A 70,544-nucleotide genomic window follows, 5' to 3' on the forward strand; every position below is an offset into this window, starting at 1 on the left:
GGTGAGGTAGGTGAGGCTGAGAGAGTTCTAAGAGAACTGCTCTGTGAGAACAACTCTGAGAGAATGTGGGCTGGCCCAAGGACATCCAGCTGGCTGCATGGGTAGGAGGATGGGGGAATTGACCACAGAACTCCAGATTAGAGGACGCCAGCAGGGCTCTTCTGAGGTTCTTAGGAAGGCCTCAGCCTCTCTGCCCTGTTGTTGGCCCTCCAGAGGAACTGGCTGGCCCCTGTGTGAGACAGGAGGCTGGACTGGATGGACCCCTGGTCTGACCCAGCTGGGCTCTCCTGATGCTCTTAGGAAGGCCTTGGCCTCTCTGCCCTGTTGTTGGCCCTCCAGAGGAACTGGCTGGCCCCTGAGTGAGACAGGAGGCTGGACTAGATGGACCCCTGGTCTGACCCAGCAGGGCTCTTCTGCTGTTCTTAGGAAGGCCTCGCCCTCGCTGCCCTGTTGTTGTCCCTCCAGAGGAACTGGTTGGCCCCTGAGTGAGACAGGAGGCTGGACTGGATGGACCCCTGGTCTGACCCAGCAGGGCTCTCCTGATGTTCTTAGGAAGGCCCCAGCCTCTCTGCCCTGTTGGTGGCCCTCCAGAGGAACTGCTTGGTCACTCTGTGAGACTGGTAGCCCAGTGATCCAGGGTGCTGGGCTCCCTGGATCACTGATATTATTTATTTATTTAGGCTCAGAGCGGTTTGCATAAAACTTAGTGGAACAGGGAACAGTACAGATAACTCACTAGTTGTAAACGGTAACAATACAGGGAGAACAAATAGAACAATATTATGGAACAGTAGAACAAGGGTGAGAACAGTAATTCAAACTACGGCATGCTGACGGCCCTCTGGGTTCGACGAATTGGCCGTGGTCTTCATGGGAGGGAGGCTCAGGGGCCAATGGAAGGTGATTGGTTCAGGTCGACCTCAACCAAATGCCTGGCGGAAGAGCTCCCTTTTGCATGTCCTGCGGAACCGTTCAAGTTCCATTAGGGCCCTGATCTCCTCTGGGAGCTCCTTCCACCAGGTGGGGGCCAGGATGGAGAAAGCTCTGGCCCTGGTTGAGGTCAATCAAGCTTCCTTGGGGCCCGGGATCACTAGGCAGTTGGACGTAGCGGAGTGTAAGGCTCTTTGAGAGGTGCAGGCAGAAATGCAGTCCCTCAGGTACACTGGGCCCAGACTGCGTATGGCCTTAAAGGTGATTACCAGAAACTTGTTCTGGAATTCGACCGGAAGCCAGTGCAGCTGTTGGATAATGGGCCAGATGTGGGACCTCCATGATGTCACTGTGAGCAGGGGTAGTCAACCTGTGGTCCTCCAGATGTTCATGGACTACAATTCCCATGAGCCCCTGCCAGCGAACGCTGGCAGGGGCTCAAGGGAATTGTAGTCCATGAACATCTGGAGGACCACAGGTTGACTACCCCTGACTGTGAGGACCCTGGCTGCTGTGTTCTGGACCAGCTGTAGTTTCCGGATCAAGGTTAAGGGCAGGCCTGCATAGACCAAGTTGCAGAAGTCCAGTCTAGAGCTGACCGTCGCATGGATCACTGTAGCTAGTTGTTCGGGAGCCATGTAGGGTGCTAGTAGTTTGGCTTGGCCGGGCTCTTCTGATGTTCTTATCCCTTCCCAATTAGACTAACGTCTTTTTTCACTGGGGTATTTCGTGGTTCATGAGCCCAGGAGGCCAGTTTTATGCCTGGAGGGAACACTGATTTGGAAACGGAAGAGAACCCCAGTGCTTGACTGATGACCTCAAGACGGATCAGGAAACCTGCAAACGTTCTTTCATCGGGCCCAGTCCCTGCGGCTCTCTATCACATTTTGACCCCACTTGATGGCAGTTCACACACACACGTGCATGGACGAACACACGTGCACGCACAGAGAACAAGGGGATGTGGGTTTTTTAGGAGAGCATCATTTGGGCATGGAATTGAGGTCACTATGGTGGGCAGGTACTTGTAAATTTCCTGCATCCTGCAGGGGGTTGGACTAGATGACCCTGGTGGTCTCTTCCAGCTCAATGATTCTATGATTCTATATCTCCTCAGATGCTAGGATATTTTCCAAATGTGGCTGATTCGTGCGCACTACAGAATTTCCAAAAAAAAGAGAAAGTGCTGCAGATTAAAGTGTTGCAAAAGGGAGCTTATTTCTTTTCGGTATTGTTGTACCGTCCTCCCTGATTGCATCTTGCGATTCAGGCAAAACGCACGGCGGAATGCCTTTCCGAAACAGCGAGCGGCAGCAGATTTTTTTCCGCCTCCTTTGGAGATCTGCTTGTTTTCATTATGCATAATGCAACGATCCCCTGTGCGGAGATATTGTAATATTTATTTTAATGGCCTAAATGCCTTTATTCCCCAAGGATGGGTCGAGGTACGTATTTGTGCACCACAAGAACCGCTGGTGGGCCGTGAAAAATTAAACAAACACATTGGATGCGTCAGTACTTTACGACCCACGGAGCAGCTGGGAGGGTTCGTGCAGATTTCCCCTTCTCTCGATGCTGATGTAGGCACAATGAGGTCCCTCAGAGGGAGAGCGTAAGAAAAGACCGGGATTCCCTGCACACAAACACGCATGGAGCTGCCTGCAACTGAATCAGACCCTTGGTATCGTCTGCTCAGACTGGAAGGTGCTCTCCAGGATCTCAAGCGGAGGTCTTTCACATCATCTAATCATAGAATCACAGAGTGTGAAGGGACCTCCAGAGTCATCTAGTCCAACCCCTTGTACAGTGCAGGAAATTCATGACAACCTGCCTACCCACAGTGACCCCTATTCCATGACTAGATAATACCCCCCCCCCAAATAAACCAAAATCCCTGGCCGGTCTGACCTGGAAGAAATTCGCCTCCCCATTCCAAAGTGGTGATTGGCATTTATTTTATTTATTTATTTATATTTTTATACCGCCCTTCCCTACGGCTCTGGGCGGTTTACATAAAAATTATGTTTTCAATGGTCTATAAGCTGAGGAAGGCTGCCTTAGACAAAGCAGAAGAGTAGGTTTTTCGGCCTTGCTTTTTCTCAAAGCGGTTCACAACCGCCTTCCTTTCCTCTCCCCACAACAGACACCCTGGAAGGTGGGTGCGGCGGAGAGAGCTCGGAGAGAACTGTGACTAGCCAAGCAGCAGACTTTCTGGGGAGGAGGCGGAGTGAGGAATCAAACCCAGTTCTCCGGATCAGAGGCTGCCACCCTTCGCCGCCACACTGCGCTGGCTCACAGACAGCACCATTTTGGACCGTGCTCATGGAAGGGTTTAGCCAAGTACAAAAGAGGGGAGGCCCAAACTGTAATGTTGGTGGGGGCTACCCTTTAAAAAGTGCTCCTGTGCAGAAGGAGGGGGGGGGAGCGGATTCCACGCGCACATTCCCTTTGCCCGCACGGTCTGGCGAGTCCAAGCTGTCTTCGCCGAAGAGGTCATCCTCCTTCTGCAGCCAGCCGCACGCCTCGCATGCTGATAAGATCGTTAGCCGAGTCCGGGATTTGCTAGATCGGATTTACGACGATACCCGTTCCCTTTTCTTTCCTGCTGCCTTGGCAGAAGCCCGATTAATTTTTCATGGGCCTTTACACCCCTGTCTCTTCGGTTACACACCATAGTTAAAGAGAACAGTGCAACGCTGTGAATATCAATGCAGCTACAGGGCTTGAGATTCATCGGAGCTACAGCGGCCAGAGGGTCGGGCTGGGGGGCTCTGGAGTCCCATGTACTGGTTTTATGAGGTGTTGGGTTGCTAGTCCACCAGGGAGGGCCTGGGGATCTCCTGGAGTTACAGGTGATCTCCAGAGATTAGCTCCCTTGGAGGAAACAGCTGCTTTGGAGGGGGGGGGGACTCTAGGCTCCACCCCCAATATCTCCAGGTATTTCTCAACCGAAAGTTGGCAACTCTATGTGCTGCGGTACACCCCCTTCACAAGCCCTGTCCTTTCTAGGTGCCGTTCCTGAATCTCCCAGGATTTCCCATCCCGGACCTGGTGTTGGCAGAGTTCCAACATGCAGAAAGAGGGATGACCTTAAATAGTTTTTATTCAGAAGAGGGACAACAAGGTACGTTGCCTGCAGTCGTTCTGTTGTTCAGCTGCTGTTCTGGAGGCAAGCGGGGAGATGTGTGCTCAGGAAGTAGGAAGTCTCTTGTTGTGCCAATTAGACACTCTGAAGTTTCTATCCTAATTATGCTCAATCTATACATCTCTTCCAGCGCCCCCTACAGGACATCCTTTATATTTAGGTTAATCATGCACACTACAGATCTTGCATATTCCAAAAGCCGGCGCTCCTCAATGACCACGCAGTAGAACCTCCAGGTGAGGTCTGGAGATCTCCTAGAATTATAACTGATCTCCAAGAGCCAGTTTGGTGGAGTGGTTAGGATTTTGGCCACTGTGTGACACAGAGTGTTGGACTGGATGGGCCCTTGGCCTGGTCCAACATGGCTTCTTCTATGTTCCTATTTCTGGGTCAGTGCTGCTCTGAATCCTTGGTGCTTGGGGAGTCAACAGTGGGATGGCTTCTGAAGTTCTGGCCCTGCTGGGGGACCTCCTGATGACTCCTGGGTTTTGGCCACTGTGTGACATGGAATGTTAGCCTGGAGGGGCCATTGGCCTGATCCAATATGGCTTCTCTTACGCTCTCATGTTCAACAGTGTTTGAATCCATGCATCCTTTTTGCTTTTCCGATCACATCTACGCGCTCTCTTTCTTTCTACCCCATCGGAGAAGTTCTGTGTTTAAACACCCGGCTCCGTCGCCCTCAAATCACTTTTATGGCTCGAAGAAGCCGTAATGCTTCACTTCCCACATTGTGCTCTATTGCTATTTATGGGTTTTCATCGAGGCTTCTTGCAATACGCAAACACGCGGGGAGTCATCTGTCAGCGGCACGGCTTCATTTGCTGCTCTCCCAGACACACGTGGCGTGCGCCACGTCCCACAAAGCAAGACAGGACACACGGTTGCACATTCATGCGCCAGACGTCAAGGCCATCCGCCCAGGTTTAAGAAGCACCTCCCCATCTCCGTTGGGTGGCACAACGGTGGTTCGCAGGATCACTTGCTGAAGGAAAACTTTGCATAGTGTTTGCCAACCTCTCCTGGAATTACAGCTCCTCTCCAGTCAACAGAGGTCAGATCCCCTGGGGAAAGTCACTGTTTTGGAAGTTACACTCCATGGCATGCCCTGCTGAGGTCCCAGACAGTCCTCCTGCCCCCCACCCCGGCTCCATCCCCAAATTTCCACATCTGGGTCACAAAAATGAGAAGCATGCACACTGGATGGGAGATGTGTTTCTGGGGAGCTGTGTGTGTGTGAAGGAGATCTCGGGGTACTTGTGGACTGTAAGCTAAATAGGACCAGACAGTGTGATGCGGTGGGAAAGAAGGCCAAGGCAGACTTGGGCTGTATCAACAGGGGCATCACATCAAAATCCCAAGATGTCGTAGTCGTGCTTTATACTGCAGTGGTCAGAACACACCTGGAGTCCTCTGTGCAGTTCTGGAGGCCCCACTTCAAGAAAGACATGGACAAAATGGAGATGGGGCAGAGGAGAGCGACGAGGATGATCCGGGGCCTGGGGACCAAGCCCTAGGAGGAAAGGCTGAAGGATTTGGGAATGTTCAGCCTGGAGAAGAGGAAGTGGAGAAGGGACAGGTTTGCTGTTTTGAAAGTCACTTAGAGGAGGGCAGGGAAAGGTTCCTGTTGGCATCAGAGGAGAGGACTCACAGCAATGGGTTTAAACTATGTGGAAAACGATAAAGGCTGAAGGATTTGGGAATGTGCAGCCTGGAGATGAGGAGTTGGAAAGGGGACAGGATGGCTCTCTTGGAGTATTTGGAAAGTTGTCACTTAGAAGAGGGCAGGGAAAGGTTCCTGTTGGCAGCAGAGGATACGACCCGCCGTAATGGTTAGGCTAGTCCGAACGCATCAAATCTTAGAAGCCATGCAGTGTCAGCCCTGGTGCCTACCTGGATGGGAGACCACCAAGGAGGTCCAAGATTCACTGGGACCCTGTTGTTCCACTCCATCCGCCTCCCCTCACGACCACCTTCCTGGCAACTATCCCCCCCCCCCACATGTAAGGCTTGAGAAAATCTATTCCAAAGTCTCTGGAGGAGATGTGCATGCACTCAAAAGTTTAATCCCAGAATTAAACTTCGTTGGTCTGAAGGGTGGGGCTGGACGAACGCTTGGTGCTTAAAGCTCTTAGAATCATAGAATCATAGAGTTGGAAGGGGCCATACAGGCCATAGAATCATAGAATCATAGAGTTGGAAGGGGCCATACAGGCCATCTAGTCCAACCCCCTGCTCAAGGATCAGCCCTAAGCATCCTAAAGCAGAAACGCCCCGCATGCTGATGCACAGCACTGGCACTCCACAGAGTTCTTGTGGCTCCCTTTTGCAGAGGTCTGTCTGTTTTAGGCAGCCTGAAAACCCTCCAGGGGTCAGCTATCCATGTTTTTCCAACTGGATTGCCCCCATGCTCAGCTACGGAGTCTCTCCTCACTCCCAAGTCCGAGGGATGCCTAGACATTGCTCTGAGCAATTTGTCTTCCTGTCCAAAGGCTCCCTGTGGGTGGAGGGGGCTTTTTAACTTACCCCTCCCCCAAATCGTGACCCTCAATAATAGCAGCAGGCCCCGTCAGAGGTCCAGGGAGTTGGGGGAGCAACTTCCAGCTTTTGAGACCCAGACCCATCATAGAACTGAGGAGTCTCAAGGCAGCTGGCCCAGTTCCCTTCTCTGTTTCAGCCTTACAACAACCTTGTGAGGAAGGTTAAGCTGAAACTGTGTGACCAGCCCAAGGTCTGCAGTCTTTTGAACAGTGGTTCTCAACCTGGGGGTCGCCCCCCCCATGGAGGTTGAATGACCTTTTTACAGGGGGCAGGGCCAGTAGCTTGGCTGTCGGGGGCGTCTACACAACAGCCTTGCAGGGTAGATCGAGAGAGCATTCGTATGTTTGAAGCAGTGGAAAAGAGCAAGATCGACATGGTGGGACAAGAGGCAGAACTGAACTGAGAAACCCTGGGGGAAAAAAACAATTTATATGCAATCCTGAACCATGGATCTTCACGCCATTGGTCAGTTTGGGATAATTTTAGGGTTGTATAATTTTAGGGTTGGGGGTCACCACGAGGAACTGTATTAAAGGGTTACAGATGGATGGATGGAAGACAGACAGCCAGATTGTATATTGTATATTGACAATTGAAAGACCAACAGACAGACAGGAAGATGGACAGACAGACAGACAGACAGACAGATGGATCATAGAGACTGAGAGACCCATGCAGAGGAACAGAGGGAGGGACAGATGGACCCAGATAAACAGAGAGAGATGGAAAGATGGGCAGACAGATGGGCAGACAGACAGATTGCAGTCTGACAATTGCTAGAGCCAGGCAGACAGAGGGCAGACATGGATACATAGAGACAGACGGACAGACCATAGCTATTGATAGGCCAGTGCAGACAGACTGAGGGCTGGCTGGAGGGACGCCGATAAACAGCCAGGGATGGCCAGACAGACCAGCACAGGTAGGCCGATGGCAGACAGACAGACCCAGGCCAACAGGTGACCGGGAATGCAGACAGGTGGAGGCAGGTAGCGAGGGACAGAGCGAGCAGCGCAGACAGACAGACAGGTGGGCAGGCAGACCGGCAGGCAGGCAGATGAGGCCCGCCCGAGCGAGGGGAGAGCCCCGGGCCGAAAGGGCGCCGGGGGGGGGGGGGGCGCTGCGGTCGAAAAGGCCGCCGCCGCCGCTGCCGCAATGCCGGGGGAGCCCGCGGGCCGCGCCCTTGCCTGTCCTGGGGAAGGAGGCCGGCCGAGCCTTGCAGCCCCCCGAGCTCTCCCCGCTGCCGCCGCCGCCCGGCCCTTGCAGCGCCTCGCCTGGGCGGCCGGAGCAGCAGCGGCGATGACCTTGGCGGCGGGGCGTGCAGCGGCGGCGCCTCCCTCCCTCCCTCCGTCTCCTCCTCCTCCTCCTCCTCCTCCCTCCGCCCCGCTCCGCCGGCGTCGGCTGACTCGCGAGCCGGAGAGACAAAAGCCGCGCGGGAGGCGCCGCCGCCGCTGCTGGCACGTCTGAACGCGGCCGCCCGACGCGCGTCCCGCCGCATGCGCTTGGATGGTGGCCGCCTGCTGCTGCTGCTGTTGCCGCCGCCGCCAAGCCAGCCGCGGGGCGGACCCCGAAGGAGGAGGAGGAGGAGGAGGAAGAAGAAGCCACCATGAACTGCGGCCAGCCCAAGGAGGTGGAAGGTAAGCCCGGCAGGCAGGGAGAGAGAGAGAGACCCCCATCCTCGGCGAGGTGGGCGTCCCGCGGTAGGTGAGCCGGCGCCCAGGGTGGTGCCCGCGCGGAATGCCCGCCTCGGCCCGGCCCCCTTTCGCAAGCGGGGCTTTCGCAAGCCCGGGCAGCGGTTCAAATGCGCCGCCGGATCGGAGGGGAGGCAGGCGGGCGGGCGGGACGGCGCGGAAGAGCTCGGCTAAGATGTCTGACCTGCGGGACCCCGCCGTGCCTCGCCCAGGTAGGTGCGGTCGCTCGGCGTTGGGGCACTCTGCGTAAGCCCAGAGGCCCCCCTCCCCTTCCCGCCCTAGGAATCTTAGTAGTGGTTAAGCTGTGCTCTGGAGAAGCCCTGCCGGCTTTCGGGGGGGGGGGGGTGATTTCAGGTGCGGGGGAAAAAAAGGAGACGCCAAAGACCGCAGTCTGCGCCGTGTTTACTCCGGAGTAAGCCCCGCCAAGCGGCCAGACGCAATGGCCGGCCAGTCCGATTGGCAGGCGGAGACGCGCCCGGTGGGCTTGGGGTGAGGCTCCCTTGGCACGGAAGATGGGGGGTGAGTTGGAGATGGGAAGGTGGGAATGCTTGGCTAGGGGAGGGGGGGACCACCCATCATTTAGGGTGCTGTTGTTGTTGTTGTTTATTGCGGTGATTTCAAACCTGTGCTGCCCTGGGTGACCTCTGGAGGGAAGCAGGTTTGATTCCGTGCAGAGCGATTAAAACTCTGCACGGGCTCAGGGGCTCTCATTTCTTGGCAGTCCTTCGATGGCATCGCTGTGCTTCCAAGGGTGCTCCTTGTGGGGCGGTTCCTGGAGCAGAGAACGGAATTGCAGCCGAGCGGAGCCAGGGAGGAGAAAAGAGGGGTGGGGACGGAGTTCGGATCCTGCAGCCTGACCGTATCCCTGGTCCCTTAGATGCAACTTCCCCGCACATTTCAGGGAGTGTGGCTTGAGAGTAAGGCGTTGTCCCCTGCAAGCCCATGCCCAGGCACCCTGGTCCGTTTTTTGGCTTTTTACTTCCTGGTAAACATGTTTAGAGGGGGCTGCCTGGTGAACGGTCCACGGCTGCCTTCCCACTGACGGGGGACGCTCACATCAGCTTGCGCATCTGGACGGTCGAGCACCGGAATTCATTGCAAAGCAGGGCGGGTTGTGTGCAGGGACGGCATTACTATAAGGTGAACCCTGTGCAGATGCTCACACCTACTACTTGGGTGGCTGGAGGAGGAGGGGGGTGGAAGATGGAGGGCACGTGAGGGCCATGCTCAAGATCACATTGTGTGGTTCTCAGCACTGGGCTTCGGACTGGGCTCTCACACCTGCTGTTTGTCCCTTTCATTGTCTGCATGCCTGTTTGTTGCTGTTCACACGTCTTAGCAAAGGCCGATTCTGCATAGGTTCAACAGCAGGGGTAGTCAAACTGCGGCCCTCCAGATGTCCATGGACTACAATTCCATGAGCCCCTGCCAGCGTTCGCTGGCAGGGGCTCATGGGAATTGTAGTCCATGGACATCTGGAGGGCCGCCGTTTGACTACCCCTGTTCAAGAGGGTGGCAGGTTACGGTGGATGAGCGATAGGTTTGTGAGCATCCTGCATGGTGCAGGGGGTTGGACTAGATGACCCAGGAGGTCCCTTCCGACTCTGTTATTCTACGATTCCAAATGTGCTATTCTGAGTCTGACCTTAGCTGCATTTATTGCTCGGTTTAGTTATGCAGCTTTGGTTCTAGTTGGCTCCTCCAGGCAACTAACCCACCTCCCCACACACACCTATATGTAACATTTAAGAAAATATTTTCCTATCTGCACCGACCTAGTGTCCTCGTTCATAGAATCATAGAATCACACTGCCTGCTCATGTTTAGCTTACAATCCACAAGTACCCCAAGGTCTCGTTCACACACAGTGTTACCTAGAAGCGTATCCCCCATCCAGTAGGCATGCTTTTCATTTTTCTGACCCAGATGCAGAACTTTACACTTATCTTTATTCAATGGCATCTTGTTCTCATTTGCCCATTTTTCCATTGTGTTCAGATCTCGTTGAACTCTGTCTCTATCTTAGAATCATAGAATCATAGAGTTGGAAGGGGCCATACAGGCCATCTAGTCCAACCCCCTGCTCTACGCAGGATCAGCCCTAAGCATCCTAAAGCATCCAAAAAATCTTCCGGAGTATTTGCCAGTCCTCCCAATTTGGTGACATCTGCAAACCTGATGAGTAGTCCCTCCACCCCCTCATCTAGATCAGTAATAAATATGTTAAAAAGTACCGGGCCGAGCACCGAGCCCTGAGGTATCCCGCTACTCACCTCTCTCCAGTCTGATGAAACACCATTGACAACAACTCTTTGAGTGCGGTTCTCTAACCAATTCCCTATTCACCTGACTATCTGAAAATCCAGATTTCACTCCTTCACTATCTGAAAATCCAGATTGCAGTTTATTGTTTACATTTTTATACCTCCCTCCTTTGTGGCTCAGGGTGCTTAACATCATATCACATCATAGATTCCATTATATGCAGTAGAATCCTCGGGAAACTGAACTCTGTAACTTAGGTTAACATTATAAACAACCCTACGACCATAATGTCACCACTTCCAGGACTCCTGATGCCTTGTGGTGCATTTAGTGGGCGTATCTGATGCGTGTGGGGAGGGTTCCGGTGGCCCATTAGGTGTTATCGTCTCCTTGGCCCCAACCGAAGGCTTGGCGGAAGAGCTCCCTTTTGCAAGCCCGGCGGAACTGTGCTGAGCTTTGTCGACGTTGGAGCTAATCTGGGGAACCAGGTTCGAGTCCCGCTCCTCCTGTCCGTTAACTCTTGTCTTTGGATGCGTCCTTACGGCGATAAAGAATACGGTAATTGAAATAGAAAGCCTGTTCCAGCCAATCCCTGCATTGCCTTTTGCAAATGTGTACTGCAAGCTGAGCTTGCTCTGGCAACTTGTAGGATATCAACAGTTCGACTGAGGGGTTCTGATCTTTTTTTTCCTTTTGCCTTCAATTGCAAAAAGAGTGCTGTATGGGAGAGCCTGGGATGATGGAGCATGAATCATAGAATCATAGAGTTGGAAGGGTCCATAGAGGCCATCTAGTCCAACCCACTGCTCTACGCAGGATCAGCCCTAAGCATCCTAAAGCATCCAAGAAAAGTGTGTATCCAACCTTTGCTTGAAGACTGCCAGTGAGGGGGAGCACACCACCAGCCTATTTTATCACGCCATGATAAAAATAACGCTTGATTACTGTTCTCGCCGAAATAACAGGGGCGGCTGAAATATAAAAACTCTGGTTTTGCACATTCATGAAAAAAAATAGACCCCCCCCTCTTATTGATATCATAAATTGCAGCTGACCTAGCTTTTCCTGAATTTGGTTCTGTTCACCATTCAGGCATTTAACCCTTATATTTCACCCGTTCCCTTGGGAAGACAAGCCTTTATGCCAGGGGTAATTAACCTGTGGTCCTCCAGATGTTCATGGACTACAATTCCCAAACGCTGGCAGGGGCTCATGGGAATTGTAGTCCACGAACATCTGGAGGACCACAGGTTGACTGCCCCTGCTTTATACAACCACCTTTCAACCCAGGGGTATGTAACTATTTCTGGCTTACCAAAGTCGGCATGTGCCAGAAAGCTTAAACATTGCTAGTCTTCAAGGTGCCTCTTGACTCCCATTTTATCCTGTTGCTTCAGACTGATATGGCTGTCCACCTGAATCTTTCGGGTCACCTGGCGAGTGCCTTGCCAACATGAGATTTGAACTGAGATTTCAGCGCTCTGGCTGAGTCCTGGAGGGCATGCTGGCAGGTAGATGGTTTGATTGGCATTGCTTCCCCCCCCTCTTTGCCCGCGCAAGGGAGTCCACACACCTTGCCACATAGGTGGGCAGGGTGGTGAAAAGAGAGTAGGGATTTCGAGCCAAGAGAAGAGCAAAGGTGGCTTGGCACAGCTTACCTATGTGTAGCAATTTTGTGCTTTCTTAGTGGGCTCTCACCTATGCATGAACCAGGGCTGGCTCTGCTTGGCTTATGAGATCTGACAAAATTGGGCTGACTTAGGCTATCCAGGGCAGGGCATTTGCTGGCAGGGGCTCATGGGAATTGTAGTCCATGGACATCTGGAGGGCCAAAGTTTGACTACCCCCGAGTTAAGCCATATGACTTGAGACAGTATGGCGGAGGGGGTAAAGAGTCAAGGACCCTGAACTGGAGAGCTGGGTTTGATTCCCCACTCCTCCACGTGCTGGGTGACCTTGAGCAAGTCTCAGTTCTCTTGGAGCTGCTAGCGCAGAGCAGTTCTCTTAGAGCTTTCTTAGCTTCACCAACCTCACAGAGTGTTTGTGGTGGGGAGAGGAAGGGAAGGTGACTGTAAGCTGCTTTGTGACTGGATGGTGAAAAGTAGAGTGTAAAAACCATCTCTTCTTCTAGTGGTCAGGTTGTCAGTTCCTGAAATCAAATATAAGCTGCTGCCTGCTGAGTCAGTTATTTGGCCCATGCTGATATTGCTTGCTCTGACCGGCAGCAGCTCTCAGAGATCTCAGACAGAGGTCTTTCCACATCACCTGCTCCCTGAGCCTTTGAACAGAAATTGAACCTGGGGGCCTTTGTAGTTGATTTGTTTTCTTTGCCACAGCAGAATATGGTTTTCCTGGGTTCTGCTTCTTCCCACACGAGCAGGTGCTGATCGAGAAAATTTGCTCCCCAAACCACACCCTCTTGGGGCACAAGCTCAGCAATCACTTTGTCGAATCTCTGAGCTCGCCCTGTGCGTTTTCATAGCTCCTCTGTGACTCACCCTGATATTATCCCCATTTTACAGATAAGGGATTGCAAAAGCCACCCAGCAAGTCCGACACGCACAAGACTTTTCCACGAGATACGGTGTCGGTTGTCAAACCAGTTTTATTTTAATAAAGGAAAAGGATCAGCCCAATTAGATGCGGTTCAAAATAAGAACAGAAATGGAACCTCCCGCTCCAGAGGCACTCTACCTCTGATCACCAGATAGGGGAGCTCAAAACAGCCTACTCAGTTAGCTTTGTGGACAAAAAAGGAGGAATTGAAATCCTTGTGAGTAAACAAACAGCGGAGAATGAAGCGTCCATATCCAGGGACAGCTTATATTAAGCTCTGCTTAAAATTGGTTTTACTGATGGATTCCTTTGTTGATTTGAATGCCTTTTCATAGAAGATTTTAATGTGTGTGTGTTTAATTTGTTAATCTGGTTGGTGGCCCAATGAGAGCAGAAAGGCACGGTGTGGTTGTTGTTATTGATTTTTTCCCCTTGCTTGGCTCTGCATAGCAGCTCTGGACTTCCTTGGTGGTCTCCAATTCAAATCCTCACCAGGACCTGCCGTGAATTTTAAGCCTAATTATTAATTGTACTAGCTTCAGAGCCCGTTCCTAAGAACGGGCCTTGAAAGGGCCCCCTCCCCTGGGGCCCGGGCAAGCACCTTAAGGTGGCTTTGGGCCGCAGCTCACAGCTGGATCAAGTGGGCCGGGCGGGGGCTGGCCAGCAGGCCTAGGACAGAGCTTGTTAGCAGGCCCAGCCTAGCAGGCCAAGAGGCCCTCGTTAGCAAGCCCTCCACCACAACCCTTTGCCCAGGTCCCTTTCCCCTTACCTGCTGCTGGCTCCAAGCACTGGGGTACATCTGAGAGCAAAGAGTCCAGGGACAGAGGGCGGGAGCTGCAGGGGCAGGGCCTATCAGGGTGCTAGCTGCACCCTGATTGGCCCTATTCCAATTTGGACAGCTGGACACATCCCCCCCCCAAGGCTGTTTCACAAATATATAGAGGAACCATGGATGGATAAGGATTTCCTACCTGGAAGTTAGATTTCACCATTTCTCAAACAGGGTTTTTTGAAACCCTGGGATTTCTTGATGTCCCTGGAAGAGTTTCCTGAATGGGTGGAAGTTCATTAATTTTTTCCATTTAAAAAATTGTTAAACATTTATTGGGTGATATGACCATATATGGGCATGTTGACCCACCCACCCCTCCCAAAATAGCCAATGATGGGCCTGGAGGGAGTGGGGAGGGGCCCCAAATGGGTGTGTCCACAGCTGCACTTCCCAACCACATTCCGAACGATCAATCACGCCACTTCTGGAGTTTCTCAAAGGTGGAAGAAGGGGTTCTCAAAAGTACAGAAGTTGAAAAAGGGTGTTCTGTTCTGTTAATTCCAAGTCAGTGGGAACCAGGTGCGACCATGTTGTGAGCCCCTCTGAGCCCCCGAGGAAATGTGGCATAGAAATTTGAAAATCAAGTAACGAATTCAATAAATGTTGACGGGAAGCACGTGGTACACATCTATGTATGCTGCGGCTTCATTTGGAATGTTGTATACAGTTCTGGTCACCGTGCCTCAAAAAAGATGTCGCAGCCTGGGCAGAAGTGCAAAACAGGGCAACTTGGAATGACGAAGGAGTAGGAACATTTCCCGTATGAAGAAAGGTTCAAGAAGTTGAGGCTTCCTGGCTGTAGAAAAGACAACTGAGGAGTGACATGAGAGAGGTCTACGAAATGAGGTATGGAGTGGAGAAGGTGGAGAACGAAGTCCAGGAAGCCCGGGACGCTGCCAGGCAGCGTAAGTGGCAGTGGTCGTGGGGGGGGGAGTGGTGGGAGGGGTGGGCAGGAGTGGGGGGGCCGGGCCCCCTCCACACTCTATGACGGGGGCAGGGGGGTGCCCTGTGGGCTCCGCGGAGCCCGCAGGGGCGTGCAATGTCCCTACAGGGACACCGTAAGTCGGGGCTGGGGGTCGAAAGGCCCTGGCTGCCCCAGCCCCTGCAAGCACCCACACTATCCCGGAAGCTGCGGAAGTTCCCGTGTTCGCATAATGCGGGCCTTCCGTGGCCCGGCTGGGGCAAGCATGATCCAGGATTTCCCCCGTTGCCCTTCCACCGCCAGTGTGGGCTTTCCAGCTCGTGCATAATGGGTCTAAGTCAGGGGTAGTCAACCTGTGGTCCTCCAGATGTTCATGGACTACAATTCCCAGGAGCCCCTGCCAGCATTTGCTGGCAGGGGCTCGTGGGAATTGTAGTCCATGGACATCTGGAGGACCAAAGTTTGACTACCCTTGAACTAAGTGACACAGAGTGTTGGACTAGATGGGCCATTGGTCTGACCCAACACAGCTTCTCTTATGTTCTTACAGTGCACATGCTCAAGAACACTTCCTTAGCATTATTAATTTAACTTCCCGGAGCTGAATCTCTTCATCCTGGTTTCCGGGACCGGGTCCTGCCTGCAGCACAACTGGGTCGGGCTCCCTCTCGACATTAAGCCGTCTGCCTTAACCCTCCTGCAAAAACAAGTCCAGAGGTTGTCATAATATTGACCCAAGCCGGCCAGCCACGTCTTGGGGGGAGGTTGTGGGGTTGTTTTTTCAGATGTGAGAGGTCACGGAAAAGTGTCAAGTTATCTTTTTTGAATTTTTCTTTTAGCCCACCTCTACACCCCGCTGACAAACACTGCCCAATTGTTCTCTTGGCAAAAAAAAAAAAGGGGGGGGGTTTGATCTGGCAAAAGATTTGTCCATAAACCATTTGCGGAGAGGGGAGCCGGGAGACCTGGGCCCGGGAGGGAATCTGCTGCCTACACCCCTGCACACTTCCTTCTATTGTCAAGTCTTCGTGTTTTCAGAAAACCGCCCCTTTTTCTGGTGGCCTTTTGGGCGCGAACCAGCTTTTCCCCCCTATTCTTTTCCCTCCTGTCTCCTTTTCATCCGAGATGAAAGCCTGCCAGCACGTTTGGCTCCCGCCTGCAACGATACAACCCAAGGCACTAAACAAAGGAATTGTCATTTGTGAAGCGACCTCACCAATGCATCCTGTGGTTTCCTCCCCTGTCTGCTTTCTCTGCTGCGGTTGCGTGTTCTCGGGGAGCCACTGGGAGATGTTCCAAACCCCCGCCGATCAGTCAAAACCAGGACGCTTCATTTGATTTCCCCACCCCAGAAAAACCCCACAAATCCTTTGTAGTGCAAAGAGCACGTTACTCCTCCCTAGAGGGAACGCTTCCCAAGAGAGATCGATCTTTCATTCCTGAACATCATGTTTCTGTCGTCTCCCCTGTCTTGTCTTTCCCTCCCCCTGCGTGGCTTTCCACCTCTGTCGCACCTTCCGTTATGTTCTATTAAAAAAAGGATGTAAAATATTGTGGAATGGGAGATCGAATGGATTCCGCTTGGTTCCAGCCAGTTCGGCAAACCTGAGCCGAGAGATGTTAGCCTCAACAGTTTTGTTGCTGATTTACAGACGTGGCAAGATCTCCAGGATCCTGTCTCACACTGTGGCCATCCAGATCTGCTGGAAGGCCAACAACAGGATGGAAAAGCTAAGGCCTTCCTAAGGATATCAGAAGAGCCCTGCTGGATCAGACCAGAGGTCAATCTAGTCCAGCCTCCTGTCTCACACAGGGGCCAGCCAGTTCCTCTGGAGGGCCAACAACAGGGCAGAGAGACCAAGGCCTTTACAAGAACATCAGAACAGCCCTGCTGGATCAGACCAGGGTCCATCTAGTCCAGCATTCTGTTTCACACAGAGGCCAGCCAGTTCCTCTGGAGGGCCAAGAGTTTCTGCGTGGTGCAGGGGGTTGGACTAGATGACCCAGGAGGTCCCTTCCAACTCTATGGTTCTATGAGTGAGCAGCTCCACATGCCTGGACATTGGAAGAGAGAGCACTACATTATTCTAAGTGTCTCTAGGTGTTATTTCCTTGCATGGGATGCGTCTCTTGGCCTTAACTTGGGAGCTGCTGGCTGATCCCCACCTCTCGCCTTGTCCTCTCCCTCCATGCGCATGGCCTTCCGTGAAAACACAGGTCTGCAGGTTTCTCCTGGAGATCCAGTGCCCTCACACTCCCACGCACATGATGCTGGGTGAGCTGGCCATTTGTGATAGAGAAAGCACTGGCAGTCTTCAAGCAAAGGTTGGATACACACTTTTCTTGGATGTTTTAGGATGCTTTGGGCTGAAACTGCGTTGAGCAAGGGGTTGGACTAGATGGCCTGTATGGCCCCTTCCAACTCTATGATTCTATGATTCTGTGATTCTATGATTCACTCTTTCGATTAGGTTTTTTTCTCTGCTTTTGACCTCAACCTAGATGTGAACTGGATCTGCTTGGACAAATGTAAATCTACCCCTATTTTAAATATATATATATCTACTTCTTGAAAGATTTATTTACTGAACTCAGTATCACGTTTCTGTGAGTGGGCCAAAATTCTGCTGTATTAATCAGATATCCCAAGACAAATATTGTTTGCCATTTCCTTCCTCTCTGCATCGTGAGAAAAGAAGCGAAGGGGGAATACACAGTGTATGGAACAGCAAAAATAGAGGCCAAGCCACTGTGTATAAATATAAACACCCACAATAGTATCCAGACAATCAGTGAGTTTATTAAATATGTACAAACAGAAGGCAATTCGATAACAGAATCCCCAAATGCGTAAAGCTGCGAATAATCAGAAATGGTTTAGAAAGAAGGAGAGGGAATCTCCAACGGGCATCCCAAAATCCTCAGGAAATGGATATCAGTCTGCTAGAAGAGCAGTTGGAGAAATGAGTAAAAGTCTTATGCAAAGAAGTAGAAGGCCAGGAAAATTCCTTTAAATCCCAATTCCTTTAAAGATTGCAAATAGAACGCTGACTCTAGAGACGCTTTCCTGATGCCCCTGCTCTTCAGGCCGTTCTTCTCTTTTTATTGACTTTTCCTCCTGCCACACATGATGGTTTCTGTTATTAAGTTTATGGTATTCGTTTAATGAGTGAGCCCTTCATTTATTGAGGATTTTTGGATGCGTGTTGCGGTTTCCTGCTCCTTAGAATCATAGAATTAGTTGGAAGGGACTTCCGGGGTCATCTAGTCTAACCCTTTGCAGCATGCAGGACATTCACAACTCTCTGCCCACCCACAGTGATGCCAGTTCCATGCCCAGATGATGCCCCTCCCCCAAAAAACCCAGAATCCCTGGCTAGTCTGTCCTGGAGGAAATTGGCCTCCTGACCCCAAAGCGGAGAGGCATTTTCCTGGGCATGCAAGAAAGGGCCATGAGAGCCAAGCAATGGACACAATTCCTTCTGCCCACCCGCTTACAAAGTTCACAGCATCAGCCTCTCCGTCAGATGGCTCTCCAGCCTCTGTTTAAAAATTTCCGCCACCTCCCGAGGAAGCCTGTTCCACTGAGAAACCACTCTGACTGTCAGGAACTTCTTAGCTGAAAACAACTTATCTGAAAACAACTTTCCCTTTGTCTCCCCACAACAGACACCCAATGAGAGAGGTGGGGCCGAGAGAGCTCTAAGAGAACTGCTGTACAAGAACAGCTCTAAGAGAACTATGACTAGCTCAAGGTCACCCAGCTGGCTGCACATGGAGGAAGTGTGAGGAATCAACACGCAGTTCTCCAGATTAGAAAACCTGATTTTTTTTATATCCCACTTTTCACTATTCAAAAGAAATTCCATCTAAACCTGAGGAAGAAGTTCCTGACAGTCAGAGCGGTTTCTCAGTGGAACAGGCTTCCTCAGGAGGTGGGGGGTTCTCCATCTTTGGAAATTTTGAAACAGAGCCTGGAGAGTCATCTGATGGAGAGGCTGATTCTGTGAAGGCTCAAGGGGGTGGCAGGTGACAGTAGATGAGCAAGAGGGATGTGAGTGTCCTGCATAGTGCAGGGGGTTGGACTAGATGACCCAGTAGGTCCCTTCCAACTCTAGGATTCTATGAGAACTGTGACTGGCTCAAGGTCACCCAGCTGGCTGCATACAGAGGAGCGGGGAATCAGACCCAATTCTCCAGTTTAGAGTCTGCCACTCTTTAACCACTAAAACAGGTTCTTTAAGCCCTGCCTCATCCTGGCTCTCAATTTCATAGGGCAGCCCTGTTGATCCACAACAGACCGTCTAGATTCGAATTCAGTATTGAAATTATTTTACACAGTAACATAGACTTGAGGAGCTGTGAGTTTCTACTACCTGAAGAAGTCACGGCTTACAGTGTGACATAGACCAATTAGGAAGGAAGAGCCCTGCCGTAATTGGAAGCCAGCCTGCATCAGGAAGAGGGGCTGCAGAATTCGTTTCCCTTTGCTGGATTTCCTGCTCCTGTGCGAGCTCAGGAGGCGGCGCGGTGGGTCAGCCGGATCTGGACATCTGGGCTCACTCAAGCGTCTGGAAATCCCCACTTGACATGGGATTAAGAGAGGCTGGGCAGAGGAAATGGCTGGCAGATTTAGAAGTCCGGTAGCGTTGCTGCATTGAGAGGTTTCCATCCTTTCCCTGCTTTCTCCCCGGTTTTGTGTGGCCCGCCCGGAGCATGAATGAGATCAGCCAGGGGGTTGGGAGAAGATTATCCGGTGGGGTGGTCAATGCGACGGAGGGGTGGGGGGAGGCCCTGGCTGTCAGCGGGAGAGTGTTGTGCAGGCACGCAAAGGATGCCAAGATCTTAATCCCCCTCAGTTAATGATGGCCTGCATAGGTAGTTTCCGAGAAGGGGGGAGGGCACGGGAAAAGAAGAGAAGACAGACTAGTGATTGTACAGAACGATGGAAGGAAAAGGCCGGGAGGGGGGCAGGAAACAGAGTGAAAGCACAGAATTGGAAAGAAAATAAAAGCCCGTGGATTCTGCCAGGCAACCCAGAACGGCCCTACTGAGTTCCCACAGCCTCTCTCTGCCTTAAGTTGAGCAGCCCTTAAAATGCTTATTGGTCCAGTCAGTAAGCAATTTTTAGGTCTGAAAAGCCAACCCAAAAGAGGTTTTGCTTATATTTAAATATATTTCATATGGTTGGGAGAAGAAAATTGAATTTTTATTTTCTTGTTCCACCTTCAGCACATTCTGGGGTTTCACATCTTGTCGGTGAAGCCATAGGAGGGCTGAGGGGCGCCAGTGTTAGGCTGTGCTGAGGGCAGTCACCCCTTACCTACTGCGTCCCAAACTGGCACCATCCCTATGCTGTGAAAGCCGTGCCTGTCAGGAAAACAGAACATCATTGCCCCAGGAAGAGTGTTCTACCTAATCATGGTGACCAAGAGAAACCTCAACAGAGGCACTAATCCTCTAAATTCCAGAGCCAGGAGGCAACATCGGGGAAAGCCCTGCCCTCCTGATGGCCCTCCAGAGGAACCGATTTCACATTATGAGACAGGAGGCTGGACTAGATGGACCCCTGGTCTGATCCATCAGGGCTCCTCTGATGTTCTTATGAAGGCCTTGGCCTCCATGCCCTGTTGTTGGCCCTCCAGAGGAACTGGTTGGCCATTGAGTGAGACAGGAGGCTGGACTAGATGGACCCCTGGTCTGATCCATCAGGGTTCCTCTGATGTTCTTATGAAGGCCTTGGCCTCCATGCCCTGTTGTTGGCCCTCCAGAGGAACTGGTTGGCCATTGAGTGAGACAGGAGGCTGGACTAGATGGACCCCTGGTCTGATCCATCAGGGCTCCTCTGATGTTCTTATGAAGGCCTTGGCTTCCATGCCCTGTTGTTGGCCCTCCAGAGGAACTGGTTGGCCATTGAGTGAGACAGGAGGCTGGACTAGATGGACCCCTGGTCTGATCCATCAGGGCTCCTCTGATGTTCTTATGAAGGCCTTGGCCTCCATGCCCTGTTGTTGGCCCTCCAGAGGAACTGGTTGGCCATTGAGTGAGACAGGAGGCTGGACTAGATGGATCCCTGGTCTGATCCATCAGGGCTCCTCTGATGTTCTTATGAAGGCCTTGGCCTCCATGCCCTGTTGTTGGCCCTCCAGAGGAACTGGTTGGCCAATGAGTGAGACAGGAGGCTAGACTAGATGGACCCCTGGTCTGATCCATCAGGGCTCCTCTGATGTTCTTATGAAGGCCTTGGCCTCCATGCCCTGTTGTTGGCCCTCCAGAGGAACTGGTTGGCCATTGAGTGAGACAGGAGGCTGGACTAGATGGATCCCTGGTCTGATCCATCAGGGCTCCTCTGATGTTCTTATGAAGGCCTTGGCCTCCATGCCCTGTTGTTGGCCCTCCAGAGGAACTGGTTGGCCAATGAGTGAGACAGGAGGCTGGACTAGATGGACCCCTGGTCTGATCCATCAGGGCTCCTCTGATGTTCTTATGAAGACCTTGGCCTCCATGCCCTGTTGTTGGCCCTCCAGAGGAACTGGTTGGCCATTGAGTGAGACAGGAGGTTGGACTAGATGGACCCCTGGTCTGGCCAAACAGGGTTCTCCTGATGTCCTTATGAAGGCCTTAGCTTCTCTGCCCTGGCCCACAATGAGCTAGTGAGCCACTGTACAAGAAGGGAAGCTGGTCTGATCCAGCAAGGCTCTCCTTGTGTTCTTAAGCCCCTGCCCATCAAAGGAAATACAGATCTTCTGAAACCACACCTCCTTCTTGTGTTCCGTTGTCCACTGCAAAAATCTAAAGTGGAGGGTTGAAAGTGAAAATGTCATAACCAGCTGTGTTCTCCCACCCAAGAGTCTGGATCTCTCTTGCTGTTTCGGAAACTAGCCCCCCCTCCCCCATTTCTTTTCTTCCCCTCTCTTCCGCTGCCCCACATCTTCCTTTCTCTGTACCCAAACTGTCCGTTAACGTTTTCCTGCGAGAGCTTTTGGCGTTTTATTTATCTTGGGAAATAGACGGACGCCTGCCTTCTCCGATGATTCCGTTCTTTCTTGTTGAGCGCGAGACGGACTTTTTCGGTACCTGTTCCAGGTCAGCGCACCGATTCCCATGCGCTTCACACACTGTCAGTGAGAGTGCGGCTCTCTGGTGGCGCAGTGATCCGTAAGCGGCAGATTCTCGGAGGGGCCGTCACCATTCGTCGCAACGATGTAAGGGGAGCACCTCTCTGATCGTGGGCCTCCGTCCGCGTCATACAAGCCGGGAGATCTGAGAAGCGCCTTCCTGGGTCATCGGAGAGATTGTAGGGTCGGGACCCCCGATCTTCTTGATTCCGTGGAGGAAATGTAGGCTCTGGAGGGGCGGACTCTGCCATCATACCTGCCGAGCATAATCTGAACACCGCCCGTGGCGCCACGGGCGCCACGGACTAAATAAAAGAGTAAGGCGTTCTGGGGCGGGATGTGTCCGGGATGAGGAAGGGTCCGGATTGGACCCTTCCTCATGACAGACAATCGGAGGGAACAATCGGCAGGCGCGAAGCGCCTGCCGATTGCTCCCTCTGATTCCCAGCCCCAGCAACTGCGAGCCGCGCGCAGCGCGGCTTGCAGTTGCTCCTGGCCTGACGCCCGAGGGAACCCACGCAGGCCGCAGCCCCCGCGCACCACCCCCTCGCCCCCAACTTACAATGGTCTCCGCCGTCCTCGCAGCCGCTCCCGGCCAACAAGGTTCCAGGAAGAAACAGTCCACCAGCGGCCCTGCCAGCAAGCGGCCCGATGTGCGGGCGCGGCTCGCGGGCGCGGCCCGGGCGCGGCTCGCGGGCGCGGCTCGCGGGCGCGGCCCGGGCGCGGCTCGCGGGCGCGGCCCGCGGGCGCGGCCCGGGCGCGGCCCGAGCCGGTCCCCAGCAGACTGACGGCGGTCCCCAGCAGACTGACGGCGGTCCCCAAGGTCAGTTTCTAGCGCCCGCTGTATTCGGCATACAGCGGGCTTAATTACTAGTTTTAAATAAAGATGATTATTATTGAGCGTCCCCTTCCCAAAACCAGCCCTCCCTGGCCCCATCCCTCCATTCTTCCGGAATTTCACTAGGGCAACTCAAGAAGAAGAGCTGGGTTACCGTACCCCACTTTTTCCTACCCAAAAGAGTCTCAATGCGGCTTGCAGTCGGCTACCCTTCCTCTACCTGTGAGGTCAGTGAGTCTGAGAGAGCTCTGAGAGAACTGGGATTGGCCCAAGGTCACCCAGCACGCCTCATGTGTCTCAAAGGGGCTTACTGTCCTCTTCCTGTCCTCTTCCCACAACAGACACCCTGTGAGGGAAATGGGGCTGAGAGAGCTCTGAGAGAAGTGGGAATGGCCCAAGGTCACCCAGCATGCCTCATGTGTCTTCAAAGGGGCTTACGATCGCTTTCCTGTCTTCTTCCCACAATAAACACCCTGTGAGGGAAGTGAGTCTGAGAGAGCTTTGAGAGAACTGAGATTGGCCCAAGGTCATCCAGCAGGCCTCATGTGTCTCAAAGGGCCTTACGATCGCCTTCCTGTCCTCTTCCCACAATAGACACCCTGTGAGGGAAATGGGGCTGAGAGAGCTCTGAGAGAAGTGGGATTGGCCCACGGTCACCCAGCAGGTCTCACGTGTCTCAAAGGGGCTTACAATCACCTTCCCGTCCTTTTCCCACAACAGGCACCCTGTGAGGGAGGTGGGGCTGAGAGAGCTCTGAGTGAACTGGGACTGGTTCAAGGTCACCCAGCTGGCTGTGTGTGGAGGAGGGGGGGGATCGAACCTGGCTTTCCAGAGTAGAATCCACCGCTCTTAACCACGAACGGAACCCAGAGATTCCGTTTTTGCGCATACAAGATTAATACCAAGCAAGAATTGGGACAAATGTTCCCCGGGTCAGTTCCTGACTGGCCCAGCATGGGAAGCCAGCTTTTCCCCTATCCTGGCCTGATGCGTGATCCGTGCAGCCGAAAGGCGGCTCGACTGGGGAGGGGAACAGGGGCAGCTCTTTGTCATGGCCCATTAAGGCTGACAGCGTAATTAGTCCTTGGTTGGCCTGAGGGGATCAGAACCGGAAAGCCGTTTTTTGCATCCCGCAAAGTGCTCTTGGGATGGATTGTTAATAACGATTTTGCTCAAGGCAAAGAGGTTGCTAGCCCTGCAAGGGCTACTAATGGACCCACAAGTCCCTTTGGGTCTCTCCTTTCAAACAGACCCCCCCCCCCCCAAAAAAAAAAAAGCTTTTAATTGCTGGGACAAGGAGTTTAATTGCATTGCATTTCAATTGAATCAGTAGTCCGGCATGGCTGTCCCAGAGAGGCTGTGTTAACCGCAGTGTAAGATACCACTGTGTGTCCTGGGCATAGGGTTCCCAACTCTGGGTTGGGGAAAACCTGGAAACTTTGGGGGGTGGGGCCTGCTGAGGGCGGGGTTTGGGAGGGGAGGGGCTTCAGTGCAGAGATGCCAGCCTCCAGGTGGAACCTGGAGATCCCCTGGAATTACAGCTCATCTCCAGGTGACAGAGATCAGTTCCCCTGGAGAAAAGGGCTGCTTGGGAGGGTGGACTTAGGGATGCCAACCTCCAGGTGGGACCTGGAGATCCCCTGGAATTACAGCTCATCTCCAGGTGACAGAGATCAGTTCCCCTGGAGAAAAGGGCTGCTTGGGAGAGGGGACTCCGTAGCATTATGCTAAATTTATTACCCTTCAATATTCTCTTAGGGATGTTTCACCATTTCCCTATCTCAGAGAGGTTGTGCTTTCACGGCTGCAAGGTTCCAGATCTTCTCCCTCATGGCATTTTGGTCTGTCCCAAATTCTCCCCTGATCACTTTCTGATTAATGACATATTATCCACTTTCCAACTGAAGCCGGATCAAACAACATTTGTTCATAGGCTGCTTGGTGGCTCTTTCTACACCCGCCTCCTGTACTGCAGAGTTTTTAGGCAATGCTTTTAGAATTAATTCTGTGTTCTTAATGAATCGGAGAAGCACTGTTCGGCCATAGCGGTATCATTTTATATTCTGTGTATTTTGTTTGCAACTGCCAATAAAGGCTTCTGGGCTTCCCTACTCAGAGAACAATTAAAAGGTGGGATTAGCTTTAAAAGACAGATAGATTCATGGAGAAGCCTATCAGTGACTCCTAGCCATGGTGGCTGAGGTAAGGTGACCAGATTTCAACATTGGTAAAGCGGGACACCATTGACCGGGGGGGTTCTTGATTAAAAATTTGGTCTATATGGAGCAACAAAAAGTTTTATAGAATGCAAAAATAGTATTGTAATATATATTTTTAAAATTTCAACATAAATATAATTTGCCAGGTACCCCCAGATGTCCCTCCAAAAGTGGGACAATCTGGTCACCTTAGGCTGAGGGGAACCTCCACATTCAGAGGGAGTCAACCTTTGAATCAAAGAGCCAGGAGCCAACTTCAGAGGAAGGCCTTGGCCTCTGTGCCCTGTTGATGACCTTCCAGAAGAACTGGTTGGCCCTTGTGTGAGACAGGATGCTGGGCTAGATGGACCCCTGGTCTGACCCAGCAGGGCTCTTCTGATGTCCTTAGGAAGGCCTCGGCCTCTCTGCCCTGTTGCTGGCCCTCCAGAGGAACTGGCTGGCCCCTGTGTGAGAGAGGATGCTGGACTGGATGGACCCCTGGTCTGATCCAGCAGGGCTCTTCTGAGGTTCTTAGGAAGGCCTCGGCCTCTCTGCCCTGTTGTTGGCCCTCCAGAGGAACTGGCTGGCCCCTGTGTGAGACAGGAGGCTGAACTAGGTGGAACCCTGGTCTGATCCAACAGGGCTCCTCTGATGTTCTTAGGAAGGCCTCAGCCTCTCTGCCCTGTTGCTAGCCCTCCAGAGGAACTGGCTGGCCCCTGTGTGAGAGAGGATGCTGGACTGGATGGACCCCTGGTCTGATCCACAAGGTTCTTCTGGTTGCAATTGAGGGGGCGCAGAATCCTACCCAGCTCACCAAATTAGAAGCCTGCACTCCTAACCACTACACCAAGCTCTTCTCCTCCTCCCTAGGCCCTAAATCTCCAGAACCTTCCTAGCCTGTCGTTGGCTAATCAAAGCTCACCTGTGTGAAACACTGTGAGTGATTTGTGCCACAGTTGGTTGCTGTGACTATTAGAGTGCAAATGTGTGCAAATGTCTTTCAGCTCCATTGTTTTTTGTTCCTCAGCTGCAGCAGCTCACTTCAACTTTTGCCAGAACATGCTAGAACATACGGTGCTGGCAGAGAACCTGAACTGCCGGCTGCAGAGGACTTCAGGTGCCAGTCTGACCTGGCACGATGGGCGGAGCCAGAGGTCGGCGGGAGGGAGGACTGTTAAACTCCTGCAGCAGCCCGGGACTGAGGGCTCCCAGGTAGGAGGTCAGGTGTGTTTGTGGGGAAAGGGGAATCATTCATGGCTTTCTTCCCAGGTGCAGAATTGATTGCAGGAATGACTTGACAACTTTTCCTTATGGATATCTGTCTGAGATTCCCGATCTTCTGTCTTTGCCCACATGTCAGGACTGAACTGTTTGCAAGAGTAACGTGGTCGTTACCCAGTATGTTGTTTTCAAGGTCTGCACTGAGAACAGCCAAGCAGATATGTGCTGGGAATTTGCAGTGGATATTTGGTTCCTGGGCGACGGGAACCTCCAGGTGCAAAGACACTAAACCTCTGAATCACAGAGCCAGAAGGCAACATCAGGGGGAAGGGCTTGGCCTCTATGTGCTGTTGTTGGTTGTCCGAAAGAACTTGTTGATAATGTGTGAGACAGGATGGACCACTGCTCTGATCCAACAGGACTCTTCCTATATTCTTATGACGGTCTTGGCCCCTAAGCCCTGTTGTTGGCCCTCCAGAGGAACTGGTTCGCCATTGTGTGAGACAGGAGGCTGGACTAGGTGGACCTTTATTGGTCTGATCCAGCAGGGCTCCTCTGATGTTCTTATGAAGGCCTCAACCTCTATGCTTTGTTGTTGACCATCCAGAGGACATGCTTGGCCACTATGAGAGACAGGATGTTGGACTAGAGGGACCATTGATCTGATCCAGCAGAGATCTTCTGATGTTCTTATCAGGGGATGTCCTTGGCCTCTCTGTCCTGTTGCTGGCTGTCTGGAGGAACTGGTTGGCCACTGTGTGAGATGAGATGCTGGACCAGATAGATCACTTGTAGTTTACTCAGGCTGGCTGGTGTTAGAGACACAGGCAGAGGGAAAGAGCTGTCTCACACCTCGAAGGGGAAGTGGGGGAAAGTCTTTCTTTCCCCAGGTGGGGAAATCGCAGTTGCCTGCAATTGTTCCATTTCCGGGTCACGTCCAAGTAGGGATGCCAGCCTCCAGGTGGGGCCTGGGGATCCCCTGGAATTCCAGCACATCTCCAGACTGCAGAGCTCAGTTCCCCTGGAGGAAAGGGCTGCTTTGGAAGGTGGACTCCAGAGCATTATATTCCACTGAGGTCCAAATCCCACCCACTCCCAGCCCCACCCCCAAAGTCTCCAGGTCTTTCCCAACCCAGAGCTGGTAACTTTACATCCAGGGCACCTCAGGAAGCTGAGAGAAGAGCACAGACGGTTCCCCAGTCACAAAGATGAGATTAAAACACCCAGAGTCATGTGCAGTTTTGCTTCTGTCTGGGGCAAATTGCTGGTTGCCGGGTACCTATTACCTTGTCTCTAGGAGGGCGATTTTCGATAATGGGTGTTGCAGGATCAGCGTCTTTTTCCAAGGGATGCTGTCTCTCTCTAGGCCCAGGCTTCTTGGGTGGATTTCCATGCACACCTTTGGCAAATAGCACACTGAAGCCCAGGTTTTGATCTGTTAAAATATAGGGCTGTGGGTGTTTTTCCTTGCAGAAGTCAAGCAACGCCCAAGATTTTATGTTTTTTCATCACCCCATGGCTGGACCGCAAACCAGGGTATCAGAGAGCTGGAATAGGTACAAAACACACCTGTGGAATAATAGGTAGAGATGCAGGAGCCAAGCACACCGATGCGTAGAAAACAGCATCAGCGGCTGCTTTAGTGAGACAAAGCTGCCTTCGTCAGGTGCAAAGAAGATTGAAGGTCATGGGCATTTCCGCACATTGCTAAAAACTGCATTATGCCAGCTGAATATTACGGCACCTCCTGGCCACTCCTCACCTTCTTGCTATCTCGCTTTCGTCTGCCGCCTTTTTGCGGTTCTCAACCTCCACAAGCGCCGCTGAAAATGGTGGAATAGAGCAATGCACTTTGTAGGTTACTCTCTTCCACCTGTCAATCAAGCCAGGCAGCCAATCCCCTTTCTCCTTTTTAAAAAGATCCCGTGATGCCCGCCCATTTTTTTTAAATTAATAGTTCTCCATTTAAATGTCACAGAAGCACAGAAGCACAGAGTTGGAAGGGGCCATAAAGGCCATCTAGTCCAACCCCCTGCTCAACGCAGGATCAGCTCAAAGCATGTCTATGCATCTAATCATTATCCAATACAAACGACCGGGTATCCCCCCTCCTTTTCCCCACCAGGCCCTTCCAAAAGCTGTACTTCCAAGTGGCCAAACCACTTTAAAACAGCATTCAGATGTGGTTCTGCCACAGGCTGGAAGCTCTTATGACCTGTGCGTTCAGAGGCACTAAACCTCTGAATCCCCATTCCAGGAGGACACATCAAGGGAAGGCCTGTCCCTCTCTGCCCTGTTGTGGGCCCTACAGAAGAACTGAAGCGCCACTGTGTGAGACTTATGAAGTCTCACTATGTTAGGTTCTTATGAATGTCTCAAAGTGGTGTACCATCACCTTCCCTTCCTCTCCCCACAACAGGTACCTTATGAGATAGGTGGGACTGAGAGAGCTCTGAGACAACTTTGATTGGCCCAAGGTCACCCTGTGGAGGATGAGTGAGGAGTCAGACCCATTTCTCTAGATTAGAGGCCCCTCAACTACTACATTAAGCAGGGCTATTCTTACCTGCTTATGAAGATCTCAGTCTCTTAGCCTTGTTGTTGGCCTTCCAGAGGAACTGGTTGGCCACTGTGTGAGACAGGATGAAGGACTGGAAGGACCACTGCTCAGATCCAGCAGGGCTCGTCTGGTGTTCTTATGAAGGCCTCAACCTCTATTCCTTGTTGTTGTCCCTCCAGAGGAACTGGTTGGCCCCTGTGTGAGACAGGAGGCTGGACTAGATAGGCCATTGGTCTGATCCAGCAGGGCCCTTCTGATGTCCTTAGGAAGGCCTCGGCCTCTCTGCCCTGTTGCTGGCCCTGCAGAGGAACTGGCTGGCCCCTGTGTGAGGCAGGAGGCTGGACTAGATGGACCCCTGGTCTGACCCAGCAGGGCTCTCCTGATGTTCTTAGGAAGGCCTCGGCCTCTCTGCCCCGTTGCTGGCCCTGCAGAGGAACTGGCTGGCCCCTGTGTGAGGCAGGAGGCTGGACTAGATGGACCCCTGGTCTGACCCAGCAGGGCTCTCCTGATGTCCTTAGGAAGGCCTCGGCCTCTCTGCCCTGTTGCTGGCCCTCCAGAGGAACTGTCTGGCCCCTGTGTGAGGCAGGAGGCTGGACTAGATGGACCTCTGGTCTGATCCAGCAGGGCTCTTCTGATGTTCTTATGAAGGCCTCAACCTCTATTCCTTGTTGTTGTCCCTCCAGAGGAACTGGTTGGCCCCTGTGTGAGACAGGAGGCTGGACTAGATGGACCCCTGGTCTGACCCAGCAGGGCTCTTCCGATGTTCTCAGGAGTGTTCCGTTTGCCTCCTGCTATCTGTATCACACAGCAGACGTACTCCTGCCAAGCGTTCCCCTGTTCAATCTCTACATCCGACGGAATTGATTCCCAGGCCTTGGGCAGTGTCCGGGGGGGGGGGCTGCTTGCCATGAGCCGACTCTTGGCCTCTCCCAGGGAGGTGCCATTAAGCAATTTTGGCTACCACCACCAAAGGCCTCGGTGCTCCTGTTGCGTTAATTGCCACGGCTCTTTAATTAGCCATGCTTAATTAGCCAATGTTCATGCACAGGAAAATTGGCTCCGGTGCGATGCAGCGGAAGCATCGCTAGCTCTCCTGAGAGCTGCCAGGTTGCTATGTGCCATGTCGATGGAGATGTGCTCCGGGTTAAAGGACTCACAGGGTTGGCCTGGAGGAGCTGCTTGCTATGAGTCATCCTCTTCCCAGTCCAACAGCCCAGCCTTCTTGCCGGTTTCCAACCCTCTTTGGATCCCTGTATCCTGCGGCAGCTTCCAATCTGGCATGCCGGGTTTGATTCCTCCCTCCTCCACAGGCAACCAGCTGGGTGCACTTGGGCCAGTCACAGCCCTGATAGAGCTGCTCTGACCAAGCAGGAATATCAGGGATCTCTCAGCCTCCCCTCCCTCACAGGGCATCTATGGTGGGCAGAGGAAAGGGAAGGGGATTGTAAGCCGCTTTGAGACTCCTTCGGGTAGAGAAAAAGCGGCATATAAGAACCAAGTCTCCTCCTTCTTCAGTAATCTCAGGGCTCTCTCAGCCTCCCCTCCCTCACAGGGTGTCTGTTGTGGGGAGAGGAAAGGGAAGGGGATTGTAAGCCGCTTTGAGACTCCTTTGGGTAGAGAAAAAGCGGCATATAAGAACCAAATCTCCTTCTTCTTCAGTAATCTCAGGGCTCTCTCAGCCTCCCCTCCCTCACAGGGTGTCTGTTGTGGGGAGAGGAAAGGGAAGGGGATTGTAAGCCGCTTTGAGCCTCCTTCGGGTAGAGAAAAGGCGGCATATAAGAACCAAGTTTCCTTCTTCTTCAGTAATCTCAGGGCTCTCTCAGCCTCCCCTCCCTCACAGGACATTTCAATACAGGGCAATTAATTTTTTAAAAATTGGCGGGCATCGCAGGACTTTTAAAAAAGGGATAAAGGGGATTGGCTGCCTGGCTTGATTGACAGGGGGAAGAGAGTTGCGGATAAACCGCATTGCTCTCTTCCACCATTTCCAGTGGTGCTTGTGGAGTGTAAGAAGCACCAAAAGGCAGCAGACTACAACGAGAGAGCCAGAAGGTGAGGAATGACCGGAGGGGCAATAATATTTAGTGCTGCGCCATGACACTGGCGTAACGCTATTTTTTCCAATGTGCGGAATTGCCCTCAGCGAATGACTGAAGGTAAGCTGCAGGAGCCATTTTGTGGCTCGCTCCTCCTCCTGAGGCATCCAATTTGGAGCTGCCCTCCTCCCCCATGCTGTGTCAGAATTTCAAAGGTGCCCCCAGGCTGAAAAAGATTGAGGACCTCTGCCTACTCAATTATTTAAAATATATTTGCATACTTTGGTATTTTAAAATATGTATCTTCTTTTCATAATTATTTGCACAAATTAATTAGTTATTCAAATAGCAGCGCCAGCATTTGCATAAGCATTTGGCTGTTTGCACTTGGATTTCGGTGTTCTCGCAAATCCAGAGCGTGTTCCCAGCATGTGCTGCCTGATGTTCAGCGTGGCCACAGTCCTGCAGTATAAAACATGTGACAATATGTGCAAAAACTCCCCCTTCCCCTGCAATTGTCCAGGGCTTGTGCTCCAACATGTACTGATTGTACAGTACCTTTGCAGACTGCTTTGCATGCGTGTTTGGAGCGGACGCTGCACATGGCCTCTTTTTGTGGTCAGTTTGCAATTCCGAGACTGACCCAACAAGGGCTTTGTCTCCATGACGACAGCCTTCAGCATCATTTCATTTTGGAACCTACGCGGCACCTCCAATCCTTTCCTATCTGTATTTATTGATTCGATTGATTTGAATTTTTATGCTGCCCCTCCTAGAAGAAGACGAAGAAGAAGAGTTGGTTCTTATATGCCGCTTTTCCCTACCCAAAGGAGTCTCAAAGCGGCTTACAATCACCTTCCCTTTCCTCTCCCCACAACAGACACCCTGTGGGGTGGGTGAGGCTGAGAGAGCCCTGAGATTCCTGCTCGGTCAGAACAGTTTTATCAGTCACCCAGCTGGCTGCATGTGGGGGAGCGCAGAATCGAACCTGGCATGCCAGATTAGAAGTCCGTGCTCCTAACCACTACACCAAACTGGCTCTCCTAGACCAGTTAACCCATTGCGGCTCACAACAGCTACATGCCCACTAATATGCCTGGCCATGACTCCGGTAGTCTCCCTATACTCAAATGAGTAGCCATGTTGGTCTGAAGTAGCACAATAAAATCAGAGTCCAGTAGCACCTTTAAGACCAACAAAGATTGATTCAGGGCGTGAGCTTTCGAGTGCAAGCACTCGAAAGCTCACGCCTTGAATCAATCTTTGTTGGTCTTAAAGGTGCTACTGGTCCCTATACTCATTCATTGAAATCCCCCCATTTCTCTGCCCAAATGCAGCTCCAGATCAATAGCCTCGAATTCACCATCCCTGGGATGAGCTCTGTCCCTCTGTTAGGCTTCTCTGGCTGGCCCCATTAGCACCAGCATGCCAAGAGGGTTGGCAACCACTTTCAGCCTCCTCCCCCGGGCATCTGATAGTTGTGCAATTTTCACTGTGGACGAGCTCCTGGATGCTTCTGGAACACCATCTTTTTAATGGGCAAACTGGCGTCAGACCAACTCCCAGCTTCTTGCTGCACGGATGTGTTCCGTTCCCCAAGATCAGCATGGGATGCTTTGCACACGGCGACATTAACAGTCAGGCCAAGGGATGTTGCAGAAGTCTCCTTTCTCCCTCTGCTGCCGTCTGGAGTCAGGAGGCAACATCAGGGGAGGATTGGCCTTGTTGTGGGCCCTCCAGAGGAGCTGGTTGGCCACTGTGTAAGACAGGAGGCTGGACTAGATGGACCCCTGGTCTGACCCAGCAGGGCTCTTCTTATGTTCATAAGAAGGCCTCGACCTCTACGCCCTGTTGTTAGCTCTCCTGAGGAACCTTTTGGCCACTGTGTGAAAGAGGATGCTAGACTAGATGGACCCCTGGTCTGACCCAGCAGGGCTCCTCTGATGTTCTTATGAAGGCCTCAGCCTCTCTGCCCTGTGGCTGGCCCTCCAGAGGCACAGGTTGGCCACTGTGGGAGATAAGAGGCTGGACTAGATGGACCTCTAGTGTGATCAAGCAGGGTTATTCCTATGTTCTTATCAGTTCCCCTGGGGGGAAATGGCAGATGAAAGGTAGAATTTTTGCTTGGGCGTAGAGGGAAATCCCTCCACAGATGCCCCCCCTGCAATCAGGCCCCCTCCAGTTCTCCAAAAACTCTCCCCAATGGAGCTGGCACCCATAGCAGACCACTTGCCGCAGCCCCACACCCTCCCGTAACAGAGCCATTGCTGGGGAGCTGAGCTTTGTTCATGGAAACATGTCAAGAGATGAGGGGGGGGGAGGAAAGTAGGTTTCTTCCTGGCCCATCATTGCCCTGAGCATCACCAGTAATTGGCTTCTTAAGCAGCGAAGCCACGGACCATTGGGCCCCCTTTAGAGAGCGCTTCCCGGCTCCGCCAGGGACACTTTGTCTCCAGGTGGAAGGAGATGCCGAGTGACAGGCCGTTCCAAGCAGCCGCGCGGCACCAATTGTGTAATAATGAAACGGGGGCCAGGTTGGAGGAGCCGGAGGGCTCCCACGGAGAATTCAGGCCAAGGAGAGCTAGCAGTAAGGAGAGAGATGGGTCGGTGCAGAAAGGGTTCGTAAGGAGGGGCTTTTGGCAAAGAAACTGGGAAACAAAGAAACTGGGAGACAATCGGTGTCCTAAAAGGATGACCGTTGAGGTTGCCAACCTCCAGGTTGGGGGAGGGGAGGGGAAAGTTGACAACAGGACTAACTGGAAACAGAGAATCTTCTTTATTCTCAGAAAGGAAAGCCAAAACGAGATCTAGCATGTAACTCGTTTTCAAGGAGAAATCTCTTCCTCGGTGGCTTATATTTCTTAAACTGCAAGGATTTTGCAATCACGAGGAGTATCCAACTGAAGAGGATCCAGTGCACCTGAGGTTCCAGTTATTTGTGCTGGGAGGGGTACACCCAGCAGAAGCCCACCTCTATAAAGGATCCCCTCTATAAGGTTTGCTGGATGCTTTTAGTTGGGACAGATTAAGAATACACTATAAAATCCTTGGAATTTAAGAAATGTTAGCTCCCGAGGAAGAGATTTCTCCTTTGAAAACGAGTTAAATCTCATTTTGGCTTTCCTTTCTAAGAATAAAGAAGATTCTCTGTTTGCAGGTAGCTGTTCCATCAGCTTTTTTTTTCCCCCTCCTCTGATTTTCATCGATTGGCAGGTCTTCACTTTTTAACCTCCTGGCAGAGCCTGGAGATACCCTGAAACGGCCGCTGATCACCAGACCACACAGATCACCTCACCTATCAAGGTGTCTCACGTAGGAGTAGAGGACAGCGATTCAGCGGCTGTGCATGAAAATCTGCAACCTCCCTCTCCCGTCAAGGGGGAACGCATGGCCGCTTTTGTGACTGGCAACTTAATTTGCCTTCTTTATTAGAATTTCAACCCTGGCTTATCTCTCCAGGGGTTTACAGCGTGAGGGACAAGCCCTGGGGGAGGGAGGGGGGCTATCCTTTTTTGCACACTGAACAGTGTCTTGCAGAGGTGTCAGCGGAGAGTCAGAGGGGTTCTCGCTGCCTGATATTGTCCCCCTGCTTTAAAAAAAAAGGATTTGAGAAATTGTTTTGGGCCCACTAATGCATGAAATTGCCTTACCAGACCATGAGTCTATCACAGTCCGTAATGTCTACTAGGGACGGGTGGTTTTGGCTCAGATAAGTCGGAAAGTACCTGAATCTATGCTGAGCTGAACCACCCATCCTCTTCTTTCAAACCGTCTGAATCAGGGTGGCCAAATCTCTACACAGGAAGATCCATGATCCAAATCTTGATTCAGCAACTCGTCCACAATTCGACCTGTATAAATGCAACCTCTTCCTGCGCTTTCTCGTTGGCAGCATTTCATCATGCTGCTCTCCCTTTAAATGCTGTGAAGGTTGGGGGAGCATTTAAACTGAGTGCGTTGCACCTATCAACTGACAGTGACAGAGGCCTGCCTCATTCCTTTTAATCCCTCCTCAGGTGGGGAGGGATTTAAAGGGAGTGGGCGGAGCCCCTGTCATTATCAACTGTTTGATGTGCTGGCTGTTTCCATTAAATGCTCACTCCGCCTGTGCAGGGGAGGGATTTAAAGGGAGCGGGCCTGTCATTAGCTGCTGTTTGGCAGACGCTCTCTTTCCCCCCCTTCTCAGGCAGTGGAGGTGCCAGTCGCAATAGAAAATCGCAATACAAAAAAGAGGTACGGCGGAAAAAAAACATTCAAAACACTATCCATTCCCCCAATAAAAATCTCACAGAGGGAGGTGGGAAGAGGGGGGCAGATGCAACCCATAGCCGCCATTCACATCGCTCTATCCTGGAAGGGAGGCCATACAGATCTTCCTTGCCGCCCCAGCCTCAATCATAGACCTGGCGGAAGAGCTCTGTTTTGCAGGCCCTGTGGAACGGCGGAAGCTCCCCCGGGGCCCGCAGCTCCTCCAGGAGCTCATTCCACCAGGTAGGGGCCAGGACCGAAAAGGCCCTGGCCCTAGTCGAGGCCAGGCGTGCTTCCCTGAGGCCGGGAATACGCTGTGGTCCCAATTTTCCCAGCAGGGCATGAGCAGTTCCGGAGGCCTCACTTCAAGAAGGACGTCAATAAAATTGAAAGGGTACAGAGGAGAGCGACGAAGATGATCTGGGGCCAAGGGACCAAGCCCTATGAAGATAGGTTGAGGGACTTGGGAATGTTCAGCCTGGAGAAAAGGAGGTTGAGAGGGGACATGATAGCCCTCTTTAAGTATTTGAAAGGTTGTCACTTGGAGGAGGGCAGGATGCTGTTTCCGTTGGCTGCAGAGGAGAGGACACGCAGTAATGGGTTTAAACTTCAAGTACAACGATATAGGCTAGATATCAGGAAAAAAATGTTCACAGTCAGAGTAGTTCAGCAGTGGAATAGGCTGCCTAAGGAGGTGGTGAGCTCCCCCTCACTGGCAGTCTTCAAGCAAAGGCTGGATACACACTTTTCTTGGATGCTTTAGGATGCTTAGGGCTAATCCTGTGTTGAGCAGGGGGTTGGACTAGATGGCCTGCATGGCCCCTTCCAACTCTATGATTCTATGATCACCGCACTTCCTCCCTCCACCCCTGGTCCAGTTTCGTTGATTTACGGCTATTTCCGGGTGCTGATGCTTCCGTTTCCTCCCCTTTTTCTGGACGCCTCCAGGGGCGGAACTATGACCACTATGGGATCTACCACACCAGCCCGACGCTAGGCAGCCTGACGAAGCCGGTGGTGCTGTGGACGCAGCAGGACGTGTGCAAGTGGCTGAAGAAGCATTGTCCACATAACTATCTCATCTACGTGGAGGCGTTCTCCCATCATGCCATCACAGGTACCGCCCCAGGGGGTGTCGGAAGGGCAGTCGGGTGTAAAAACATTTGCGGCAATTAGAATTATATTGCTAGATATGAGTCCAAGAGCACCTTATTGACTACCAAGATTTTCAGGGTGTCACGACTCTGGGGTGCAGTCTACAAAAACCCTCAAGATGAACACACAGGACTCCCAGGCATCACCTTCCCTTCCTCTCCCAACAACATACGCCCTGTGAGGGAGGGGAGGCTGAGAGAGCCCTGAGATTACTGAAGAAGAAGAAGAGTTGGTTCTTATATGCCGCTTTTCTCTACCTGAAGGAGTCTCAAAGCAGCTTCCATTCGCCTTCCCTTTCCTCTCCCCACAACAGACACCCTGTGAGGGAGGGGAGGCTGAGAGAGCCCTGATTTTACTGAAGAAGAAGAAGAAGAGTTGGTTCTTATATGCCTCTTTTCTCTACCTGAAGGAGTCTTAAAGTGGCTTACATTCAACTTCCCTTTCCTCTCCCCACAACAGACACCCTGTGAGGGAGGGGAGGCTGAGAGAGCCCTGAGATTACTGCTTGCTCAGAACAGTCTGTAACAGGGCTGTGACTAGCCCCAGGTTACCCAGCCGACTGCATGCATGTGGAGGAGGAGCGGGGAATCAAACCCAGCTCGCCAGATTCGAAGCCGCCAGTCTTAACCATGTTGCCAAGCTGGAGTTCAGTGCCAGAAGATGGCCTCACCAATGAATAAAGGGATTAGATAGATTTGTGGAGGATCTGTCTACCAATGGCCTACTAGCATTGGTGACTGAAGAGAACCTCCACTTTCAGTGGCACTAAACCTCTGAATCTCAGAGCCAGGAGGCAACATCAAGGGAAGTCCTCGGCCTCTATGTGCTTTTCTTGACCCTCCAGAGGAACTGGTTGTGAGACAGGAAGTTGGACTAGATGGACCACTGGTCTGATCCAGCAGGGCTCTTCTGATGTTCTTATCCCCCATATCCTGAATCTCAGAACCAAGAGGCAACATGCAAAGTCACTTTGGTGAAAGGTGCACCTCCAAAGATTCTTCCCTTGACAATAAGAACATCTAATCCAGCTTCCTGTCTCACAGAGTGGCCAGCCAGTTCCTCTGGAAAACCAACAGCAGGTCAGAGAGGCTGAGGCCTTCACCTGATACTGCCTCCCGACTCTGGAAAACACCGAATTGTGTGCCTGAAATATGAATCTTCAGAAGCACAATGGAAAAAGGATGTCAAAAGTCTCTTTATTATATTAGCAACTCTTCAATCGAAGCAAAATTAATCTGGAGGAAATAACCCATGGAAACACGTGTCTCCTTTAAGCAATGTTGAAAGCTGAATCGATGCTGGTAAGTCCTTGTTTCAAAAGGACTTACCGGATCAAGGTTTTCTCAAAAGGAAACAAGAACTTACCGGAACAAGGTTGTTTCAAAAGGAAAGGAATTACTTGCGCATGATTGTCTCAAAAGGAAACAAGGACTTACTTGAACATGGTTGTTTCAAAAGGAAACATGGACTTACCAAAACAAGGTTGTCTCAAAAGGAAACATGGACTTACCAAAACAAGGTTGTTTCAAAAGGAAACATGGACTTACTGGAACAAGGTTATTTCAAAAAGAAACAAGGATTTACGTGAACATGGTTGTCTCTAAAGGAAACAAGGACTTACCGGAACCTTGTTCAGCATTGACTCAGCTTTCAGCATCAGCATTAATTTAACTTCCAGCACTGCTTAAAGGAGACACATGTCCGTGGGGTATTCCCTCCGGATTAATTTTGATGAGAATGAGGAGTTGTTGATATAATAAAAAGACTTTGCAACTTATCCTTTTTTCATTGTGCATCTCAAAAGACACGGATTCGTATTTTGGCCACATGTTTAATTGTTTCTTTTGTTCTCTTGCACTGGCTTCCTGTTCTCCTGTAGCGTTTCTGTTGTCATCTACTTCTTGCCACGTGGAGATTCTCGCGCTCCTCCCCCTTCTCGTAAGGTACCCAGAACAGCCTTTCAGAAATAACATCCTCCTGAGGCTGCTAGCTTGACTTAAAAGAGTCAGTCCAGGGGGGCTGGAGGGGAAAGAACAAAGGGATCTTCGTAGACGAACATCAGGACCGGCAAGACGTGCAATTTGCTGGCAAAGATTTTACGTGTCTGGTGAGCACACACCTGTCTTGAGCTGGAGGACTTAGCCGATAATCAACCTGTCACCATCATTTGGAGTGTCTGCCTGGGGTTTGGGGTGTGGAGAGAGTAACGAGAAAGGGAACAGGTCAGATTCTTCTTTCCGTCCCATGCCCCCTGTTCGTTCGCGAGAGTCTGTGTCCCAGTTTGAGAGGCAGGGATGCAGAAAGAAATGGAGATTGGAAGGGGTGGGGAGAGAAGGATGGAGATACAAAGGTTGTAGCCTTGAGCCTCAGGCACTGAAGGCATGTTAAATGCTAATGGAACAGCTCCAATCAGAATTTCTCGCGTGAGAAATAAAGGACGCATTAGTAATCGTACCCCCCAAGAGATGGGGACAAAGCAGGTTACCAAACCCTTGTTCCGCAGCCAGGAGGAGAGGTATCTGATGCGAAACTCTAATGCATTCCAGCGGGACCGTGCCAATTTCCCATGGTTCCACCAGTAAGGACAGGGAACCTTCAAAACAAAACACATCATGATGAATCTGTGGGGCCAAATTGCCACCGTGCCATTTTCTGATTAAAATTAGCGGGCGGTTTTCCAGTTTTGCAAGCGGGGCGTTTGGGCTGTGTGAACCATATATGGTCATATCAGTCGATAAAAGTTTAACAGATTTAAAAAATATGTTAAAAAAATAATTAACTCCTACCCATTCGGGAAACCCTTCGAGGGCAGTCAAGAAACCCCAGGGTTTCACGAAGTCCTGGTTGAGAAAGCCCGTAAAGGAGTCACACAAGTGATGAAAATGGGAATGTGGAACAGTGCCACCTTCTTCCACTGAATGAGCAGGATTGTCGGATTGGAGGAGCAGAGATATGGGAGGCCACAGCATCACACGCACTGTTACGTCACTTCTGGGGTAAACCCGGAAGTGATGTCAGCTCAGCTCTAGGAATCGCTGGAAGCCCTGTGGTAAAGCCCATAGAGTTTCCAGTCATTCCAGAGCTACCCTCTGTCACTTCCGGGGTTCTTTTCCTGGAAGCGACAAAGCAGTGCATGCGGCACCGCTGTTTTAAAATTTTAAATTCTTCCTCCATCTCTTGAAGGGACGGCCGGCAACGAAAGCAGACCAGGGGATTTGCAAACCTGTGAACGAGTCTTGGTTGTTTTTTTGGCAGGACGGGCGCTCTTACGGCTGAACGCGGAGAAGCTGCAGCGCATGGGGATTATCCACGAGTCGCAGCGGCAGGAAGTTCTCCAGCAGGTGCTCCAACTGCAGGTGCGGGAAGAGGTCCGCAACCTTCAGCTCCTCAGTCAAGGTAGAGCGGGGGAGGGGAGGGGGGAAATGGCATGGTGCCGTGTGGCTTCCTCTCCATGCCTGTACAGAGGGACGATGGGTGACGGGGGCAGGCAAGGACATGGGGCGAAGCAGCCCCAAAAGCATCGGGGGTCCTTCCGTCGCAGTGACTCTCCCTGTTGTCCTTTAGCGCAGGAGTAGTCAACCTGCGGTCCTCCAGATGTCCATGGACTACAATTCCCATGAGCCCCTGCCAGCATGGCAGGGGCTCATGGGAATTGTAGTCCATGGACATCTGGAGGACCACAGGTTGACTACCCCTGCTTTAGCGGCTGCCGGCGTTCCTTGTCGGTTTCCACACTTATTCCCCTTTCTCTGTTTCTCATCCCACTCCCCTTTCTAGCTTCTTACGGAAGCGTCTCGTAACCCCTCCACCCGCCCGGCAGCAGACTGGAGCGACACTGTGACCCAAAACATCCGCGGGGCGAGGGACGGTGTGGACCGCAGAGCGAGGCTCCTCAACTGCATGCTCGGGAAGAGACCGGGACAGGCTCCAGGGGACGCAGAGGGCGGTGGCTCCCTTCCCCTCCCCCCTTTGACTCTTCATTCTCCATCTGCACACTCGCCAACCTCTCTGGCGGGATGGGCTGCCCATTCATGCCGCAGGAACCAAGAGCCCTTCTGGACTCGCAAGACTTAGCCACGCTGGATCCAGGCACGATGTGCAGCTTCTCCTTGGCTGGAGCCAGGCCCAGGGGACTGAGACCACAGACGTCCTTCCTCTTGGCGGACAGCAGACCTTCCGAGCCAGTGGAGTTTGCAAAGATCTCTATACGTATTCCTCGTCTCGTTTTAACAGTCTTGATAAGTTTCCCGATGTGGTCAAGGAACATATAAGAGTTGATGTGGCGTAAGCATGGAACAATTCCTCACCAAGGACCCCCTGCTGGAATTCGGGCTTTGCTACGAGCTCCCAAGGTGACCTTTGGCGAGGAGAACTTAGAGAGCTCCCGTCTTCAGTAGGAGGATAAGGCTGGCCTGCCTCGCAGCGTCGTTGTTACGAATCGCGACAGTATAACGTACGTGAAGCACTTTGAATGTTTCCGAGTTCTGCGTGAATGCAAACTATTGCTACTACGTGACAGTCAGAAATAAGTTTTTAAAAGGGAAAAATAACCCCACTACGGTAGGCGGATCTGGCCAATCAGAAACGCTGACTTCCAGCTGCCTTGGTGCATCACCGGAAATTGCACTGCTATTGTTGTGCCAGGGTAGTTGTTTCAACTGCACGGGCTTATCCGCACAACATAACCCAGTCATAAATGATACTCATTGATGTATCGAGGCACCCTGAAAGCCCTTCGCAGGGTTCTTGGGAGAGCCTAGATCTGAGCCAAGGATTTGTGGGCTCCCTGATTTCACAGTCCCTTTGTCACACTGGATGTAAATGTAGCAGAAATCTGAACTCTGTTCTCTTGTCTTTTTCCCCCCATCTAACCTTTTAGTCTTTAAGTGAGATCTGTCTACAGTGAAAGGTATATGTTTAGAATGTGTCCGTCCCCCACCGCTCGGGTCATATCCTGTCTTGAATGTAGTCCCTTGTTTCTCTTGTGTGCCAAAAAGAAAAAAAAATGACATTTTCTTAGAAATGTATTAATTGCTTGAAAAGACCCACTGTGACTAGTTGAAACTGCCTTACCCTGAGCTAGATTTTTGGCCCAGTGAGCCCAGGCTAGATGTGGGTCCATTGCTGCCACGAATGCTGAATAATGCATTTATAATCCGCTTTAGCTACCGTTTGCAAGTGGATCTTGCCATTTCACACAGGAGTTTTCTGCCTTGTCTTTTTCCTCACTTGCAAGTTCCTTTTTCTTCAGGGCTGGCATAGCGTGGGGTCTGTTTTGTGTTTCGCTCCCTCTAGTGGTCAATTCGATATTACGGTGGTTAATGTCTGGCATAAAAACCTGGAGTTTAAATCTGCTGGAGATAAACCAGCATAATATTGAATTGACCACTAGAGGGGGCCAAACAAGTGCAGTACAGTGAGGCGGGGGAGTCTAAAGAGAGAGGAACTTACAAGCCTGGAAAAAGAGAATGAAAAAATCTCCTTGTAAATTGCATTAAAGGGGGATTCAAAGCATATTATCCAATGTGTGAGAGAGCCCTTTTTAATGCATTATGTGAGGGCCAGTTCTGACTTTCCTACCTGCCCTCAAGTGCCAAGGGCCTCATCTACCGGACTGCAGGATTTGCCAGCAGGCCGATACCTCTGAAAATTGTCGAACCTTAAGAGCCATTCTGGGGAGTAGAGTGGGAGAGCAGGGGCTCTGTGTGCCATCGAGGGTTCCGAGCGGGACACCAGCTTGTCCTGCTTCTTGCACTGGCACACCGCAGAGACTCAGCGGTGACCCTCATGCCAAAAAATGCACCCGTTCTGATTGATAGAAGCTTCCCAAAGAAGCTCCTCCATGAAGTCCTGTGACCCCCCCCTTTCCCTCCCCAAACGCGATTCTTGTAACATGTTTCCATCTCTGTGGGCTGCACATTCACAGAGGAGTCTGAAACACACAGCGAACATTTAATCCTGTCTCTTTCCTCGCCAACACAGAGATACTTCTCAGCTTTCCTCAGGGGGGCCAGAGGCAGCTGGAGAGGGGGGAGCCATTTTAAGTGCAGCAAACGGCAAGTGTTAGATCACCTCAAGGATGCCAAGCTGCCTTCTACTCAATCAAACGCTTGGTCCCTCCAAGTCAGTATTGTCTACTCAGGTGGCAGCCGCTGTCCAGGGTCCCAGGCAGAGGTCCTTCACATGTCCTCCTGCCTGGTCGTTTAACTGGAGACGCCGGGGATTGAACCTGGGACCTTCTGCATGCCAAGCAGAGGCTCTTCTGGTGAGCCACAGCCCCTCACAGCTCTTCAGGGTCTCAGGCAGAGAGACCTACTGCCTGGTCCTTTCCACTGGAGATGCTGGTCATTGAACCTGGATGTCTCCATTGGGTAGAAAGGTCGGGCGTAAATGAAGTACATGAATAAATACTACCTGGACTCCCACCAGCAGGACACGGAGGCCAAAGCCCCCTCGCTTGTCACCCACCGGCACTGGTATACTGCCTCTGAACGCGGAGGTTCCATGCCATTGTCTTGGCCAATACTCATTGATGGACCTCTCCTCCGCCAATGTGTCTTAAGTCTTCTTGAAGCCATCTCTGAAGTTCTCTTTGGTGCCTTCAACACTGCAGAGGGGAGCTTGCTGGGTAGAAGGAAATCTCGGAACTGCACCTTTGGATCTGTTTTGGTTTTCGAGAGCCGGGGGGGGGGGGAGGTGCTGCCCACCCTGGCCTCTTGGGTTGCTTCTGCTCACTTTAAATTGAGCAGAGAATTGCATTGTTCCTTCCCAGAAGCACTTGGGAGCTATTGTCAGTTCAGACAAGAGAAGAACCAACTTAAATGGGAACAGAGGATGGGTGGGTGAGGATTGTAGTCTTGGGGTGGGGACTGAGCACCTAAAGCAGCCTTGTACTGGTCCACCAAGGTCAGTATTGTCCACTCAGACTGGTGACTGGGCTTGTGCAAAAGAATACATTTCTGTGGTCCTCCCCCCCCCCCATCATTGGAAACAACAGAGGTCAGATGTGGGCTACCCTGTTTGGGTGCCTGTAGAATGGGACCTCCTGGTCCAATAGTTTTGGAACTTGAAGGTTCATTTGAGGAGAGGCAACAGCGACTACGCTTGAAATTTGGTGCCACTACCTCAAACTCTGCACCCCTCGACCACAGAATTTGGGCCCTTTAAACTGCCCCATCTCCGCATGGCCGAATCACACTCGAATTGTAGTTCGGCACTTTGTCCAAGGGTGATTCGGGCAGCTTAATTTAAGGGATAGTACAATTCGGAGCAGATTGGTCCAAAAAGTGCCAGGGACTTTGTGAACTATCTGAAACTGCAGCTTTCCAGGGTCTCAGGCAGAGGTTCTCCATATCACCTGCTGCCTGGTCCTTATAGCGGAAGACACTAGGGATAAAACGGGGGACCTTCCGCTTGCCAAGCAGATGCTATAGCACCAAAGTGGGGCTGAGAGAGCCCTGAGATTCCTGCTCAGTCAGAACAGCTTTATCAGTGCTGTGACTAGCCCAGGGTCACCCTGCTGGCTGCATGTGAAGGAGGAGCAGGGAATAAAAAGAGTTGGTTCTTATATGCCGCTTTTCTCTACCCGAAGGAGTCTCAAAGTGGCTGACATTCACCTTCCCTTTCCTCTCCCCGCAACAGACACCCTGTGAGGTGGGTGAGGCTGAGAGAGCCCTGATATTACTAAAGAAGAAGAAGAAGAGTTGGTTCTTAGATGGTGCTTTTCTCTACCCGAAGGAGGCTAAAAACGGCTTACAGTCGCCTTCCCTTCCTCTCCCCACCACAGACACCCTGTGAGGGAGGGGAGGCTGAGAGAGCCCTGAGATTCCTGCTCGGTCAGAACAGCTTTATCAGTGCTGTGGCGAGCCCAAGGTCACCCAGTCCAGTGGCTCATCCAAACCACTAATCTGTGTCTCAGATCTGGTCCATTACAAGGCTGCTTCATGTGTATTCATTGACTGCAGATAATGTCCTCATGAGGACTAGCGCCTTTTATCTTTCAATTTTCCAGAAGCTAGCAGAATCTGGGTCTGGTGAAGTTTTTTGTCAGCTCAATTGGCCTGTGCTGCTCCGACTGCCACCACGCAATCTCCAGACCCCCCCTCCCCCATCACTCCCGGCTGTGAAACGAAACTGTTCAAACAGCTCTTGGGGCATCACCAAACAGGCCAAGTTCAGTCCTTGGCTGGTGGGCAGCTGAGATTGAGAAGAAGAAGAGCTGGCTTTTTGACCCTGCCTTTCTCTACCGGAAGGAGTCTCAAAGCGGCTTACAATTGCCTTCTCTTCCTCTCCCCGCAACAGACACCCTGTCATGTAGGTGGGGCTGGGAGAGCCAGGAGAGAACTGCTCTGTTAGAAAACCTCTATCAGGTCTGTGACTAGTCCGAGGTCACGTTGCCGGCTGCCTGTGGAGGAGGAATGGCGAATCGAACCCGGCCTGCTGGATTAGAAGCTGCTACCCTTAACCACCACACCAAGCTGTCTTCTTCAAGTGTCCAAGTTTGTGTCTCCAAGTCCTCTCTCGGTTGAAACGAATTTCCGTGTCAGTGAAGAGGCTGCTGCAACCAGCTACAGCAGAGCCTCAGGAGGGATCTGGCTGTGTCACTTAGAGCCCCTCTCGGCGTTTGATTGGGGGCAACGAGGTCACGCTTGAAGCACTTGGAGTCAATTATAACTTATAAAAACCTGAGCAGAGTCCGCCGGCTTAGATATTGTAAGGGAAAGGTTGGTCGTCCTGAGGACGTTCTGGAAAATCCCCAGAGCAGGGGTAGTCAACCTGTGGTCCTCCAGATGTCCATGGACTACAATTCCCATGAGCCCCTGCCAGCGTTTGCTGGCAGGGGCTCATGGGAATTGTAGTCCATGGACATCTGGAGGACCACAGGTTGACTACCCCTGCCCCAGAGGATTTAAACTTGGGGTCAGCACACCCTTACGGTTTCTTTTCACGTTTATTTTAGTTTGAGCGACCTTTTCTTACCCTGTTTGCAACTTTAACTTCTGGGGTTGCTGAAGGCCCAGAAGGGCCGGCTTGGTGTAGCAGTTAAGGGTGGTAGCTTCTAACCTGGAGAAGCTGGTTTTGATTCCCCACTCCTGCGCACGAAGCCAGCCGGGCAACCTTGAGTTAGTCACAGTCCGGATGAAGCTGTCCTGTCAGAACTCTCTCAGCCCCACCTATGCAACCAATGCTGGCATCGTTACATGGGCAAAGCAAGGTGCTTTCTACTGAATCAGAAGTGTTTTTATATGCCGCTTCTCTCTACCCAAAGTTGTCTCAAAGTGGCTTACGTTCGCCTTCCCTTTCCTCTCCCGAAAACAGACCTGTGAGGGAGGTGAGGTTGAGAGAACCCTGATATTACTGAAGAAGAATAAGAGTTGGTTCTTATATGCCGCTTTTCTCTACCTGAAGGAGTCTCAAAGTGGCTTCCTGTCGCCTTCCCTTTCCTCTCCCCACAACAGACACCCTGTGAGGGAGGTGAGGCTGAGAGAGCCCTGAGATTACTGAAGAAGAAGAGAGTTGGTTCTTAGATGCCGCTTTTCCCTACCTGAAGGAGGCTCAAAGTGGCTTACATTCGCCTTCCCTTCCTCTCCCCACAACAGACACCCTGTGAGGGAGGGGAGGCTGAGAGAGCCCTGAGATTACTGAAGTAGAAGTGTTGGTTCTTATATGCCGCTTTTCTCTACCTGAAGGAGGCTCAAAGCGGCTTCCTGTCGCCTTCCCTTTCCTCTCCCCACAACAGACACCCTGTGAGGGAGGTGAGGCTGAGAGAGCCCTGAGATTACTGAAGAAGAAGAAGAGTTGGTTCTTAGATGCCGCTTTTCCCTACCTGAAGGAGGCTCAAAGTGGCTTACATTCGCCTTCCCTTCCTCTCCCCACAACAGACACCCTGTGAGGGAGGGGAGGCTGAGAGAGCCCTGAGATTACTGAAGTAGAAGAGTTGGTTCTTATATGCCGCTTTTCTCTACCTGAAGGAGGCTCAAAGCGGCTTTCAGCCGCCTTCCTATTTCTCTCCCCACAACAGACACCCTGTGGGGTGGGTGAGGCTGAGAGCGCCCTGAGATTCCTGCTCGGTCAGAACAGCTTTATCAGTGCTGTGCTGAGCCCAGCTGGCTGCATGTGGGGGAGTGTGGAATCAAACCTGGCTCACCAGATTAGATGTCTGCACTCCTAATCCCTACACCAAGCTGGCTCTCATTCACTTAAGGACCTGCAGCTTCTCTCCAAGGTCTCAGGCAGAGGTCTTTCATGTCGCCTCCTGCCTGGTCCTTTCAACTGGAGATGCCGGGGATCGAACCTGGGGCCTTCTGCATGCCAAGCAGATGCCGTCCCACTGAGCCACCACCTTTTCCTTCGAACACTTGCAGTCAAGAGGTGTTATCCTCCTGGGGTTGCTAAGCCACCAGAAGCAGATCTCGCCGTTGCTAGGCAACTTCCAAATCCACCTTCTTCCTTGTAACTCAGTGGAATAGCTGGCTGCCTGAAACAGAAGCATTGCGAAGCCAGCTAATGGGATGGACTCTGGAGCAAGAGAAGTTCTGATTGGTCCCGCTCCACAAGCACAGGGGTCTTTGAACATCACCCCCTTGGGCCTTCTGGAGTTGGCACTGCCAGGCATGGCCTGGGGTTCCATCAGAATGACAGCTGATCTCCAGACTCCAGAGATCAGGGCTGGTTCTGCATTTATTTTGTTTTTTCCATTGTGGATCCTGCTGAATTCAGATCGATTTGAACTCGGGTCTTCCTCTATCCCCCCCCCCCATTGAAACAGAAAGTGTTCCGCACTTGATTGGGGAAGCTCAGAACGGGGAGGGGAGCCAAGTACAGCAAGAACCTCTTTCTTTTCTTGCAGGGGGGGATTGGAGACAGCAGAGGAGAGGGAAATAACAAGAGGTAAATTCCTGCTGAGAGAAGTTAGGGCTTCTGGAGCGCAGTCACTTTAAGAGAAGCCTTGCAACTCGGAACCAGGGAGTCTGCGAACTGATGCCCTGGCCAATCAGGGAAGACTGCTGTGCTATTAGGCACGGAGAAGGGAGTTAATTTGCAGAAAGCGGAGATCTGCACATTTACTGATGCCGATTTTTTCAAATATCAAAGTTATATCCACTTCTGGATATCGTGGGGGAAAGGTAGGGTCACCATGAATCAATCATGCATGTTGCAGAGGGATGCTACTGGGGAGGGGGCTAACCTCATGTTCTCCTGGTCCAGCCGTTGAGCCTCAAGCTTGCCTTTATCTGCATAAACCCACCTCCTCATCTGCATAGCCCTGCCTCTTTCCCTGTTCATCCACCAGTCTCAATTTGACATGCTGATCACAACAGAATGAACACAACCTTGTGAGCTGCCATTTACACTGATCGATTCTCTATCCGTAGGGTTTCTGCAGAAATGTGCTCTCTAGATTTCCCCCACCCCCATCCTTATCAAAGGATTTTATCACGGGCCCATTCTGCACACACTATATAACGTGCTTTCAATGCACTTTCAAAGTAGATTTTCCTGTTCTGCACGGGAAAATCCAACTGCAAAAGCACACTTAAAGTGCATTATCCACTGTGTGCGGAATGGGCCCTAGTTCAGCTCTACACATGAGGGAGGTGTCAGCTGGCTGCATCTTTGTAGGCTCTGGAAAGGTCCCAATCCGTACTACCTTGGGCTTTCCATGCTTCCTGGTGCACATGTCCTGAATTCACGGGCAGTGGGTACCCAACAACAAGAGCAGGTCTCAGAGATGTGCCGGAAATCACAGGCGCATTGGTGGAATATGCTCTTTCCTTCTGAGCATGGTTCCCGCTGACTCCGGAGAGACTGTTTATCCACAAACTGTCATGCAATAACGTGGACCTTTCTTTTTCGAATGTATTTATTGTGTCTCAAAGAAATTGCTTTTTGCTGGGATGTCTCTGGACACATCTACACACTACAAGACTTAAACTGGTCAGGTAATGAATGCCTCCATTCCCACGGAATCCTGGGAACTGTAGTTCTTTAAATGGAGGGTGAGGACCCTCACCCAACTACAACTCCCAGGGTTCTCTGAGGGGAAGCCATGACAGTTCAAGCGTCATCCCAACCAGTGTAAGTTTATTGTGTAGCTCAGCCCTCCAAATTATCCTCCTTTCTGTACTGTATGTGGTCCTACTTGTGTGAACTTAACAATGTTGTATTGGGGAGTTGGGCAGGAAGGGTTGGGGGAAGGAAAAGGGGTGTCTTTGTCTGTATTTTTGTTCCTGGTGGGCTGGGGGCGGGAGGGGCGGGAAATGGGAACAGGACAATAAAACTTTTTTTGGTTTGGTTTTTGTACCTGACACAAAGATCAGAATTAAACGAGTTCTTTAAAATGAAAACGTGATGGACCGCTTAGTTATTTCTGGGCTGGGGCATCAGTCTGTTCGTGCCCCTGCACCTTGGGGCTCGACCACGGTGGGTTAAGAGGGACAGCTTCTAATCTGGCCAACTAGGTTTGATTCCCTGCTCCTCCACTTGCAGCCAGATGGGTGATCCTGCACCCGTCACTGTCCTGATAGTGCTGTTCTCATGCAGCAGTTCTCTCAGACCCCTCTCAACCTTCTGACCTCGCAGGGTGTCTGTTGTAGGGAGAGGAAGGGAAGGTCATTGTCAGCCGCTTTGAGACTATCCAGCAGTGAAAAGCGGGGTATAAAAACCAACTCTTCTTCTTCTTATGTTCCTCTTTTGTTCCAAGGCTCTGAAAAAGGTCCTGGTCCTGGTTGAAGAAGAACAACAGTTTATACCAAGTCCCTCTGCATTTAACATGCAAGCTCTGCCAGGGGGAAACAGAACATTGGCCTAGTGCTGGAACTATCCACAGCAATTAAGAAGACTTGGTTCTTATATGCCGCTTTTCCCTACCCGAAGGAGGCTCAAAGCGGCTTACAGTCGCCTTCCTTTCCTCTCCCCACAACAGACACCCTGTGGGGTGGGGGAGGCTGAGAGAGCCCTGATATTCCTGCTCGGTCAGAACAGTTTTATCAGTGCCGTGGCGAGCCCAAGGTCACCCAGCTGGTTGCATGTGGGGGAGTGCAGAATCGAACCCGGCATGCCAGAATAGAAGTCCGCACTCCTAACCACGGCACCAAAATGGCTCAAAGGGACTCTGTATAATAAATCCGTCCTCTATCACCTGCCATTCCCCCTTATTGTTCCATCCATCCTGACCACCACCAGCACCTGCGCTTTGTGTTTTGAGAAGCCACTTGGGAGACCTGACCTTCCTCTTTTCCGGCACTTCCAGCCCGGCCTCTTGCCTCTGCATTCCATACACACAAACCCGGCCGATGTTGTCTCTTGTCTAGGCCAGCGGTCGTTGCTCATGTTTCCGGGATGCAAAACAGCCGGCTGTTCCAGGCTCCCTTCAGCCCAAGGAGAGAGCTGATTCTCGGCTCTTCACCATGGAAAAGCAGGACTCTCAGCTCCTGGAAACGAATGCTGAACCTTCCCTGGGGGAGCCATTAAAAAGCAGTTCCCAAAGAGCTACCCTCCCAGGCAGCATAATAAGGGACGTTCCCTGAGAACCTCTCTTTTCCAGTTTGGGCTGGTCCACATGAGCATTTCCACAGCATGTTGATGCACAGTTTTGCAAGGTAGGCCAGAACGGTGATTGCCCCATGTTGCAGACGCAAGGTGGGTCTGCCGATGAAGAAAAGAGACCAGAGGTGAGATGGGGACTGTCCAAATCACAATCTGTGCTGTTGACCGCTCTTCCTCTTGGCACCTGAATGCTTGCGGCTCCTTTGCTCCTAGACAGGGATGCCCACGAGGGGGAGCCAGAAGACACTGGAGCAAAATGCACGGGGCGGGGGGGGGGGGTTGAGGGGTTGTCAAAAGGAGGGTTACGAGGTCTGCAGGGCAGCATGGCATGTGCATTTAAGAATAAAATGGAAGGGGAATCTCCCCATTGTGGTTTCAATAATGTCAGTGGGGGTTTCTACATTCTCGTATTCCTCGCTGGAATGTTCCCGTTGCTTTGGTGAGGGAGGGGTCAGTTGTGCATGTGTTTTGTGTCGGATGTTGTGCCCTGTGTGAAGTCTCTCGTTTCAGCTTTCAGGAGGAGGAGATTCCTGACTACAGAGTCAGTGAGACAGCTAGGAACAATGACCTTTCTGGTCTCTCTGATGCTGTCCCTGGAAGGCTAGATGGAGAAAGAAGGCTAGATTTAAGAAAAATGAAAGCATCTACAACAAAGGCATAGTCAGGACTGAGGTACGAAGCAGAGAACAAGCAATATAGGGGTTCTACAGAATACTCACAAGAGGGAGGGGAAGGAACGTAGTGGGAGGATGAGGTAGAAAACACAGTGGCAGGAAATGACCTTGGGGTGTCAAATTAAAACATCTGTGTTACATCAGGGCAAGACAGGATAGATCAACACCTTAACGAGCAACAGAAGCAAATCATAGAAACAGAATAAAATCATGGCAGAAGAACTGGGATTCTGACACCTGTTTCCTGCTGCTTCTTCAGAAAGCCCTCCCTTCCAACTTCCCTGCCTGCAGAATATTGGGTGTAGCTAGATTAGATTAGGGACAGCTGTCTTACCTTTCCTGTCTAGAATGGAGCTCTCTAATAGATATTGTTCTATTAGTGTAATAGCACAACCAGCATCTGTGCTTTTTCATTATTTATTCATTCATTTATTCATACATTTGCTTTTTATCCCACCATTCCCGCCATCGCTGGCCCGTAGCAGCTCACAACAGTTGAAATAATATACAGACATCATAATCATGCAATAAAATTTAATACCTACCCAATAACAGAAGCAGAGATGAAGAAGTACAATTTGTGACTACCCATCAGAGGGGTGCCTTGGTTTAGAGGAGGGGCTCCAAATGACATTGAGGTCCATAGCCTGACCTCACCCAACGCCTGGCGGAAGAGCTCTGCCTTGCAGTCCCTGCGGAAGTGAGCCAGTTCCATCAGGGCTCTAAGAGATTCTGGGAACTCATTCTACCAGGTAGGGGCCAAGGCAAGGTGTACCTTGCGTGGGCCAGGGACGACCAACCTGTTGGCATTTGTAGAGAGAATTTGTTGATTTTTGGACCAACATGCTCTCAGTAGCCAGCAACACACTCTGCTAACTTTTCAAGATATTGAAGATCCATGCCATAGGTCCCCCACTCAATATCCATCATTTTGCTACCTCTAGTGGTCAATTCGATATTACATCACTCAGTGTAGTGGTTAAGAGTAGCAGCTTCTAATCTGGCGATCCAGGTTTGATTCCCCGTTCCTCCGTGTGCAGCAAGCTGGGTGATCTTGGGCTCATCACAGTCCTGTTAAAGCTGTTCTCACAGAGCAGTTTCTCTGAGAGCTCTCTCAGCCCCACCTACCCTACAGGGTGTCTGTTGTGGGGAGAAGAAAGAGAAGGCAATTGTAAGCCACTTTGACACTCCTTCAGGTAGTGAAAAGCGGGGATTAAAAACCAACTCTTCTTATGTCCAGTGTAACAACCTGCAGTTTAAATCTGCAGGTAGATTTGTCAGAACACAAAGCTGAGTAATATCAAACTGACCACTAGTGTAGAACAGGGGGGAAAGCACCAAGAAACAGGAATATACATTGTAGGAGAATGAAAATGCAGAAAAGTCCAGGATCTGGTGTGATTTGACACCTCTGTAGGGGCTAGAAAGCCAAAACGTTGCATGGGAAGCCCAAGTGTCCCACGATAAATCGAGCTGGTGAGGCAAATTTTTTTTCTGCATGCCGCTGGTCCTCAGTGAGTACTCTTCTCCACCATATACATCATCACACTCAAATCTCTCCCAGCGCAGGAATCTCATACTTTTGCTAGACTGGACAACTTCCTGTTTTCCATCGACCAAACACAGTGTGAGCTTCGTTGCCAAGCAAAAAACGGAAAATAAATGCTGAATTGGCCCTTTGAGGATGCTGAAATATGAATTTCATTTGCTGCTGCCTTCTGACCTTTCCAGATATGTACCCAGGGCTGTCCCAAGAGGCCCAAACGGCATTGCTGTGGGCCTGGAATTGTTTGATCTTCTCGGTTTGGTAGATGGTTTAATTTGTACTTGTCTCTACGGAACAGCAAAAGTCTCTGCAGGAATTATTTTGTTTTACGCGGCTGGAGGAAGAACGTTCATAAACTGACCCCTCTGTTGATATAGCCAGCCAATGGGCTGTGAGAAAGAGGCGTCTTATTCCCTTCTGCACAGATCCTGTTTCTCCCTCCTTCAGCTAACCAAGAAGTCCCATGGAATTCGAATCCAGAGTACACATTTAGGGCGAGGGCTTCGTTTGTGCGTTTGCTTTTTTTGACCCATTCATGCTGAAAACAGGAAGGGGGGGCATCGTTTTTCTCAAAAAGCACCTGTCTATGAGCAAATTATCCGAGGGGGAGAGATGATTGGAGACAGCAGAGGAGGGGGAATAAATCCAAGAGGCAAATCTCTGCTGAGAGAAGTTAGGGCTTCTGGAGCGCTGTCGCTTTAAGGGAAGCCTTGCAACCAGGAACGAGGAAATCTTTGAACTGACGCCCTGGCCAATCAGGGAAGACTGCTTTGCTGTGTCAGTGTTGAAGGCACGAGGCAGCAAGTTAATTCGCAAAAAGCAGAGAGCTGCACATTTACTCATGGCGGTTTTTGAAATATCGAGGCTTATATCCACTCCAGGATATCGCGGGGGGAAGGCAGGGTCACCACGAATCAATCATGCATGTTGCAGAGGGAAAATTTAAAGCGCCCCCAAATCAAAATGCAAATCCAATTCAGCGTAGACGGGAGAGATTCATTCGAACTGAAACTGGGTAAAAAGCCCCGAGAAGACTACGCCCAGGTTTGCCGGGTCAGGACCCAAAAAGGTGTGCGGCTGCTGAAAAGAAGCAGATAGCATATTACTAAAATTATTTATTCAGGGGAGGAGGTATTCCTACACTAGAAATCTAATTGGCCACCCACAGTGGACGAAACCCGGACTCCTTTGAGCCACACACAATGTGGAGAGCGAGTTCGATCGATGTACCTCTGCAACCTCTGGAGACAAAAAGGATCAATGCAGATGTGAAGAAATCATCCGTCACCCCGGCAGATCTTGTTTCTCAAGCTGGCACCCATCAGCCATCTTTGAACGCAGTAGATTGAATGCCTGGCTCCTCACCAATTAAGCAGTTAATTGATTGTGTTCATATTCTCTCTTCAAAAAAACAAACCATTAGAGCAGGAGAGAAGAAAGGGAAGCACAAGAGAGGCTTCTAAAATGCGGCACGGGATGGGGAGAGTGGACCGAGATCATTTTTCTTCCACAGAATCACAGAATCATAGAGTTGGAAGGGGCCATAGAGGCCATCTAGTCCAACCCCCTGCTCAACGCAGGATCAGCCCAAAGCATCCTAAAGCATCCAAGAAAAGTGTGTATCTAACCTTTGCTTGAAGACTTCCAGTGAGGGGGAGCTCACCACATAGAATCATAGAGTTGGAAGGGCCCATAGAGGCCATCTAGTCCAACCCCCTGCTCAACGCAGGATCAGCCCCAAATCATCCTAAAGTGTTGGTCCGAAGTAGCAGAACACAACCGGAGTCCAAGGGCACCCTTAAGACCAACCGAGTTTCATTCTAGGTGTGAGCATTCATGTGCCTGCACACTTCCTCAGACAATGGAACAGGAATCATCGGAGTATAAATATGGGAGAGTAAATGGGCAGTAAATTAGTAAACAGCACCAGCAATATACAGATCAGGTCATTTCTTGCTAGAGTTACAAATACCTACCCAATAACAGAAGCAGAGATGAATAAGTACACTTTGCAACTACCCATCAGAGGGGTGCCTTGGTTTAGAGGAGGGGCTACAAATGACATTGAGGTCCATAGCCTGACCTCACCCAACGCCTGGCGGAAGAGCTCTGCCTTGCAGGCCCTGCGGAAGTGAGCCAGTTCCGTCAGGGCTCTAAGAGATTCTGGGAACTCATTCTACCAGGTATTATTCTATGTTGCTAGCCCCATCCATCTCCACCCAAGGCATTTGTGAGTCTTCTCTCTTCCACATGAGGGCAGCAAGACTCTTTCTCCAGCCTCTAAGAATCATAGAATCATAGAGTTGGAAGAGACCTCCTGGGTCATCTAGTCCAACCCCCTGCACTATGCAGGACACTCACAACCCTCTCGCTCATCCCCTGTCACCTGCCACCCCCTTGAACCTTCACAGAATCAGCCTATCTGTCAGATGGCTCTCCAGCCTCTGCTTAAAAATCTCCAAAGAAGGAGAACCCACCACCTCCCAGGGAAGCCTGTTCCACTGAGGAACCGCTCTGACTGTCAGGAACTTCTTCCGGGTGTTTAGATGGAATTTCTTTTGAATTAATTTCATCCCATTGGTTCTGGTCTGTCCCTCTGGGGCAAAAGAGAACAATTCTGCTCCATCCTCCATATGGCACCCTGTGAGAACAGAACAATCAGGACTGTGACTGGCCCATGGTCACCCAGCTGGCTCCATGTGGAGGAGGACTGGGGGATCAAACCTGGCTCTCCAGAACAGAGGCCACCGCTCTTAACCGCTGCATAAAACTCAGTCTCCTGTCCCCTCCCGTCGGCTTGCCCTAGAGGCCCCCACCCTTGTAGATATTCACTGTGGTTACCAAATCTAGCTTGGGAAATTGCTGGAAATTTGGGAATGGAGTCTGAGGTGGGCAGGGCTTTGGAGGGAACTTATGGGGTTGCCAATGTTGGACTGCGAAAAACCTGGAGATTGAAGGGGGGGACCTGGGGAGGGGGGGTTGGAAAGGGGACAGACTGCCTTGGGAAAGAAAGCATAAATTAGAATTTATAATCATAAGAGCTAGCTTGGTGTAGTGGTTCAAAGCAGCAACCTGTAATCTGGAGAGCTGGGTTCGATTTCCCACTCCTCCGCATGCAGCCAGCTGAGTGACCGTGGGCCAGTCCCAGTTCTCTCTGAGCTCTCTTGGCCCCACCGACCAGATAGGGTGTTCTTTTGTGGGGAGGGGAAGGGAAGGCGGTTGTAAGCTGCTTTGAGGCTTGCAGTGAAAAGCAGAGTATAAAACCAACCAACCCCACCACCAATTGCTGCCGCTGTTGTTATGTGTCCGGTAAGCTTCCATGGCCGAGTAGAAATCTGAACCTGGGTCTCCCACATCCTTCTTGGACAATATAACTCCTACACCACACTGGCCTTTATTCTGGCAGTTCTTAGAGATGGGGTGGGTGGGAGAGTCTCCTTTCTCCCAGGACATGATGCACATCAGCTGGATTCGCATTCAGGCATGCTGGTGGAGACTGAAGATGCGAATTCCTCTGGCGCCATCTAGAGGCCTCTGGGTGCCTTGTGGCTCCTTTCATAAGCCATTCTGCAGCTGGCGGATTGCTCCTTCTAACAGGCTCAGGACAGTGAATGATGGGGACAGCAGTTCTTGCAGTGCTTGAGGTAGGAGGAAGAGTCACGGCAGCCCTGGGGAGAGTGGCTTCCATTGGCAGTGCGGGCCACAGAGGGAGGGGCCGTGACTCATGGGTAGACCCTCTGCTTGGCATGCAGAAGGTCCCAGGTTCAATCATCTCCAGTTAGGGGATCAGGGACTAGAAGACGTGAAAGGCCACTGCCTGAGACCCAGGAGAGCTGCTGCCAGTCTGAGAACAGTAGGAGAAGAGTTGGGATTTTGTCTCCTGCTTTTTGTCTCCGAAGGAATCTCAAAGCGGCTGACAATCGCCTTCCCTTTCCTCTCCCCACAACAGACACCCTGTGAGGGAGGGGAGGCTGAAAGCTCTGGAAGAACTGCTCTGTGAGAACAGCTCTGACAGGACTGGGGCTAGCGCAAGGTCACCCAGCTGGCTGCATGCGGAGGAGCGGGGAAATCAAACCTGGCTCTCCAGGTGAGACTGCTCTCAGTCACCACACCACGCTGCCTCCAAGGTGGCTCCAAAATCCAAAGGAAGGAAGCACCAACTGCGTAAAGAAAAGCAACCTTGCAAAAGAAGAGAGGTGAGTGAGAGTGTGGTTCTTTGTTCATTCGTTCTGCTCTGGAGGCAAGCAGAGAGGAAGTGTGCTTGGAGGAACAGGAAGTCTCCAACGGACAGGTAGCATAAACACATTTTAAGCAAATACATCACATCAATCTTTTGTATCTATATGTATATTTTGGCCCACTCCCTTTCCTAAAGTCGTTTCTGCCAGGGATCGGCCTAAACCTCTCCCTCTGCAAATTCTGCACATTGAAGTCCTGTTTCATAGTCCCATTGTATACGGCACTGGTCAGACCACACCTGGAGTACTGTGTGCAGTTCTGGAGGCCTCACTTCAAGAAGGACGTAGATAAAATTGAAAGGGTACAGAGGAGAGCGACGAAGATGATCTGGGGCCAAGGGACCAAGCCCTATGGAGATAGGTTGAGGGACTTGGGAATGTCCAGCCTGGAGAAAAGGAGGTTGAGAGGGGACATGATAGCCCTCTTTAAGTATTTGAAAAGTTGTCACTTGGAGGAGGGCAGGATGCTGTTCCCGTTGGCTGCAGAGGAGAGGACACGCAGTAATGGGTTTAAACTACAAGTACAACGATATAGGCTAGATATCAGGAAAAAATTTTCACAGTCAGAGTAGTTCAGCAGTGGAATAGGCTGCCTAAGGAGGTGGTGAGCTCCCCCTCACTGGTGGTCTTCAAGCAAAGGTTGGATACACACTTTTCTTGGATGCTTTAGGATGCTTAGGGCTGATCCTATGTTGAGCAGGGGGTTGGACTAGATAGCCTGTGTGGCCTCTTCCAACTCTATGATTCTATGATAGAGTCTGGGCTTCTCTGATGCTCCCCCCCCCCCAGCCACCCGCACAGAAAATATATTTCTGATCCCAAATGCTTGCCACCAGAGAGCATCGCGGAGTAATTGGAAATCGGCTTGTGTTCTCAGGCGTCCGTTCGAGCACGGAACAATTCTCTCTTGTCACACGGCCAGCCCTGCACCAGCTGCCCTTCCGCCCGCCGTCGCCGCTTCTCCCCTGACCTTTTGGAAAAACCGAGCCCTTATCTCTGCCTGGCCTTCCGCAAACTTTCCGCCACCCTCCCTGCAAAGGCTATTTTGGTCCAGCGCTGTCGTTCTGGCCGCGGCGGCCTGCCTGCTTGCGGACATCTTGGGGAACTCCGCTGCCGCCCGTTTCTGGAGCACCCCTCTGCCAAGAGCATTCCAGGCCCTTCCCCAAAACAAACACGCCAGACAACGAAACCCGGATTAATAGGTTTCAGATGCGGGACAGATTCAAAACAGGCGACCGTGAAAAATCGTCCTTTGGAGGCGGTGGGGAGAGAACACAAAAGGATCCAGAGGGAGGCGGTGGAAGGAGGGTTTAGGGAGGACTCGGAGCTTTGCCAAAATGGCAGGGGAGATTTCTGCCTTTGAGTCCCCAACAGGTACCCGGGGTCTTTGTGCTGCTACAACAGGGTGGCCAGCCTCCGGGTGGGACCTGGAGATCTCCTGGAATTGTGGCTGATCTGCGTAGATCGGTTCCCCTGGAGTAAATGGGTACTCGGGAGAGGGGGAGCCTGTGGCAGTGGACCTCACTGCGGTTCAGGGATGCCAGCCTCCAGGTGGGACCTGGAATCTCCTGGAATTGCAGCTCATCTCCAGGCGACAGAGATCAGTTGCTCCAGGGCAGGGTTAGTCAAACTGCGGCCCTCCAGATGCCCGTGGACTGCAATTCCCATGAGCCCCTGCCAGCGAATGCTGGCAGGGGCTCATGGGAATTGTAGTCCATGGACATCTGGAGGGCTGCAGTTTGACCACCCCTGCTCTAGGGGAAATGGCTGCTGGAAGTGGGGGTGGTCTTCCGGTATAAGAACCAACTCTTCTTGGTGTCGTGGTTAAGAGCATTGGCCTCTAATCTGGATGGGTGACTTTTGGGGGCAGTCACAGTTCTCTCAGAGCTCTCTCATCTTCACCAACTTCACATGATATTCCTGCTCGATCAGAACAGCCTTATCAGCGCTGCGGCAAGTCCAAGGTCACCCAGCTGGCTGCATGTGGGGGAGCGAGGAATCGAACCCATCTCACTAGATTAGAAGACCGCACTCCTAACCACGACACCAAGCTGGTAGAAATCAAGGCCACCTTATATATGAGTTCAGGCCCTTTTTAAGAACAAAGGCTGACTGTAACAACAGGGGAAGAGAGAAATCCGTGGCTTAGCTTTGTGTAAAGTTCCCCCCCCTCGCCCTCCCCCCTGATGATCCGCAGTTTCCTTGGAGGTGCCCCAAGAGAAATGACCAGTCAGTGAAGAATGAGAATTAAAAAGGGATGGGAGGAGACAGCAGTAAGGGCCAGCCTCTCTGGAAAGCCTCGATATTTATTTTTTGTTCTTCACAGTGTACTTTTCTCACTGAGAATCAAAGCAGATGGGGAGGGTTACTAGGGCTGGGAAATTCCTGGATATTTGGAAGAGTAAGCCTGAAGAAAGCAAGGTTTGGGAAATCAAGAGAGGTCTCCAGCCAAAACCCAGAGATTGGCAACCCTATAATGCCCAGTGTAAGTCAATGCAGCCAGCTCACTGCAGAAGAAGAAGAGTTGGTTTTGTACCCCGCTTATCGCTGCCCAGGGGAGTCCCAAAACGGCTGACAATCGGCTTCCTAAACAAGCACCCTGTGATTAAAGGGGTTAAAGAGCAGCAGATTCTAATCTGGAGAAGCGTGTTTAACTTCCCACTCTAATCCGGGGGACCGGGTTTGATCCTGAACTCCTCCACAGGCTGCTTGGACTAGTCACAATTCTCTTAGAGCTACTCTTGCTGAGCAGTTCTCTTAGACCTCTCTCGTCCCCTCCGACATCACAAGGTATCTTTTGCAGGGAGAGGGAGGGAATTGGCTAGTCTTTCAGGTGCTCCTGGACTATAGCTCTTTTCTATAAAATACAGGAGCTGACTACAGATATATTTGTAGGGTTGCAGACCTCCCAATGGCACCTGGATATCTCCCACTACTGCCATTGGTCTGCAGACAACAGAGATCAGCTCCTTTGGAGAGCTGCCTCTAGGGCATGAGTGACTCTAGAACTGATTATAGGCCAGGGATTAATCCAGAGCTGACTCTAGGGCATGGGTGACTCTAGAGGTGACTCTTAGGCATGGATGACTCTAGGGCACGGGTGACTCTAGGCATGGATGACTCTAGGGCACGGGTGACTCTAGAGATGTCTCTAGGGCACAGGTGGGCAAACTGTGGCCCTCCAGATGTCCATGGACTACAATTCCCATGAGCCCCTGCCAGCATGGGAATTGTAATCCATGGACACCTGGAGAGTCACAGTTTGGCCACCCCTGCGTCTAGGGCATTATCCCATGCTGTGGATCCTCCCCTTTCCAAATGCTGGACTCTCCTGGCTTCACCCCCTCCCAAAATAGAATCTAGGTGTTTCCCAACTTAGAGCTGGCTACCCTGCTTGTCGATGGATGAGCAGTGCCCTTTCTCGACCAAACCAGACCCCAGGCGAGTCTCCCTCCAAATGCAAAGGCCGAGAGCATTTCGGAAAAGCACGCCACAAAGTCAGCGGAGAGGTGAGAGGGAAATACTTCTTGAATGCCAATGAGACCACAGCATCAGATAATGGAAGGGCCATCGGTCCCCGGGGGAGCATCTGTCTCTAGTGGACAGGTAATTGCTACTTGGAGTAAAACATTGAGGAAAGATCATCTTCTCCAGAGACAGTCGACCGTAAAGCGGTTCTTTCTCTCTTTGACCGTGTGCTGCAGGAAGGATGGTTCAAAGGACTGCAATTGAGCCAGGGAAGGGTTGCCAGCTCTGGGTTGGGAAAGACCTGGAGACTTTGGGCAGGATCCGGGAATGGGTGGGAACTGGTTGACAGGACACCCCCAAAGTGTGCTTGTGAATGGTCCATCATCTTCTTGGAGAAGAGTGGGGAATAGAGTGCCTTAGGGATCTGTCCTGGGGCCTGTGTTGTTCAACATATTCATAAATTATTTGGATGAAGGAATAGAGGGGGTGCTTAATATATTTGCAAATGACACTAAACTTGGAGGGGTAGAAAACACCCCAGAAGACAGAATCAGAATACAAGATGATCTTGTCGAATTTGGGCTAAAAGCTTGGTGTAGTGATTAGGAGTGCGAACTTCTAATCTGGTGAGCCAGGTTTGATTCTGCATTCCCCCACATCCAGCTGGGTGACCTTGGGCTAGTCACAGCACTGATAAAACTGTTCTGACCGAGCAGTAATCTCAGGGCTCTCTCATCCTCACCTACCTCTGTTGTGGGGAGAGGAAAGTGAAGGTGAATGTAAACCCAAGAGGCAAATCTCTACTGAGAGAATTGCAGGCTTCTGGAGCGCAGTCTCTTTAAGGGAAGCCTTGCAACTAGGAACAGTCTTTGAACTGACACCCTGGCCAATCAGGGAAGAAAATCTGCACATTAACTCACGGTGGTTTTTGAAATATTGAGACTTATATCCACTCCAGGATATCGCGGGGGAAAGGGAGGGTCACCACGAATCAATCATGCATGTTGCAGAGGAAAAATTTAAAGTGCCCGAAATCAAAATGGAAATCGAATTCAGTGTAGATGGGAGGAATTTTGTCGATCTGGGAGTGGGTGCAGACTACACCCAGTAAAAACATCTAGAAAAATGTTCATTTCTTTTGTTGGTGGCCTTCGCAGGGATCAAGGGGATGATGCCACACATTATAACATGTTTCCTCACTGCAGCTTTGTGTGTCCCACGTGAATGAATCCAAACGCTGGACACCTTTGATCCATTTCACCTCATTGCTAATGAACTTAGCACAGAGCCTGCCATGGATCGGTTGCCATCGGAGCCTGATTGATAATACAATTAAGAGTCCCTCAAAGGTCCTTCCTTTTTTATCTTGTTAATTAAGCGGATGCTCAGAGATGTGCAGGATACGCAGTGTGCAGAGCCTGCCGCCCCTGATAAAAGGCACGGAATTTCATTCGTTTCTCCCTCGCTCCGAGGGTTTCATTCCCATGCAATACAGATTGCAGGAGACCGGACACCCCTCCTACCAAGCATCCAAGGTTAAATTTATTTTTATTTTTGATTTATTTGTAATTAGATTTATTGCTCACCGCTCCCAGGCAAGTCGGGCTCACGGCAGGTTACACAAATTTAGGGCTTTGGCTCTGGGTAGGGAAAGATCTGAAGACTTTGGGGGTGGAGTGGGTGAGATATGGGGCAGGGCAGAACCTCTGTGGAGTAGAGTACTATGTAGTCCCCTTCCAAAGCAGCCCTTTTCTCTAGGGCTTTCTGTCACCTACAGACAAGCTATGACTCCAGGGGATCCCTAAAATTCTTCGTCCCTTTTACGTTCAGCCTGTACAACCCCAAGGCAAACGGAAGTGGCAGAAAACGTTGGTTTATCTCTATGATAAGATGGTGAACGTCATCTCTGAGAACCCAAGGCCTGCCATATCCCCAATATTAAACAGAGGCTGGAGAGCCATCTGACGGAGAGGCTGATTCTGGGAAGGCTCAAGGGGGTGGCCGGTGACAGTGGATGAGCGAGAGGGTGGTGAGTGTCCTGCACTGTGCACGGGGTTGGACTAGATGACCCAGGAGGTCCCTTCCAACTCTATGACTCTGTGATTCAATCCCAAACATCGAGCAAAGGAAGGGCCAGCATGGTATTATGGTCAAGAGCAATGGACTGCAGTCTAGAGAAATGGATTTGAATCTCCGCTCCTTCTCTATATAAAACCTGCTGGGTGTCCTTGGACCGGTCACAGTTCTCTCTGAGCTCTCTCAGCCCCAACTGCCTCGCAGGGTGCCTCTTGTGGGGAGAGGAGGGGAAGGTGTTTGTAAGGCCTTTTGAGACCCTGTGAGGTCAACAAAAGAGGGGTCTTAACCCCTGCTCTTCTTCTGCCTTCTCAAGGCCTGATGATGTCAGACTTTCACAAGATGGCTGCTGAGCTACTTAGGCCTGAGGGCGTGTTCCAAGTGAGGCCTCCCTGCTTTCGTTGGGACAGATTAGCCTGGGCGTGCTCTCCGGAATCTGTTCACCGGCACAAAAATCAGGTCACACAATGAGCAGGATCTTTTGTGCTTGTGGCCTTTGGTTCAGTGTCAACAAAGCTGTTTGTGTGTCAGCCGGACTGCCACAAAACACACTCCTCAAACGCAGACCTGGTTCCTCCCAAGTTACAACCCTGCAGCCACCCGGGGCCAGGTGAAAGGGCTGCAAATTTTCTGTGAAAATGGAATTAGTCATTCTTTTATTTAATTTCATGCTGCATTTCCAGAGGATATAACTGTCTCCTCGAACAGGTTTCCAGGCTAAAGCGAGCGCACCTACAACTGGTGTCCAGTGTAAATTTGATTGTGGTTTATATGTGCGCGCTGAGTAATTAGAATCACAGAGTTGCAAGGGGTCATAGAGGAGGAAGAGGAGGAGGAGATTGGCTTTTATATCCTGCTTTTCACTACCCTAAGGAACTCCTCAATGGATTACAAACACCTTTTCCTTCCTCTCCCCCGACACACCCTGTGAGGTAGTTGGGGCTGAGAGAGCTCTGACAGAATTGCTGTGAGTACAGCTCTAACAGAACTGTGACTAGCCCCTGGTTAAATATGGATAACTTAAGGGCTGCCATGTTAACAGGGGCCAACAGCAAGGGGTGGGTGGGTGGGGATACCAGATCCAGTTTGGGAAACTCCTGGAGATTTGGAGGGTGGGGGCTGAGGAAGGCAGGGACTTCTCAGTGGGGCACAGGGCCACAGTGTCCCCCCTCCAAAGCAGCCATTTTATCCAGGGGGACTCAACTCTGTCATCTGGAAAGGAGCCGTAATTCCAGAAGAGATCCCCAGGTCTCCCCTGGAGGCTGGCACCCCTAAGAGTTACTACTGCGGAGAAGTTTCTGTGCTTCCAAATGGCCCTTCATCTTTTTATTCAACCACAGGGCTGGAATAAAAAAAGAGCATCAGAACCATGTTAAAAAGGTAACCTAACTCTCAACCCTTTTCCTCTCTCTCTCTCTCTCTCTCTTTTCCTATATAGATTTTCCTTCTCCAAGAGAAATTGTCACGCAGCAAAGAAAGAAAGGACCAGGAAATCATATTCTACACCGCAATTTTGGAACCGGATACGATGCAATAAAAGGGGGATGCAGAAACACCTGGTTTATCCCTTTTTTTTTTCTTTCAACGTGCCGCCCAACAGCCTCTGTGCCCATCTCCAGGTCTGCCCCAACCCAGAGTTGGCAGCCGCAGGACCAAGCAATGCAGAGCTCCAAGGCTTTTCCCACGTGGCGTGCCCCGCTGGCGGCCCCATAAATCCCGGCCTCTTTTCTCCCCCACTGCGGCGGCGGCGGCAGCGCTGGATTTACGGCCCGGCAGGCGGGGAACGGCCGGCCTTGATGGATGGGCCGGGCGGGCAATTAGCCTCCTGCGGGCAGGCGCCGCTCCCTCCCCCCAAGCCCCCCACCGGCCGTCAATCATCCCTCCCCGCTCCCCTCCCCGCCAGCCGCTCGGCACATTCCGTCGGGCTTGCCAACCTCCAGGGAGAGTCGGGAGTTTTCCTGGGTTAGCACCAGTTCTCCAGGACAGGGGTAGTCAACCTGTGAGCCCCTGCCAGACCCCATCTCTCCCAGCAGGGGGATGCTTTAAGTGGCACGTGAAGATCTGCTGCTACAACTCAACTCCAGCTGACAGAGATCAGTTCTCCATAGAGCGGCCAGTTCTCCATAGAGTGGCCAGTTCTCCATAGAGCGGCTAGTTCCCCCTGGCCTCCAGCAGGAGAAGGGAGGTAGGGTGGCCAGATCTACATTGACAAACAGCTGGAGATATTGGTAAATAATTGTTTATCTGTCTACTAATTTTGTCCATTGCACAGTCTCTTAGTAGTCCCATCCGGAGGGTGGCATTCCGAGTTCTGGGGCAAATGGGTGCTTTGAAGGATCGGCTTTATGTCATCATATTCTGCTAATGGCCCATCCCCACCCCACACCCCACACCCCACACCCCACACCCCACACCCCACACCCCACCCCCCACCCTCCCCAGGCCCCCAAATTCCCAGGTATCTCCCAACACGTAATGGGTAACTCTAATGTTGCTCCCAGATGCCTCCAGAAAGGAATGATAGTGTGGCTACATTTGGTTCCAAGGTGTTTGTACACCTGTGTTCTCCCCAAGCAATCAGCATGCATTAAGGCTGCCAATCTTCAGGTGGAATCTGGAGACCTCCTGCTAATACAACTGATCTCCAGCTGACAGAGATCAGCTACCCTGAAGAACATGGTGCTTTGGGGAAGAAGGTTCTACAGTAATATATCCAGCCAGTCTATGCAATCTGGTTGGCCCTCCAGAGGAACTGGCTGTGTGACGGTTGTGGCAGCGGCTCCCACAAAATGTTCGTTGAGTTTCTTTCGCTGCCGGAAATTCCCCCTAACCTATTTGCTTTAAAGGATTGGCCCTGGCTAGCTGGCTTGGCAACAGGAAGACGGAAGCTTGTGACACCTGAAAGACTGATTTATTGCGGTAAGGGCTGCCCTGGGCCCACGCACACAATCCGTGAGCTCACCTCCACCGCTTTTTCAAACACATTGAACGCATGGTTGCACAATGGCGGCCTCAGGAACTTCCTTCCCCTTCTTCTTCTCTCCCCTTGCAAAGTTTTCCTCCTTCCAGTCTCTTCCCACCCCTCCCCGCTTCTGCTTCCCCCCCCCACAGCTGTTCCAACTTGACTGTTCTTGGCAAAGTTCACCTCTTCGGAGACCCCCCTCCCCGCTTCCTCCCCCCCCCTTCATTCCCCCGTGGGGCCTGAGAAAATAGCCATTGTGGTTAAATTTATGGGATGCTATTTCAGTTTACGTCTCCTCCACCAGCGGGCCAGGGCCTGGCTGCCTTCCAGATCTATTTGTACACAATCCCTCTGTCCCTCCTTCCGTTTTGTCGCTTGTCACCAAGGACCACCCCGGGTGTCATGCGGCAGCAGATGCACGCTTGGGTCTCCACGCCGGCATGTAATGACTGATGGAAGCCGACCCTCCTCTCCCTGGGAGACGTAGCCACCTTATTCGTGTAAGAAGATCGAGTCTGGGTTGGGAGATTCTTCGAGATTCGGGGGCGAGAAGCAGTGTATGCTCAAAGCCACACGTATGAGCAGCCGGTTGTGGCCGCAGGAAGCCCTGCTCAGCAGCAATCCGGAGATAGTCAGGGTCTTGCATGGCCCACGACAAGGAGAGGTTTAAAACTTCACGGGGCCTGTAGCACCAGAACCAGTTTAAGGATTCACAGGGCCCTAGCAGAGTACAATTGCAGTAGGAACAGGCAAATTGGGGGCAGAGGTGCCCCCCCCCCCGACCCACATTGGAAAGGGGTGTCACTTCTTCAAGAGTCCTTAAAAAGGAAAGGGGGGAGGGGAAAGGCTGTGGCCCTGATCCATGGGGGGAAGGTACTGGGTGGAGCCCTTGGAAGGGCGGGGCCCACAGCACACACTAGATCAGGGGTAGTCAAACTACGGCCCTCCAGATGTCCATGGACTACAATTTCCAGGAGCCCCCTGCCAGCATTCACTGGCAGGGGCTCATGGGAATTGTAGTCCATGGACATCTGGAGGGCCGCAGTTTGACTACCCCTGCACTAGATGGATAAACTGGCCCGGCCCGTTACCTGTTTTAAGATTACACAAACTGAACAAAAGGACCGATGAGAATGCCAAACTAACTGCCTTCAATTTCCTTGGAAAGAATTCTTGCAGGGCCAGGCCAAAAACGAGGTCAAGATTCATTCTCGTTGTCAACATTTGCCACTCATCAGTAGTTTGCTCCTTCTATACAATGGCATTCACATGTGATTCACAAGTCTCATTGTCTTTAGCATTTCCTTAGAATAGCAGGCTTCCTCGGGAGGGGGTGGGTTCTCCATCTTTGGAGATTTTAAAGCAGAGGCTGGAGAGCCATCTGATGGACAGGCTGATTCTGTGAAGGTTCAAGGGGGTGGCAGGTGACAGTGGGTGAGCGATAGGGTGGTGCGTGTCCTGCACAGTGCAGGGGGTTGGACTAGATGACCCGGGAGGTCCCTTCCAACTCTTTTATTCTATCAATTGACCATAGATTTCAGTTCTCCAACTTCAGTTTTATACAGGATCCTTCAGATGGGGAACTGAAACCTACGGTCAGTTTCAAAGACAGTGTCGCAGAATAGTTTGGGCATTAACTCATGCTTATTTATAGTCTTCTCCTTGGTCCTCTTGTTTGGTTTGTGGCTTTGAGGGAGCCACGGATCTTCATCGTCTTTGTTCATTTCAAGATTGCAGCAGTTCTGTTCTGCTCGGAATGTAAACTGCTCCGCCCAGGGGAAGGAATCCGAGGGAACATTGGCGAGGAGAAGAAGAAGAGTTGGTTCTTATATACCTTTTTTCTCTACCCGAAGGAGCCTCAGAGCAGCTTCCATTCGCCTTTCCTTTCCTCTCCCCACAACAGACACCCTGTGAGGGAGGGGAGACTGAGAAAGCCCTGAGATTACTGAAGAAGAAGAAGAGTTGGTTCTTATATGCCGCTTTTCTCTACCCGAAGAAGGCTCAAAGCAGCTTACAGTCGCCTTCCCTTTCCTCTCCCCACAACAGACACCCTGTGAGGGAGGGGAGGCTGAGAAAGCCCTGAGATTACTGAAGAAGAAGAAGAGTTGGTTCTTATATGCCGCTTTTCTCTACCCGAAGAAGGCTCAAAGCAGCTTACAGTCGCCTTCCCTTTCCTCTCCCCACAACAGACACCCTGTGAGGGAGGTGAGGCTGAGAAAGCCCTGAGATTACTGAAGAAGAAGAGTTGGTTCTTATATGCCGCTTTTCCCTACCTGAAGGAGGCTCAAAGCGGCTTCCATTCGCCTTCCCTTCCTCTCCCCACAACAGACACCCTGTGAGGTGGGTGAGGCTGAAAGAGTAACAGAACTGCTCAAGAGAACTGTGACTAGCCCAAGGTCACCCATGGCTGCATGTGGAGGAGAGGGGAATCAAACTTGGATAGATAGATAGATAGATAGATAGATAGATAGATAGATAGATAGATAGATAGATAGATAGATAGATAGATAGATAGATAGATAGATAGGCAGGCAGGCAGGCAGGCAGGCAGGCAGGCAGGCAGGCAGGCAGGCAGGCAGGCAGGCAGGCAGACAGACAGACAGACAGACAGACAGACAGACAGACAGACAGACAGACAGACAGACAGATCATTTTCTGCAGGGGGACTGATTTGTATAGTCTGGAGAACAGTTGTAATCTTGGGAGATCTGCAAGCCACAGTTGGGCATCCAAAGTCCACAGACAGAAGTGGCTACGAGTCTGAAAGAACTTAAAATCTTTATCAGTTGTCATTCAGGGGGATCCTCAAGCCCACACAGAAGTTGGTAACCTTCAGATAAAACACTTTTCACTCACTCAGACACACGCAGTACACCTTTTTAGGTGCCACAGAGACAGCGCAGGTAGCAGAGTGTCACAGACATCTGGGAGACCCGGGTTCAGATCCAGACCTGTCGCGATGCTCACCCTGTGGCCCTGGGCCAGCTGCTCTCTGACAGCATGGTTGCAAGGATAAAAAGAATTGCTGTCTTTTAGGATCTCACGTCTTGCAACCTGGAGGAGCATCAAAGTGGCTTACAGACACCTTTCCGCAGAGAACCAGGTGTTCTGCCCTGAGGTGCTTTGAAGGACAGGTGCAGCACAACTGTGTGGGGTAAAGACTTGGAGAAAGCATCATAATGTGAGCTGATTCTGTGAAGGCTCAAGGGGGTGGCAGGTGACAGTGGGTGAGCGAGAGGGTTGTGAGTGTGTCCTGCATAGGGCAGGGGGTTGGACTAGATGACCCAGGAGGTCCCTTCCAACTTTATGATTCTATGATTCAATGACGGTACCCTGGAGAGGCTGTGCCGTTCCGTTTTGAGGGAAGGGTCAAATCCACGTTGCACAAGGGTTGATTCCCCTGTTAACAAATTCTTGTGGCTGTTTCTCATGGAAAGCATTAATTAAACATCAACACCAGGTGAAACAGCATGGCTGATCAGGTCTGTTGCCTCCGCTATGAAGCCACCGGTCTATCTGGGGAAAGACGTTGCCACCTGGTTCTGAGATTTAGAGGTTGACTGCCTCTGAATGTGGAGGTTCTTCTCAGCCACCAGGGCTAATAGCAATTGACAGATTCATCCATAACTCTTCCTGAACCTCCACAATTCTGCAGGGCCTACAAAAGGGAGCTCTTCCACCAGGCATTTGCTGAGGCTGACTGAATTAAGGTCCCCCCTACAGGTCCCCCCCTCAGACTGAGAGGTTGAGCCTACCGAGGGATTGTCAAAGTTGTTTGTTAGAATGCTGTTCTAGTTGAGATGTTACTGTTATTTGTTCTATTAATGTTGTTCTATGTCAATGTTCTTCAATGTCTTATGTTAACCAGAGCCGTAGGGAAGGGCAGTAGAAAAAGTCTAAATAAATAAAATCTAAATAAATAAATCTAACCCCCCTTTAAAGCTGTTGATACTTGTGGCTGTTGCTACATCCTCTGGACGCAAATTCCATATTTTAATCCCGCTCTGTGTAAAGTAGTCTTTCCTTTTGGCCATCTGGAACCTACTGCCCATCAGCTTCATCGGGTGCTCTCATAGGGCTGTGAGGTTCCTCCCGGCCACTGGTGGGGGATGGGCAGTAGGGTTGCCAGATCCTGTCTGGGAAAGTCCTGGAGATTTCGGGATGGATCGTGGGGAGGGCAGTGGGTCACAATGCTTTGCAATATCTTTTTTAATTTGTATTTGTATTTTTTTTAAATTGAGATCAGAACAAGTTCTAAAACGTGAAGGGAAAGGGGGGAAAAAGTCAAACATACCAGTGACATTTCTGAATTTCTTGATGGCAAAGATATATACATTTACCCACTTGTGCTTAATGTGAGATTATAACAAGATTAATTCAAAACAAAGGATCTTTCTTTATTTGTTATCCAAAAGCTCTCCTTAATCATCAGTGCCACAACCTCCCCCCCCAATAAATTCCCTTTCTTAATTCTCAAAACCACAACTCACCAGTTCGTTTTCTCCTTCCTTCAGGTAAAAAGTTAATAAGGAGTTTCCAGTTCGCAATAAATATAGATAGCGTCTTTTTTTTTTCTAATCCAGCCTTTTAAAATTTTTTACCATTGAGGAAACCCCTGAATACTTCCTTCAGGCTTCGAGAAACCCCAGAAGTGGCGCAATCATGCAGAATATGGGAACCAGAGCTGTGGACATGCCCACCGGGGGCCCTTCCCCTTCCCACCCCCTCCAGGCCCATCATTGGTCATTTAGGGAGATGGTGCGGGTCAACAGGACCGTACATGGTCATATCGCCCAATAAATGTTTAACAAATTTAAAAAATATATGAAAAATTAATTAACTCCCACCCACTTGGGAAACCCTTCCACGGCCACCAAGAAACCCCTGGGTTTCATAAAACCCTGGTTGAGACAGCCTGCTCTAACCAATGGTCCTGCATGGAGCAGGGAGCTGACTAGCTGGCCCTTCCAACTCTATGATCCCGTGATTCTATGAAGAAGCGAGTTGAGCTATCTCTCCAAATTCCAGCCTCTTCAACGTCCATTCCTCAACTGTGGGAATTGTCAACATTTTGCATGTCTGATCATCTAGTAACCTCCAGCAGAGAGGTTGTCATCCTTGCCATATATTTAGAAGAATTTAAAGCAGCCATTCTCAATCCTATTTTTGGCCATGGACTTTTTAGGACCTCTTCTCAGATTCCCAGGCCCCTGCAGTAGGCTGGCCACTTGCACAATAAGCGAGGCTAACAAAGGCCTAAGCTAAGAGTGAACTAAGTATACTCGACGTAGAATCCTAGAGTTGGAAGGGACCTCCTGGGTCATCTAGTCTAGCCCCCTGCACCATACAGGATACCCACAACCCTATTGCTCATCGACTGTTACCTGCCACCCCCTTGAACCTTCACAGAATCAGCCTCTCTGTCAGATGGCTATCCTGCTTCTGCTTAAACATTTCCAAAGAGGGAGAACCCACCACCTCCCATTTTATATATACACGAGACAAATTTCTAGAACATTGGTCCAAGAGAAGCCTGTGCGTTCATTTTTTCCCCCTTGAATGCATTGATTCAAGCATACACAAAGGAATGGATGACCCTCTTTTTCTTTCCCTTGATGAAGGTCGGACTTTCTAGCCATCGATGACGTCATACGTGACATCATTTCATGGACTCGGTTACCAGGATCGCCAAATTCTGTGTTGCCGCCATTAAGGAGTGAAAAAATCCCATGGGGAAATAAATCTTAGTGCATTTTTAATAATAGCCATATGTTTACAA

The 70,544-nt window shown here is 51.2% G+C and overlaps 1 protein-coding gene across 4 annotated transcripts; it reads left to right on the top strand.

Moving 5' to 3' along the window:
- The first annotated feature begins 7,980 nt into the window (after positions 1-7,980).
- On the top strand, positions 7,981-41,279 carry SAMD10 (sterile alpha motif domain containing 10). 4 transcript variants are annotated; one of them, XM_077335893.1, is made up of 5 exons: positions 7,981-8,253; positions 26,064-26,260; positions 36,050-36,218; positions 39,512-39,612; positions 40,034-41,279. In XM_077335893.1, the coding sequence occupies exons 1-5, from the start codon at positions 8,223-8,225 to the stop codon at positions 40,328-40,330; spliced, it is 795 nt and encodes a 264-aa protein (XP_077192008.1). In that variant the 5' UTR covers positions 7,981-8,222; the 3' UTR covers positions 40,331-41,279. The 4 variants fall into 4 exon arrangements, with proteins under 4 accessions (XP_077192008.1, XP_077192006.1, XP_077192007.1 ...); XM_077335891.1 differs by lacking the exon at positions 7,981-8,253 and adding an exon at positions 8,297-8,519; XM_077335892.1 differs by lacking the exon at positions 7,981-8,253 and adding an exon at positions 8,306-8,519 and having other exon boundaries at positions 26,064-26,248.
- The last annotated feature ends 29,265 nt before the right edge of the window (positions 41,280-70,544 follow it).

This window comes from Paroedura picta, chromosome 4 (assembly GCF_049243985.1).
Source record: "Paroedura picta isolate Pp20150507F chromosome 4, Ppicta_v3.0, whole genome shotgun sequence".
Lineage (NCBI taxonomy): Eukaryota > Metazoa > Chordata > Lepidosauria > Squamata > Gekkonidae > Paroedura > Paroedura picta.

Excerpts from the sequence above, each read along its gene's own strand:
- SAMD10 (XM_077335891.1), top strand. The coding sequence starts at position 8,354 with ATGCCCGCCTCGGCCCGGCCCCCTTTCGCAAGCGGGGCTTTCGCAAGC. Across the intron at positions 8,520-26,063 it reads CCCCGCCGTGCCTCGCCCAG|CTGCAGCAGCTCACTTCAAC; the intron begins GTAGGTGCGGTC and ends TTTGTTCCTCAG. Across the intron at positions 26,261-36,049 it reads GCTCCCAGGTAGGAGGTCAG|GGGCGGAACTATGACCACTA; the intron begins GTGTGTTTGTGG and ends GGACGCCTCCAG.